Source organism: Ranitomeya variabilis, chromosome 5, assembly GCF_051348905.1.
Source record: "Ranitomeya variabilis isolate aRanVar5 chromosome 5, aRanVar5.hap1, whole genome shotgun sequence".
Lineage (NCBI taxonomy): Eukaryota > Metazoa > Chordata > Amphibia > Anura > Dendrobatidae > Ranitomeya > Ranitomeya variabilis.
This window is the reverse complement of record NC_135236.1, coordinates 452465845-452537933: the sequence shown is the minus strand read 5'-3', so window position 1 is coordinate 452537933 and position 72089 is coordinate 452465845. Positions and strand designations below refer to the sequence as shown.

General features: G+C 44.9%; 1 protein-coding gene across 1 annotated transcript; it reads right to left on the bottom strand.

Moving 5' to 3' along the window:
* Positions 1-25754: 25754 nt before the first annotated feature.
* UBE2N (ubiquitin conjugating enzyme E2 N) lies at positions 25755-63518 on the bottom strand. Its single transcript, XM_077265413.1, has 4 exons — positions 63366-63518; positions 33061-33307; positions 28317-28457; positions 25755-26448 (listed from the first exon to the last, which is right to left on the bottom strand). The coding sequence occupies exons 1-4, from the start codon at positions 63393-63395 to the stop codon at positions 26408-26410; spliced, it is 459 nt and encodes a 152-aa protein (XP_077121528.1). The 5' UTR covers positions 63396-63518; the 3' UTR covers positions 25755-26407.
* Between the last annotated feature and the right edge of the window lie 8571 nt (positions 63519-72089).

The following is a 72089-nucleotide window of genomic DNA, read 5'->3' as shown; positions in this document are numbered from 1 at the left end:
TACTTTACCACAGACACGTGGATAAGTTCTTGTGGACAGGGATGCTACATTTTCCTTATGGCACACTGGCTGAACCTGGTTGAGTCTGGGACATAGAGGCTGAGACATTACATATCTTACGCACACCAAGAATAGCGGTCCCAACTTCCATCAGGGTTTCAGTCTCCTCGTATTACAGTTCCTATCTCTCCTTATCCTCCTCACTGAAAATAGCCTCCCCAGCTGGGAGGTCTGCAGCAATGCATTGGCAAAGCAACAGCACACTCTGCTGAAGTTCATCTGTTTAGGTGATAAAGCTCACAATGCAGCCGAGCTGTTGAAGGTGATAAAAGAACAGACACATCAGTGGCTCTTCCCGCTGAACCTCCAACCAGGGCTGGTTGTGTGAGATAATGGGTGTAACTTGGTGGCGGCTTTAAATTGCGGCAAGCTGGTAAACACGTTACCTGCATGGCCCACGTGCTGAACTTGGTTGTACAGGATTTTTAAAAAAGTCCCTGTCTTGCCGGACCTACTTGCCAAAATATGGCATGTCAGCACACATTTCTGAAAGTCATCTCAGGCTTTCGGCGGACTAGCTTTGCTGCAGCAGCGCTTTAATTTGCCTCGTCATCGACTGATTTGTGACCAGGCTACATGCTATAATTTGACCTTTAATAATAATAAAAATAATAAATAATAATTTTATTTCTATAGCGTCAACATAATCCGCAGCATTTTACATTTTAGAAGGGACTTGTGCAGACAATAAAATACATTACAGAATAATAATAATGACATAAGCAACAAATAACAAGAGGAATGAGGGCCCTGCTCAAAAACTTACAATCTATGAGGAAATAGGGGAGACACGAAAAGGTGTATGGTAACAATTGCTTTAATTGTTCTGACCAGCCTTAATGTAAAAAATCTGGTGTTCATGTAATGCTGCATGAACCGGTTACCAACCAGTATGTGTAAAAGTACAGACACAGAAGGCTATTTAAAGCATGTGAGAACAAGATACAAGGATTAGGGTTAAGAAGAAAATTTTGAATGGGAAACACAGGGATAGTTCGATACAGGTGCTTCTCACAAAATTAGAATATAATCAAAAAGTTAATTTATCACAGAGTGCTGTATCCAAGCATATTAATAGAAAGTTGAGTGGAAGGAAAAAGTGTGGTAGAAAAAGGAGCACAAGCAACTGGGATAACCGCAGCCATGAAAGGATTGTTAAGAAAAGGCCATTCAAACATTTGGAGGATATTCACAAGGAGTGAACTGCTGCTAGAGTCATTGCTTCAAGAGCCACCACACACAGACATATCCAGGACATGGGCTACAAGTGTCGCATTCCTTGTGTCAAGCCATTCATGACCAATAGACAACAGCAGAAGCATCTTACCTGGGCCAAGGAGAAAAAGAACTGGACTATTGCTCAGTGGTCCATGGTGTTGTTTTCAGATGAAAGTACATTTTGCATTTCATTTGGAAATCAAGGTCCCAGAATCTGGCGGAAGAGTGGAGAGGCACACAATCCAAGATGCTGAGGTCTAGTGGGAAGTTTCCACAATCAGTGATGGTTTGGGAACCATGTCATCTGCTGGTGTAGGTCCACTGTGCTTTATCAAGACCAAAGTCAGCGCAGCCATCTACCAAGAAATTTTAGAGCACATCATGTTTCCCTCTGCTGACAAACGTTTTGGAGATGGTACTTTTTGGCAGAGTGGACAGGTGCCAAGTCCTGCTGGAGAATGAAATTTCCAATACCTTGTTTAAAAACAACAGTATCACTGTGCTTGAGGCCAGCAAACTCGCTTGACCTTAACCTTAGAGAATCTATGGGGTATTGTCCAAAGTAAGATGAAAGACACCAGACCCAACAATGCAGCCAAGCTGAAGGCTGCTATCAAAGCAACTTGGGCATCCATAACACTTCAGCAGTGCCACAGGCTGATTGCCTCCATGCCATGCTACATTGATGCAGCAATTGATGCAAAAGGAGCCCCGACTAAGTATTGAGTGCATTTACTGAACATACATTTCAGTAGGCCAACATTTTGGATTTTAAAATCATTTTTCAAGCTGGTGTTATTAAGTATTCTAATTTACTGAGATAGTGACTTTTAGGTTTTCATTGGCTGTAAGTAGAGCTGGACAGTAAAGTTCAGCGTCTGTACCGAAAACCTACTGTTCGGGCATGGACACTGAACACAGACTTCATCAGGAAGTCTACAGAAAAACGGCTCGCACATCCTAACCAGTGTGAATAGGTGCATACCAGGAGCAGCTACCTCCATACATAAATATACAAAAAAGGTTGCACTCTATTGTGCCAAAGCATGTCTAATATGGAATACATGAAATTTGAATAGCAAAATGGCTTTTGAACATTAGAAAAATATTTAAGAGACGCTTTGCACAGAATTTGATATAGATCAAATAGTGTGAGCCCATCAACTTCGTCAAAGTGGTCTCAGACTGATGGGTCCCTGACCTCCCTGTCCAAATGTGAACACTTACCAAAGGCCAATATCTGTATGCCTGGGTGAATGTGGACACCTCTATTCAGCAAAGCCTACATATGAGTTAGCCGGGACCAAGTGTGATTGGATGCAATTAAAAACCACATGGTGATGGGAGGAGTGCACAGCCAGTAAGCTAACATGGAATTAACAGAAAAACGGCTCGCACATCCTAACCAGTGTGAATAGGTGCATACCAGGAGCAGCTACCTTTCACTCAGGCATACAGATATTGGCCTTTGGTAAGTGTTCACATTTGGACAGGGAGGTCAGGGACCCATCAGTCTGAGACCACTTTGACGAAGTTGATGGGCTCACACTATTTGATCTATATCAAATTCTGTGCAAAGCGTCTCTTAAATATTTTTCTAATGTTCAAAAGCCATTTTGCTATTCAAATTTCATGTATTCCATATTAGACATGCTTTGGCACAATAGAGTGCAACCTTTTTTGTATATTCATCAGGAAGTCTGTTACCGTTCGGCTTCAGCTGCCCGAACATCGGGTGTTTGTCACGCTGTCATGTATAACGTCTTCTCACGGTGCTAGCGGGGATCTCACCGAGGTCACGGCAGTTCAGCCTGGCTGGGAACGCAGCCTCAGTGACCGAATGTAACCTTGATGACGTCACCGATAGTCACTGAGGCTGCGCTCACAGCAGCTCATTCAACAGTGGTTCTCAGCCTGGAAGGTCGCATCTTGGCACCGTCCAGGTTGAAAATTAGTTTTTCCCCAGACATGGATTACGGCGTTGGACAGAACAACGGCTCGGTGAAGGATATTATTGTTTTTTATTTTTGTTTTATTACAGGAGAACAGGGGCTTCGGTGGAATAGGCATTTGGTGAGTATTAGTGTTGAGCGATACCGTCCGATACTTGAAAGTATCGGTATCGGAAAGTATCGGCCGATACCGGCAAAGTATCGGATCCAATCCGATACCGATACCCGATACCAATACAAGTCAATGGGACTCAAGTATCGGACGGTATTCCTGATGGTTCTCAGGGTCTGAAGGAGAGGAAACTCTCCTTCAGGCCCTGGGATCCATATTAATGTGTAAAAGAAAGAATTAAAATAAAAAATATTGCTATACTCACCTCTCCGACGCAGCCTGAACCTCAGCACGGGAAGCGGCAGCGTTCTTTGTTTAAAATTCGCGCTTTTCTTTCCTTACCTGAAGTCCCGGCTTGTGATTGGTCGCGTGCCGCCCATGTGGCGGCGACGCAACCAATCACAGCAAGCCGTGACGTAATTTCAGGTCATTCAGTATTTTAAAATTACGCTCCGGTTTTGTGATTGGTTGCGTCGCAGTCACAACAGGGGCGACGCAACCAATCACAGCAAGCCGTGACGTAATTTCAGGTCCTTAAGGATTTTAAAATTACGTCCCGGCTTTGTGATTGGTTGCGTCGCAGTCACATGGGCGACGCAACCAATCACAAGCCGAGACGTCACGGGAGGCTGGACACGCGCGCATTTTAAAATGCCCGCGAGTCCAGCCTCCCGTGACGTCCCGGCTTGTGATTGGTTGCGGCGCGGTCAACCAATCACAAGCCGGGAGGCTGGACACGCGCGCATTTTAAAATGCCCGTGAGTCCAGCCTCCCGTGACGTCCCGGCTTGTGATTGGTTGCGGCGCGGTCAACCAATCACAAGCCGGGACGTCACGGGAGGCTGGACTCGCGGGCATTTTAAAATGCGCGCGTGTCCAGCCTCCCGGCTTGTGATTGGTTGACCGCGCCGCAACCAATCACAAGCCGGGACGTCACGGGAGGCTGGACTCGCGGGCATTTTAAAATGCGCGCGTGTCCAGCCTCCCGGCTTGTGATTGGTTGACCGCGCCGCAACCAATCACAAGCCGGGACGTCACGGGAGGCTGGACACGCGCGCATTTTAAAATGCGCGCGTGTCCAGCCTCCCGTGACGTCACGGCTTGTGATTGGTTGCGTCGCCCATGTGACTGCGACGCAACCAATCACAAAGCCGGGACGTAATTTTAAAATCCTTAAGGACCTGAAATTACGTCACGGCTTGCTGTGATTGGTTGCGTCGCCCATGTGACTGCGACGCAACCAATCACAAAGCCGGAGCGTAATTTTAAAATACTGAATGACCTGAAATTACGTCACGGCTTGCTGTGATTGGTTGCGTCGCCGCCACATGGGCGGCACGCGACCAATCACAAGCCGGGACTTCACGTAAGGAAAGAAAAGCGCAAATTTTAAACAAAGAACGCTGCCGCTTCCCTCGGTAAGGTGCAGGCTGCGTCGGAGAGGTGAGTATAGCAATATTTTTTATTTTAATTCTCTCTTTTACACATTTTTACATTAATGTTGTTTCGATACCGATACCCGATACCACAAAAGTATCGGATCTCGGTATCGGAATTCCGATACCCGCAAGTATCGGCCGATACCCGATACTTGCGGTATCGGAATGCTCAACACTAGTGAGTATAACTGAGTTTGTTATTTTTAAATAAAAAAGTAAAAGTGTGTTGTTTTTTTTTCTAATAAAAGACTTTATTCTTGCTGTCTCTTTACCATACTATAGATTAGTATAGGATTAGTAATGGATAGGTGTCTTATAGGACACCTGTCCATTACTAAGCCGTGGGCTTGATGTTACCTTACAATACAAAGGTGACATCAACCCCACAAATATTAACCCTACTTGCCGCCACTACATGGCAAGTGGGAAGAGCCGGGCAAAGCATCAGAATTGGCGCATCTAATAGATGTGCCTCTTCTGGTCAGCTGCAGTCTGCTATTTTTAGGCTGGGGGGACCAATATCCATGGCCCCTTACCAGCCCGAGAAAACCAGCCCCAGCTGTCTGCTTTAGCAAGGCTGGTTGTCAAAAAATTGGGGAGACCCCATGCCGTTTTAATCATTTAAATAATTATAAAATACGTTTTGGGGACCCCCTCTATTCTTGATAACCAGCCTTGTTGAAGCTGAGGGCTGCAGCCCCCAGCTGTGAATTTTGCCTGGCTGGTTATCAAAAATACCGTGGAACCCACGCCGTTTTTTTTATTATTTACAAAAATACACCATCAGCGGCTCCTGCTCTTGCTGTTATTAGCGGCAGCAGGTGTTGGATGATAGGAGCTGTAGTCCCATCCGCTGACACCAGTGACCGGAGGTAAACTTATACCTCCAGTCACAGCTGAGCACTCATGCTGTTTTTTTGACAGTGTGTGAACCCTGGCTCATTGACCGGCGTGGATGATTTCACCGCTGATCAGAAGCGGTGTTTGCCGCACTGTCATACACATGACAGCATGGCAAACACTGGATGTTTGTGCAGTGCCCCAGAGTCCTGGTCGTTGCAGTATTGTCGCTCTTCCACCAGGGGGAGTGATGGTACGTCTGATGGTACTAAAGGAGTTCACCTGACCAGGTATCACAGTCACACACTACACTCCGGCCACCAGGGGGAGCAAAAGGTTCTATCTATTAGGCCACTCCTCACACTCGGGTAAAACTGGGGGTTGGATAGGAAGTTAGTCAGAAAGCTACCTAGGTTTGACCCAAAGAAGACCTGTCAGGCAGACAGAGAGAGAGAAGGAGGAACATCGGTGCTGTAGACAGAGGTCCCTGTCAGGGGTGGGATCCTGACAGAGACATAGCAAGAGATAGAACGTTACGGAGCTGCGCCTGCACCTCATTGCGGCAGCATCCTAAGAAAGGATAAGAAGCAAAGTATATTGTGGAGAAGTGAGAAACGAGATAACAGCACAAGGAGATAACACCAGGAGGAGTCTTGCCTTAAGACCGGCAACATCCTTCTGAGGCGCGTAGCCGGTGGCCGGAACACCGAGGGAGTAATTGGCTCTACGCATTACTTTGAACTACGGCAGGACAGTTAATTCCAAGTTGGCTGTCCAACCTTAATACCTAATGAAGACAACGGAGGCAAATTGTGGGAGAGGGGCGTCTCTAGGGTCCCTATAAAATAGCTCCAGGCCTACCCCGTCATACGGGTCGTCCTATCCATACCATCTGGGGGACGGAGAGAGAATATCAGAAACATACACGACAGTTGTGAGGACTATCCCGTGGTGCTCAGCAGGGAAGTACTACAACACACAGGCGCTACTGATTTCCACCTGCAAAGGGAACTCTGGATGTGCCTTCGGACCGGCCGGATTCAGCCAGCCCTGTTGGCAGTGCTCTGGATGGTGGACGCTGAAGTCTACAGTAAAAGGTAAAGACCCTGTGTCCTCGTTATTTACTGCGACCTACACCATCATCATTTAACTTTCTGGGAAGCCCTGGGGACATACTTCACCTGTGGGAAGGTATTCCATCTAGCTGCCATAACATCACCCCAGCGGACCCCTAAGCAGCGTCGGTCACCCTGACCGAACACCACAGGTGGTGTCATGAACACTTGACAAACTACGTCCTTTAATTGGGCACCCCTTAGCAGGGCCACGGACCGGGTCGTGCCACCGTGACATCCCCGGAACCGAGACAGAGGGACCCGGTACCGAGTACCCCACTGCCCTGAAATCCATTTGGGCCCCCCATTCAAGTGAATGGGTTCTGGGTACCATTCTGGTACGTGAACCCAAACTTTTTGTAACTGTTCGGCAGAACCCGCTGGACCCGAACATCCAAGTGTCCGCCCATTTTTCTAGCTGTAAGCCATAATCATCAGCATTAACAGAAATAATCAATTGAAATAGATCACTCGGTTTGTAATGACTCTATATAATATATGAGTTTCACTTTTTGTATTGAAGAACCGAAATAAATTAACTTTTTCATGATATTCTAATTTGAGAAGCACCTGTAAATGTGTTGAGGCGGTAGGCGATTCATATGTTGGCAAGGCTTAGTGATCAGCAGAGAGCAGTAAATTCCTGCTTCTCAATGCCCGTCAGAGTAACACTCAGCTCACACACATAACTGCCGAGTGGGTGTGGATTGATCACATTTCTGAGGTTCTTCAAAACTTTGAGTACTGCACCAAGATGGTGAGCGCTGATGACGCTATTGTCATCGTAACCATCCCGCTGCTCTGTCTATTAAAACTTTCACTGCATAATCTGAAAGAGGAAGCTTTGAATGTTGAGCAGGTGGCTATGGAGCAAAATTTTACAGTGGCTGATACCACACAGCCCAGCCTCACACAATATTCTCAAGCCACATTGGGTGATGACGAGGAACACGAGGAGGATGAGGCAGAACAGGAGTTTTTGGTCTGTGCTACAGAGGGGACTCCTAATCTCAGCATAGATGGCTGGAGAAGGAGGCTATGCGTTAGGAGGAGTTAGAGTTCTTCCTGGTGAGAACACTGAACGTTTGACTCTTTGTAGTCTGCAACACATGGCAGAGTTCATGTCTAGATGCCTTTCCCAAGACCTTGGTGTTAAACACATTTTGTCCAACATGAAATTCTGGCTGTGTGCACCATTCTTGACCCTCGGTACAAGGAGAAATTTGCTTCTCTCATATCGGAGGCAGACGTGCAATTTTCAGTGCATGTATGCCAGAGGGCCATTATGGAAGACTTGCTAAAAAGATTACCCTCAGACAACAGTTTTGGCAGAGGTACCAGCTTTTTTCACCCACAAGGATCATAGGGGAGGGTCATGCACACCAGGTGCAATTCAGAAGAAGGAAATGTCCACCAACTGACACATTTTCGTGAGACCGTCACATCATCAAGGGCTATCTGTGGGTGCAACTATGATGAGGGAGAAGTTGACCAAGATGGTGAAGGACTACTTAAGTGACCATACCAGCGTCCTTCCTTATTCTTCATTGCCCTTTATTGGTTGTCCAAGCTCCGCATTTGGCCCGAACTCTCCTACACCTTGGAGGTGTTGCCACGCCCTGCTGCAAGTATGTTGTCTGAGTGGGTTCTTACCTTACCATCCAAACCCATTTTGTTCATGAAATCACCTCCTCCTCCTGTAACAAGTACTTAGTGGTCATGTATGTATACCCCACGTGGCTAATGTTTTGTACTTTGTGAAAACTTGGCACATTGTGCAATGGTGAAACTTGTACTCCCTATCGATTCCCTTGCTGACACACTCCGACAGCGGAGTAATGAAGATTGCGGCTGCTAAATTTTCACGTACGATTATCTGTACCCAGATTGCGCCAGTCGCACAACTGCTAGATAAAGATACGCTATTTTTTAAACCAATAGAAAATTATGATTTTTGTTTCAATCGTCTTGCTGACACTCTAAATGCAGAGTAATGAAGATTATTGCCCCTGCTAAATTGTCACGTACGATTATCTATACCCAGATTGCGCCAGTCGCACAACTGCTAGACAAATATTAGGTATTTTAAGTGAAAAATAGCAGAGAGCTGCAGTATGTAAGTGCAATGGTCAGAACAACCACCCACCGTCCCTCCCTCTTATTAAATATCTCCCTACTAAATCCCCACCTCAGGAGCTTACTCAGAAGAAATTGTGTAACATATTTTGTGGTCTTTTTATCCTATTCCCTTTCGAAAATTGAAAACTTGGGGCCAAAGTAACATTTTAGCGGGGGAAGAAATGGTAATTTTCCATTGGCTCAGCCCACTGTTCCACAATTCTGTGACTCGCTTGAGAATTTAAAATGCTCACTACACCATTAGATGAATTCTTCAAGAGGTATAGTTACCAACATGGGGTCACTTCTGGAGGTTTCTGCCATTTTTGAATGTGATTAAATGTGACATGGTTGCTGCAATCTGTTCCAGCTAAAATTGCACTCCAGAATTCAATTGACGCTCCTTCCCTTCCATGTGCCCAAACAGAAAACTACTGTCGTACTCAGGAGAAATAACACAACAAATCGTATGTTCCATTTTCTCCTGTTTCCCTTGTAAACACCTACTGTATCCTCACCCATCCCTTGTAGATTGTGAGCCTTCGCGGGCAGGGTCCTCTCTCCTCCTGTACCAGTTGTGACTTGTATTGTTCAAGATTATTGTACCTGTTTTTATTATGTATACTCTTCCTCACATGTAAAGCGCCATGGAATAAATGGCGCTATAATAATAATAATAATGACAAATTTGGGGCCAAAGCAACAGTTTGGGGAAATGTTTCCAAAATGGAGTCACTTGTGGGAGTTTCCACTATTTAGGCACATCAGGGGCTCTCCAAACACACCGTGGTGTCTTCTATCTATTACAGCCTATTTTGCTCTCCAAAAATCAAATGTCGGTCCTTCTGTTCCGAGCCCTGTCGTGCGCCCAAACAGTATTTTTCCTCCACATATGGGGTATCTGAGTACTCAGGAAAAATTGTACAACAAATTGTTCAGTCCATTTTCTCCGGTCACCCTTGTAAAAATGCAAAATTTATGGCTAAATGAACATTTTTGTGGGAAAAGTTAAAATGTTAATTTTTCCTTCCACATTGCTTTAATTCTTATGAAGCGCCTAAAGAGTTAATAAACTTCTTGAATGTGGTTTAAGGCTATAAAATTGTGAAAATTAGGAAATTTTTTAAAATTGTAGTCAAAATTCTGGTATTTTCACAAATAAGGGCAACAAAATTCAAGGTGAAAACAGGCTTGGGGGTAAAGAGGTTAAAGGGTTGTCCGGTCTAAAGCTACAAGTCTGCAGTCACTCTATGACTTCTGTGCTGGTACCGGGAGCTGAGATCAAGTGATTGTGAGGATGCAATTTGCATCTTCCCGACCACAATTCGACTAGGCGGGCGCTGCCTCGCTCTATGCACCCACCTAGTTGGAATGTAGCAGAGAGTGTGCAAATCACTTACTCACGGTCACATGATGGCCGCTCCCGGCACGGAGAATCCTCGCAAAGGCTTCACGAGTCTGCAGTCACTCTTAAGTAACATTAGACCAGACAAGCCCTTTCTTATACTCACTGATCGTCTTCTCCAGTCTTCTGCACTATGTAGCTGCTTTACTAGTGTAATTCTGAGACTCAGAACAAGACTCCATAGACTCACATTGACTTCTGGTTCACACACAAATCGATGTGATCTGGCAGGTCTGATTTCAGGTCACATGGGCCAAAGGAAAACCAGAGCGGCGTAGGAGGCTGGGAAAGACGCCGATCAGTAAGTGCTCACTTACATCCTATTACCTACATAATTATGGGAAGAAACTGATGAGACTTCTCAGCCCTGCGGCTAGTAAGAAGCCCCGCTGCATCTGTAGTACATAAAATACAGGCATGGGAGTACACAATTCTTATATGTGTATATACACTCACCGGCCACTTTATTAGGTACACCATGCTAGTAACGGGTTGGACCCCCTTTTGCCTTCAGAACTGCCTCAATTCTTCGTGGCATAGATTCAACAAGGTGCTGGAAGCATTCCTCAGAGATTTTGGTCCATATTGACATGATGGCATCACACAGTTGCCGCAGATTTGTCGGCTGCACATCCCAAAGATGCTCCATACAAGGCAGGATGGATCCATGCTTTCATGTTGTTTACGCCAAATTCTGACCCTACCATCCGAATGTCGCAGCAGAAATCGAGACTCATCAGACCAAGCAACGTTTTTCCAATCTTCTACTGTCCAATTTCGATGAGCTTGTACAAATTGTAGCCTCAGTTTCCTGTTCTTAGCTGAAAGGAGTGGTACCCGGTGTGGTCTTCTGCTGCTGTAGCCCATCTGCCTCAAAGTTCGACGCACTGTGCGTTCAGAGATGCTCTTAGGCCTACCTTGGTTGTAACGGGTGGCGATTTGAGTCACTGTTGCCTTTCTATCAGCTCGAACCAGTCTGCCCATTCTCCTCTGACCTCTGGCATCAACAAGGCATTTCCGCCCACAGAACTGGCGCTCACTGGATTTTTTTTCTTTTTCGGACCATTCTCTGTAAACCCTAGAGATGGTTGTGCGTGAAAATCCCAGTAGATCAGCAGTTTCTGAAATACTCAGACCAGCCCTTCTGGCACCAACAACCATGCCAGGTTCAAAGGCACTCAAATCACCTTTCTTCCCCATACTGATGCTCGGTTTGAACTGCAGGAGATTGTCTTGACCATGTCTACATGCCTAAATGCACTGAGTTGCCGCCATGTGATTGGCTGATTAGAAATTAAGTGTTAACAAGAAGTTGGACAGGTGTACCTAATAAAGTGGCCGGTGAGTGTAAATGCCACATTCAATCTATATTACATACTACAGGAGATTGATAGGTGTGAGCTGTGGCAGAGGTGAGCGCTGCTCTGTTCAATGGTAGGATGAATGACGGGTCAGTGTTGCGGCAGATAGTAACAGCCAATGAGTGTAGTGGGCAGGCAGAGGGTGGGGCTACCTCTGACTGCGAGGTTAGATAAAGCCCAGAAAGCTGTCTGATCTGGAAAGCCAGATGTAAATCTGGGTGCAGGGAATGATGTGAGATTCAGGAGGAACCAAAAGGTAGAAACAAAAAAAACAAAATGTAAGAGGTGTTGTATATTACAATATAGAACAGATTAGCTTTTTTTTTTTTTTTGGTGTCAGACAACCTTTTTACGACCTTGGACGTATAGGTACGTCCAAGGTCGCCTCCCTAGCTTTGATGCGGGCTCCGCATATGAGCCCACAAATTTTACAGCACAAGTCAGCAGACACCCTGCGGGCGGTCATCATAGCAGATGAGCATTTTCGCTACACACAGCAGGGCTGAAGCCTGATCAGATGATCGCAGCTTCTAGTCTCCCATGGAAACTATTGAAGGCAGTGAAAAGTTTTAAAATGTTAAAAAAAGTTAAAAAAAAATATAAAAGCTTAAATAAGACTCATTAAAAAAAAAACAACACATATTTGCTATCACCGCATTCAGACTCGCCCAATCTATCAATATATCAAAAGAATTCATCTGATCGGTAAAGGTCATAACGAAAAACTCAGTGCTCAAAAAATATGCCCCCATCCAGTCCCAGGTCACGAAAAATGGAGACGCTACGGGTCTCTGAAAAAGGCAACTTTTTTCAACTTATTTTTTTATTTTTACAAAGTGTGGATTTTTTTTACCACCTAAATAAAAAAAGAACCTACACATGTTTGGTATCTACAAACTTGTAATGATCTGGAGAATTATAATGGCAGGTCAGTTTTAGAATTTAGTGAATAAGGTAAGAAAAACCCTAAAAAACAATTGTGGAATTTGCACTGTTTTTGCTATTTCAATGCACTATGCACTAATTTTTTTCCCCATTTTCCAGTACACTATATGGTAAAATTAATGATGTCATTCAAAAGTACAACTCCTCCCACAAAAAACAAGCCCTGACATGGCCATATTGACGGAAAAATAAAAAAGCTATGGGTCTGGGGAAAAAGGGAGCAAAAAAAAAATGGATAAAAACCAAGGGGGTAAAGGGGTTAATGGTGCTATAAAAGCAATTATAGTAAATCTACTATACAATTGTCTAAGGGTCACTTCCGTCTTTCTGTCCTTCTGTCTGTCACGGATATTCATTGGTCGCGGCCTCTGTCTGTCATGGAAATCCAAGTCGCTGATTGGTGGCGGCAAAACAGCCACGACCAATCAGCGACGGGCACAGTCCGGCGGCAAAATGGCAGCTCCTTCCTCCCCGCAGTCAGTGCCCGTTCCATACTCCCCTCCAGTCACTGCTCACACAGGGTTAATGACAGCGCTAACGGACCGCATTATGCAGCGGTGTAACGCACTCTGTTAACGCTGCTATTAACCCTGTGTGACCAACTTTTTACTATTGATGCTGCCTATGCCTATGCAGCATCAATAGTAAAAAGATCTAATGTTAAAAATAATAAAAATAATAAAAAATCGTTATATACTCACCGTCCGTCGGCCCCCGCATCCAAAACAGGCCTTTCCCGCTCCTCGCGACGCTCCGGTGACCGCTCCATGCATTGTGATCTTGCAAGATGATGATGTAGCGGTCTCGCGATATCGTTACGTCATCTCGCGGGACCGCAATGCACTCTTGAGACCGGAGCGCGCGAGGAGCGTCGGTAACCGCTTTGCCTGGATCCGGGGGCCAACGAAATACTGCGTGGGCTGTGCGATATCCTGCGTGGGCTGTGCGATATCCTGCGTGGGCTGTGCGATATACTGAGTGGGCTGTGCTATATACTACATGGCCTGTGTTATACACTACGTGGCCTGTTATATACTGCGTGCATGGGCTGTTATATACTACGTGGCTGTCTTATATGCTATGTGGGCTGTTGTACACTCCGTGGGCTGTGCTATATACTACTTGGCTGTGCTATATACTCCATGGGCTGTGTTATATACTACGTGGGCTGTGTTATATACTACGTGGGCTGTGCTATATACTACGTGGGCTGTGCTATATACTACGTGGCTGTGCTATATAGTACGTGGCTGTGCTATTTACTACGTGGCTGTGCTATATACTACGTGGCCAGCCGCGAACAATCAGCGACAGGCGCAGTCCGGCCGCGAATTGGCGCAGGATTTGGACCACACTTCGCTAATTGGTCGCAGCCAGCCAAATCCTGTGTATTCAATGTACTATTCTAAAATCTTCATAAATAAGCTACATTCATATTCTAGAATACCCAATGCGTTAGAATCGGGCTACCATCTAGTAAATTATATCCATGGTTTGTGAATTTAGGGAAAGAATCCTATCCAACAAGTTAACAGAATCTTACGCTGCACTCATTCAGATTATACTATTGCACGAGCTGAGGTGCAGTTCTCGGCAGTGGCTGCTATATTGGATGGAATTGTGCCATTGTAAGGGGGTTTACAGAACTGTTGTGTCCTCTAATACGTCCCATTTAATTAACTTGTACATCTAACTTATTGTTAAGTCGTTATGTACAGGTCCTTCTCAAAAAATTAGCATATAGTGTTAAATTTCATTATTTACCATAATGTAATGATTACAATTAAACTTTCATATATTATAGATTCATTATCCACCAACTGAAATTTGTCAGGTCTTTTATTGTTTTAATACTGATGATTTTGGCATACAACTCCTGATAACCCAAAAAACCTGTCTCAATAAATTAGCATATTTCACCCGTCCAATCAAATAAAAGTGTTTTTTAATAACAAACCAAAAAACCATCAAATAATAATGTTCAGTTATGCACTCAATACTTGGTCGGGAATCCTTTGGCAGAAATGACTGCTTCAATGCGGCGTGGCATGGAGGCAATCAGCCTGTGACACTGCTGAGATGTTATGGAGGCCCAGGATGCTTCAATAGCGGCCTTAAGCTCATCCAGAGTGTTGGGTCTTGCGTCTCTCAACTTTCTCTTCACAATATCCCACAGATTCTCTATGGGGTTCAGGTCAGGAGAGTTGGCAGGCCAATTGAGCACAGTAATACCATGGTCAGTAAACCATTTACCAGTGGTTTTGGCACTGTGAGCAGGTGCCAGGTCGTGCTGAAAAATGAAATCTTCATCTCCATAAAGCATTTCAGCCGATGGAAGCATGAAGTGCTCCAAAATCTCCTGATAGCTAGCTGCATTGACCCTGCCCTTGATGAAACACAGTGGACCAACACCAGCAGCTGACATGGCACCCCACACCATCACTGACTGTGGGTACTTGACACTGGACTTCAGGCATTTGGGCATTTCCTTCTCCCCAGTCTTCCTCCAGACTCTGGCACCTTGATTTCCGAATGACATGCAAAATTTGCTTTCATCAGAAAAAAGTACTTGGGACCACTTAGCAACAGTCCAGTGCCGCTGTTTATGGTTCAAAAGTGGCTTTACCTGGGGAATGCGGCACCTGTAGCCCATTTCCTGCACACGCCTGTGCACGGTGGCTCTGGATGTTTCCACACCAGACTCAGTCCACTGCTTCCTCAGGTTCCCCAAGGTCTGGAATCGGTCCTTCTCCACAATCTTCCTCAGGGTCCGGTCACCTCTTCTCATTGTACAGCGTTTTCTGCCACATTGTTTCCTTCCAACAGACTTACCATTGAGGTGCCTTGATACAGCACTCTGGGAACAGCCTATTTGTTGAGAAATTTCTTTCTGGGTCTTACCCTCTTGCTTGAGGGTGTCAATGATGGCCTTCTTGACATCTGTCAGGTCGCTAGTCTTACCCATGATGGGGGTTTTGAGTAATGAACCAGGCAGGGAGTTTTTAAAAGCCTCAGGTATCTTTTGCATGTGTTTAGAGTTAATTAGTTGATTCAGAAGATTAGGGTAATAGGTCGTTTAGAGAACCTTTTCTTGATATGCTAATTTATTGAGACAGGTTTTTTGGGTTATCAGGAGTTGTATGCCAAAATCATCAGTATTAAAACAATAAAAGACCTGACAAATTTCAGTTGGTGGATAATGAATCTATAATATATGAAAGTTTAATTGTAATCATTACATTATGGTAAATAATTAAATTTAACACTATATGCTAATTTTTTGAGAAGGACCTGTATATATGCATATACTGTGTGATAGGGAAAGTGCAGCATATAGTTAGTGCACTAGATGGGGACATGGCAGTATTTAGGACTGTAAATAGTTACACACAGGAAAAGCCAAAAGTGTATAGGATAAAGGGAATTAGACCTACCGGTAATTTGGTTTCCAGGTAGTCCCTCAGGACAGCACCATGGACGTCCTTCCTTGACCTATAGCGGGACAGGATCATAGAGAGGTTAAAAGGACCCTCCCACCTCCACCCTCCAGTGTTCTTTCAAAGTACCACAGAAGGATGGAAATAAATAGTCTAAACATGCCCTTACAAACATGTCTGTAATAAACCATTTAACGGCTTCATCTTAATTTCGAGCCATGGTGACCCAAAGGACGAACGATCTGCCGGTAGATTAATCACGTACAAGCCTAAAAAGAGAAACATAAGGGAGGGACCTATGGGTGCTGTCCTGAGGGACTACCTGGAAACCGAATTACCGGTAGGTCTAATTGCCCTTTTCCGTTACGTCCCTCAGGACAGCACCATGGAGAATACCAAAGAAACTCTTCCAGGGTGGGTACAGAAGCCCAGGAATCAAAGTCCCAGGCAAAAACCAGACTAGATATATAAATGATCTGAAAGATCAGAAAAACCATAGATATCTAAAGAGATCCGCAAAGAAAATCACCGTAGTGAGTGTCTGATATACATCTATAATGGCCAATTTCAGTATGAATGTGGTAAAATAAGCCTCAGGAGCAGAGAGTGAGATACACCCATTGTACTCCAATACCAATAATGAACCACAGCAAGTTATTTATTGTGATAGATACTTATAGACATCGCAGCCCTAGAATAGGGTTAGCAAACCTTATTGCCCAGCAAAATATGGTGAAAGTCACAGCCACCACACAATGAGGACTGTACCGACCAATAATAAGCTGCATGTGCTTATAACCCAGGACTGTTCCTTCATCGGTCCTTCTGGGCTCAGGTTAAGCCTTGGTTACAGACCAGCTTACCGTACTACAAGGAGACCTGCAGGACAGAGGCCCTGGACTGCGGGAAGATCAAACCAATAACAGTTAGTACATGGATAATGGCAGAGCATTGGGATGTACGCACATTACTTATCCAGGAGATCACGTCTATTCCAAATCCTTAGATGTCTAACCCCAAGTAAGGGTTGGATATTATTGAAACTAAGGAATACACCATCCGGCAGGTAATATCTCCTGCCATTACCAATGTCGGGCTTCTCATTAGAAGCGCTGAAAGAGAAACGTGGATCATCACGCCTGTTTTACTTGATGTTAGACACAGGGAGTCCGGTCTCTGAATCAATGAAGGTGGTGGTGGTAGTGCTAGTAAAAATCTTCCGACACTTGAAATTATTCGAAACTGCATTTATACGAGTCATTAGTCCAGACATTATAAGTATGCCAACTTATTTGTCCATATATGCATATTACACTCATACATAATCCCAAGAGGCAATCTTCTCAGGGATCTTTATCCACCCAGACTGCCATTGTGGGAGTAACCATATTCCATGGCTAGAGAAAAAGTAGGTTTCTTCCTCGTAACAGAGGGAGATTATCTACTGTGAGGCAGTGAGACTATGGGGTCTTAACAGTAAGAGCCCTGGATCCAGTTTCATTTATCTTAGGAGCCGTGACTGCTGTAAAAGCCGCGAGTATGGGATCCTCTGCCACACGACACAGTGCTGCTGCTTCACCACAAGGTACAGAAGGCAGAGCTGATGTCCCTGGAAAACAAAACGCAACAGACTTATGGGACAAGAATCTGTCTGTCTATCTGATTGCCGAATGTGGAGTTTGGGAAGGATTAATAATAACAACAATAAACTTTATTTATATAGCGTCAACATAATCCACAGCGCTTTAGTGTTTGACAGTTTCAAACACAACAGTCATAAGTAACAACCATATAATAATTAAAGCAAAATAAAACGACCTTGCTCCTGAGAGCTCACAATCTACAATGAGGTGGGGAAGATACAATATACAAGTGTGTATTTACAATGATGGCACAGCCATCTTCAGGGGGTGGGGATAGATGGAGATAGTGAATGGGCTACACACACACACAAACATAAAATGACTGATTAGGGAACGTGATAGGCCACTCTGAACAAATGTGCCCTGAGGGAGCGCCCAAAACTATGCAAATTGTAGATGGTCCTAATTTCTTAGGGCAAAGCATTCCAAGGAGGAAGGAATCCTTCCTTTCAACTCGTGGGATTTTTCTGCCCCCAGGACAGTAGTATGTCCTTTTATAGGATGTACCAAAAAGACGTATGTCATCTTTTAAAGCTAATTATGTAATAGACTTGCCTTTAGCACTCAAGGTAGAACCTACCTGAGAGATCTGTTCCAAACAGAAGAAATGCAAATTTTACTAAGCCAATTCAAGCATATCTGTTTGCTTGACTAAGCCCAGTTGTAAAGAATGAAGTAACAAAAGCTGGATCTGGGTCCAAAACACAAGGACTCTATATCTAGAGTTGAGGCCCAAGACAAAAATGTGAAATGGTAGGCAGATGATACAATGTGAGGCCACACAAGGCACCAGACAGAAGGTCTAACCCAGTGGTTCACCGCCAGAGGCGAAAAAAGCACCACGCCCGACTCACTAATGATACCCCCTGAGAAACCTATGATGCAATATAATGCAATATAATGTCCAAAGGCACTATTAAGTAATCTGATTCAATACGATGCAATATGATGCTAAGTCACTATGAAGCGCTATGATGCATATAGCAACTATGAAGAAATATGATGCACAAAGGCAATCTGAAGCACTATGATGCATACAGGAACAATGAAGCAATATGATGCATATAGGAATAATGAAGCAGTATGATGCATGAAGTGCTATTATGCATATAGGAACTATGAAGCAATATGCTGTAATCTAATGCACAAAGGCAATGTGAAGCTCTATGATGCGTATAGGAACCATGAAGCAATATGCTGTAATATAATGCAGAGGCAATATGAAGCGCTATGATGCGTATGGGAACCATGAAGCAATATGCTGTAATATAATGCACAAAGGCAATATGAAGCGCTATGATGCATATAGGAGCTATGAAGCAATATGCTGTAATCTAATGCACAGAGGCAATATGAAGCGCTATGATGCGTATAGGAACCATGAAGCAATATGATGCACAAAGGCAATATGAGCACTATAATGCATAAAGGAACCATGAAGCAATATGATGCAAAAAGTAACTATGAAGCGCTATGATGCATATAGGAACTATAAAGCAACATGATGCACAAAGTCCCTATGAAACAGTATGATGCCGTATGAAGCCACTGAGGCACTCAATATGTTGCATAGATGTACTATGATGCAGTATCATGCACAGAGACACTCCAATATGATGCATAAAAGCAGTATGATGCAGTATTATGCATGGAGGCACTCGATATGATGCCTAGAAGCAGTATGATGCAAAATGATGCAAAGAGATGCACAGAGAGACTAGGCCATGCTTGAAGGAGCCCAACAAGAGACCAGACTTACACTTTTAAGCAAAAGAGCAATCTATCAAAGTTCCAGATAAATCTCCACTCTGAACAATACATCTCATTTGTCAGACTGACTCCACCCGAAGGAGCTAATTAATGAGCCGCAGTTGGAGGGCAGTCTTCATGGAGACAATGTGCTGAGTTAACACCTTGTGTCCTATGGACGGAGTAGTTAAGTTGCAAAGAAAAGTGAAACACTTGTTTATTGAACCAGAAAATGGAAAGCATTCTTCCAAAAAAAATATCACTCTGAAGCCCAATCATAAGGCTCTATGCAGACAAGACCTGCAACTAACTGAAGTCCAGTCATGAGATGTAGCCTGGACATATGGCCCTACCATAGCCTAGAGGTCCAAGGCCTAGCTGCAAATGGGTTCCAGGTACAGCTTTGGCACAAAGGCATGAGACTAGAGTCAGCCCAGAGGCCCAGGCCATCAATGCAACATTTAAACCATGCACTCACCTGTGCTGGCTGCATACCTGCTAGAAGACAGGGGGAGCTGGTAACGCCGAGAGCCTACCGTGGAAGGAAGCGGCGTCCGTCAGGAATGCCGCATTACTGTCAATGATTTCTTCACCTGTGCCCCCTTCTGTGTTCCATCATGGAACGCACGCCAATCCTATGTGCCGGCGCTCCTCTCTGACGTCACCGGAAGCGCAACGGCCTTCTCCACCACACGACTTTCAGACGTAGTGTTTTGCCGGTCGGCGTCCGAGCCGAGAGCCCCCTACCGGGAGGAAGCGGCTCTACCCAGGAGCCCGTCCGCTCGACTGGTCTCTGGGGCTGAGGGACTCCCCACCGGGGAGTTTCCACCCTGGGCTACTTGACAGGGGGAAGGATTGGACCTGCCGCACGATCCCCCTAAGCCCATTGCACAGGCTGACTGTTGGCAGAGGAACCTATCAAAGAGGAGTCTATCTTCGCTCTAGGAGCAACCTCTCATACAACCGTCCCCTGTAGGGTCAGGGAAAACACTGGAGGGTGGAGGTGGGAGGGTCCTTTCAAAGGGAACCTATCACCCCGTTTTTAAAGATTAGATAAAAATAGTGTGAAATAGGGGCAGAGCTGGGCTTTACATTACTGCCTTTTTGGTGCCTTTACACCCCCGTTAGGCTGCCGAAATACCTTTGTGAAGTGGCCGTTTTGTCCTGTCACTCAAGTTGGTCAGGTCGGATGGGCGTGGTCACAGCGCTGTTTCTCCCCCAGATCAGGCTCATCATTACGTTGGTGGCGTAGTGGTGTGCGCATGTCCAAGGTCCCGAATCCTGCACAGGGGTGTGAAAATAGCAGCGATGTCCGTTATTCCATTGGTGGTCGGTGGGCGCGGCCATCTTGCTTTGGCCGCGCGTGCGCAGAAGCGGCGCTCTGCTGGCCGCGGCTTCAGGAAAATGGCCGCGGGCATCCGCGCGTGCGCAGATGGCTATCGCGGCGGCCATTTTCCTGAAGCCGCGGCCAGCAGAGCGCCGCTTCTGCGCACGCGCGGCCAAAGCAAGATGGCCGCGCCCACCGACCACCAATGGAATAACGGACATCGCTGCTATTTTCACACCCCTGTGCAGGATTCGGGACCTTGGACATGCGCACACCACTACGCCACCAACGTAATGATGAGCCTGATCTGGGGGAGAAACAGCGCTGTGACCACGCCCATCCGACCTGACCAACTTGAGTGACAGGACAAAACGGCCACTTCACAAAGGTATTTCGGCAGCCTAATGGGGGTGTAAAGGCACCAAAAAGGCAGTAAGGTAAAGCCCAGCTCTGCCCCTATTTCACACTATTTTTATCTAATCTTTAAAAAACGGGGTGATAGGTTCCCTTTAACCTCTCTATGATCCTGTCCCGCTATAGGTCAAGGAAGGACGTCCATGGTGCTGTCCTGAGGGACGTAACGGAAAGAGGGTTTTCCTGTTTAGAGGGAGAAGGGCCAGGGAGCCCATACAGGACATTTGAAGTGAGAAGCCCAGCCATCCAGGGGCCAGAAGTGCAGCAGGAAAGAACTAGCAGTGCAGCAAGAAAGGGACACAGGTCCCTTCATCATGCGGCAGTTTACTGCATGGGCTAATGCCCTCATGTCCGGGGTGAAACAGCCAGGGTAATACCTGTAAGTATTGAAGATGACCTGGGATGACGCTGCGGTTCCGATTGAAACGGCATGATCGGGGGACCTACTGAAGGATGTAGGGAAGAGCACAGGGAAAGACAAAGAAGTGAGCTGTGTGGACCTCTATGTTGATGCTGTTACTGACATCAATGTGCTGTGTATGCAAACAAGTTCTTGGGTTAAAGTTGGAATCAGACTGTCGCTTTGTGTACCAAGTCAGAAGAAGTAGTACTTCTGCGTCCCAGGGAGCACCTGGGAAACCAAGCAAATAAGGCAGTGGGACTTATTGGGCATTGGCATCTATGTGATGCGGGTGGCCCGGGGGGCGCTTGTGCAGACACCTATGCAGGCCCTGACTACGGCCCCAGCTGTCGCTCACACCATTATCGGACCTACACAGATCTAATATTGATAAGTTATGTTTAGTGACCAGAGCATGCTCCAGTCCAAATTGAGTATTTTCAGTGTGATGGGAAAAAATTCTCCAGTCACCGCGCCTGCATGTCTCGTAGCTGTTCGACAGCCGTGTTATGCAGGTGCAGTGACAAGCTCTTTTTTCGAGCATGTCGAAGATACTCGATTAGGACAGGGGCATGCTGAGATAACACCTTATCCGAGCACGCTCGCTCATCACTACTTATGTTATGTTGCTTTTCCCGTCAGTCAATCGGCCATAACACTGTACAATTTAACATGCTGTTTTTTTTTTTTTTACTCGTTGCAGAATCCAACCACAGATCAGAGGTTTTCTATGAGACATTAGGATGTAAAAGCCTCTGGACATGTACAACATGTAGCTTTTGGAAGTTAGCAATGTAACAGAACATGTAGCCTTTCATTAAAACGCTGTAGCATGTAAAACAATTGTGTTGTGAAGCCGACTCGTAGCCTGATATTTCCTAGCCATGGTATCAAATATGAGTATGAATATCAAGTCAACACCCCTAGAAGAAATGCAGGACTCAAAACACTTTCTTCCTTTTATTTGTAATGTTATCTTACATTGAGACATGCCAATATAGGAGAAGACCTATTAAACATTCTTAATGAGTCGTTACAAAGTGTTACAATAAGTTAAAGAATTAACATACAGAAGTTTAGATGAGGAACTGCACACTATTTCACAGGACACTACTCTATGAAATAAGGAGTGCTGAAAATACTACTCTTCATAACTGGCTAAAACCATGAACATAATGTGGTGTCGGAGGAGTGAGACGTCACACAAGATATAGACTGCATGCAGAAAATGTATCCAAACAATAGCTGACTACTTCCTAAGTTACAAATCTACATTATCGTCTATTTACAACTGGGCTGGGTATGCCTCATTTATAGCCAGCAGGAACGTCACTTGGCGGGGGGGTCTGATAGGACATGGTCCTCTCCAGCTCAGTGCTGATGGAGAGTTTAGCAGGTCATATTCAATGCAGAACAACATAATCCAAACTGAATATAGACTTCAATATAGTGATTAATTTATTCCACCACCAGACAGGTTCTGACCCAAGGATTGACGATAGTTGTTGACATGGGGAAGCACCAATGGGTCAAGTATTGGGCATACTGGGTAAACTTTAGTTAAAGGAAAGATAAAAAAAGGTGCAGAAAAACAACCAAAGTCCTTAAGTCAAATGACCGGTTGATGGACTCGTCACAGGAAATGTAAGGCTGATTTGAAAACCCAGGTTGCCCATAAAAGGTTTAGTGCGGCAAAAAGAAAACCAAAACAAAAGAATGACCGTCAATAGCTGTACAACCAGTGGAATAGTTGCAGAGTTAATACACATTCATTTCTGAGACTTCCCGCTGCGAGAGAGGGAAGGAACTGTGAGCAGTTCAACCTCTTGAGCAGTCCATGAAGCTGCTGCACAGGTCACTGTGAAATAATGAGCAAAAAGAGAAACTTAATATTTTACATGGACCATATTATGGGCAGGAGTTCTTTCCTGCAGAGACGGGCACACTTGTATCTACAAACTCGTTAAATATTTTACACGATGTAAATGAAATCTTGTGAAGAAACCCAGACTTCAGCCCGCCAATAGCTTTTGCTTTTCTTAGATATTATTCCTCTTATTTTTACAATAGTATTCAGAGTGATATCATGAGTTATTAAACACACTGTCTCCCATATATAATCTTATGGACCCCAGTACAGCCATTTTTTGCTCAACAGGTAGGTTTAATTTTAGACAACACCTTTAAATGTAACCACTAATGATGTAGTCTATTAATAGGTCATCAATATGACATTGATCAGAGTCCAGAGCACCCACAGATCAGTCAATATTTGCTCTGGTACCTTATTTAGTAGACATTGCCAGGCACGGTAGTTTATCTCTCAATCACTTGTATGGGTATTCCACTCCATTTATGACTGACAAAAAGAGACCATCCAAGCATCCATTGTCCGGCTACCAAACAAGAGTTTGGGTATGTGGACCACATCTTCCACATGAACTCCTGGGGTTCTACCGGCACTTCCTTTCTAGAGAGACTGTAACAGTACCATTCAGGACACCCACAAGACTTTATGGGCATCTAAAAAACTTTTCTCAGTAGTGGACAACTATTTCTTAATTACTGTATTCCCCAGTGTAAAAACAACCTAGATACTCACCTCCTGCAACAGCACATTCCAGCGTAACATTGTTACGGCTCACGAGAGATGTGGCCAGCTGGCAGCCGCTAATAGGCTTCATTTACTTTAGACTAAACGTGGAAGTCTGAGGGAAGTGTGAACTGAAGCCTATTAGAGGCTGCTGACTTATGCCACACAAGTGCTGCAGCAAATCGTATGTGATCGCGGGGTGAACCAGTGCTGGCATCACTGGAATGGCGCCACTGTATGGTTATTTTCTATTTTACACTGGGGAGTACATCACTTAAGACTAGTGGACAACCCTTTACATAAATGTTAACATTTGTGTTCCTTTGTCTTTCATTAATTAAATTGCATTAGGGCGTTATCTTCTTCAAAGAGGTTTTTGTGGAAGAGCTGAACTTATTGCGGGAACACAAACATGAGAATATCCTATGTAAGAGAATTATTGTACATGTACTATGTACTTGTAACGAATATGCATTATGTGCCATGAAGAACCTGTGTAATGAATGCTTTCCTTCATTTACAGAACCTCTATTAAATGCCGACTTCTAATGTGTACAGACTGAAGACTGATAGCCGAGGGTCATTCTTTTCCCCGCTTGCATTCATATGGTACACATTCAGAATATAGTAAATGCATCATGCATGGTCTTTATCTCCCCTTTTGCCATGTAAGAATGCAGGCCTAGCTAGAAATGTTGGCAACATATGTCTTATTGGTAGAAGCACTCATGTAGGGTCACCATGACAGGACCACCTCAATTAGGGCATCTGTAAGATGCATAACAACTAAACGAGCAGCACCCACCAAATAGTGCAGACTGACTGGAAGGGGTGCGGAGGTTCAAATAGCGCCTTATATATTAATGTGTCACTAGGGTTACAGAAAAACTTGTTGAATGACACTTGTGGTAATTAATTCCATGCAAACTGAACAATTTTACCCCTTGCCTTTTTTACTGATATTTTTGCAGTAAGACAGTAGTCTGAATTGTGATGGTCACAGGAATGTAGCATCACACGTTAAGTCTGTGTCTAGCCCCGGTCTATACCCCAAATGTGACTAGACCCAGTGGTATTCTTTGTTGAGCCATGTGTCCTGATGCATATATATGAAGCATCAAACTTGGCCTAGTACAGACTGTGATGCTTGGACAGGCTTCAGGTCCCCGGACTGACCTATAAAGGCTGGCAAGTTCACAGTCTGTACTCGGACCAGAAAACAAGGATGCGTGAAACTGGCCTAAGGAAAAGGCCACTACGATTTCTTAAGATTGTAACACATATATTAGCACAGTAGAAGACGGTGTCTGGAGCTGGCCCTGAGAATTTGCTGTTACGGATGGGATTGGGGTCTCGCATTTCTGCAGTACTTTTGTGTTACCATGATTCAGACGTTGCTCTATTACCACATTAACAGTTCCCTCTTGAGCAGACGGCATTCGGTTATAAACACCACACTTTGTAATAGCACGAGATACGAGGACTGTTCAGCAAGTATGAGGGTTATTGATATAATTGTCCACTCATCTGTCCTGCTAACCATCTTTGACACATTTCTGGGAAAGGGAAGACTTCTCCACATAATGCTTATGAACTTGATAAAAGAAAAACTGTACAAAGGCAAAAGTAGAATAACAAAAAAAATATTTTACTAAAACATAAGATATACAGATTTTCAAGACAAGCCATACAAAATGGTCACAAGCTTTGGAAGGTTTAACACTCAAAAGAAAGGAGGTTAGTGAAGATCAGGCCGAGATCATAAAAGACTCCTGATTTTGCCATTGTTTCTTCAATCAAGCTTGTCTGCCTACTGTCTAGAATAGCAGGCTACATCGGAAACACACTAGGTTCAGGTTAGCTGCATTCACAGAACAAAACTAGGAGAACAATAAAAAGGGAGGTGGCCAGTAATTAAAAAGGAGAAAAAAAAAATCAAGATGCAACTAACCTAAAACATCTCCATTTACAGGCCCTAAACTGAACTCACAATGCCAAAATGGAGAGATACGGAGGTAGCGCCACCTCTTCGGAACATGCTAACGATAATCTACAGCCTCTGCTCATGCGGTACAACAGTGAATTAGGACAAGACATGAGATTTGCTACTGTGCATTTAATCACCAAAGACTGACCATGTCTGGGCTTTTTTTTTTTTATTCTGTATTTTTTTTTTATTTATTTTTTTAAGACTGTGTCCATTAAATGCAAACAAAAAAAAAAGGAAGAAGTCTTGGCAGAACAGAAGATTTGATGCACACTTGGGAGATCGAGAAGAACTTAAAGATTATTCGTGGCGTATAGCCTAGTCCACGCTCTGGCTGCAAGGAACAAAGAGAAAAATAGGTTGACGATTAGTTGCAATTTCAGATAAGGTCTAATGCAATCGGCATAAAACATCACAGTGTAATGGATCAGTTGGGGGTGGTGTAAGAAAACTGGAATGAGGCAATAAAAGATCTCCAACAACTGGCGAAATCAATATACAGTCTTATCACAATGCTATCAATTCACACAGATATTGCTCTGTATATACTGCAAGGGGATCTCCTGTCTCTTAAGAAGTTAAAACAATAAAGGTCCATTAGATGATATCAGTTACTGCCATGTTTTTTCTAGGGTTTTCCAGGAGTTTATAAATACATAGAACATTATGAATATGGATATACTTTGGAAAGAGTCATACATTACTCCCAGGTTTGTTGGTTATGTACCCCACCTAATCCTCCTGGCATATGCCACTTATTCTCATATGAAATTTAGAGGCATGTTTCCAGAAACTATAGCTCCTAGACTCCATAGGAATAAATACCCAGTGGACATGTCATCAGCACTGATGTCACATACTTGGGAGGCTCAAGGTACGGTTTCTTATTGCAGACGCATGGTACATATACTAAGCACAGGGAAAAACAGCAGGTGGGCCCGTCTTATGTGACATCAGTGCTGACAACATGCACACTGGAAATGAGCAGGCCCCAATCATGTTCTTCATGTATGGCATGTGATCCAGCAAGCCAGCAGAATAGGACAGGTCCGATCTGTTGACCACTCTCGAGAAAAGCAAATCCGCGAGTCAACTTACAACAAAACAAATTACATACTTTACATGTTAGATCAGACCTAGGTAAACTGTGACCCACGGAGCCTCAATCCGTATCTCTGCACAGACTGGACCAGCTCATCGGGAGAGCAGGGCTAGGTGAGTAGTGTGGGAACTGTGGAGGTGAACACTGTGGGGGATCTATACTAGTATCACACTGTTTGGGAGGTTGTGGGGATATTATTTTGTGGGGGCCATCATACGATCTCAGTAGCTGTTGATTAAGGTACATCTATACTTGGGCTGAATAATAGGGGCAATTTGATTTATAAACTTTATAAAAAGCAGCGAGTTACTGCTTTTTGAGACATAAACAGCCCTGATCTCACTGCAGAGCAATTCTAAGTAGCTGTGAGCACAAAAGACATAAAAGTGTGATCATTGATAACTTTGAACTTTCATCATCTTGCAGTCTCTGTGTCAGGAGAGGCAGTACAGCCAAGTTTAGCTGTGTCACATTACAAACTCTTCTCTATCAGCTCTCTTTCTTTCATAGCACTGTCATCTCTGCTGTACTGCCCCTACTTGTAATCGTTCTGCAGTGAGATCAGGGCTGTCTGTCATACATCTCACACAGATGTAGCGTAATTCTAATATACGGTGGGGGCAGGTCACACCCCCCCACCCCCAAGTTTTGCTGCCTGCTTATCATTGGGCAGCATCATACACAGGGAAAAAAGTGCAGCCCCCCCAGTAAATACTCTCTGATGACACCCACTTGCACATCACGGAAATAAGCTAATACTTTGATTACTAATTTCTTTGCAATGAAAAGGTGAAAAAAAGGTTTATTCTGCTCTGTAGCCATTATTACATCATTATGTCCAGCTCAAAATGAAACATTTGGTGAAAGGTCCTCTTTAATCTTCTCATGGGGTTAAAAAGTGTCGCTGATTGTGACAAAATATGAATAGATTTACAAGACACTAATCAGGGAGAACTTGGTGCATTTTCAAACATTTTTGTCTTAAGTGTGAAAGGAGTGGGCAATATTGTGCATGCTGTGCAGAGGGGTATTGTATGTGTTTCATGACTAGTTGTGTACACAGTGTCAGACTATATTGTGTTACTAGTAAACAAGAATACCTGTTTCTATGGCTTGGGCTTCATTCGTCTTCCACTGCTCAGCTACATCATTTGCTAATGGATCGTCAGGGTTGGGTGCGCTTAACAAAGCCTGAATTGATAGAAGCACTGTACGGATCTGCAGAGCTGGAGACCATTTATCTGCACACAGAGGAGGTGGAAAGGGCATCAACACCGTTCTGAGTCTTATCCAAACACGTGGCAATTCAATGTGACAAACACCTTTTACCAAACAGTTTTACAGTAGAAAATAGAGACAGGGAGGAAAAACACAGACATTCAATGAAGACAGCACATGACTGGCACCAGTAAGACTTCAGCAGTCATCCAGGGGTTCAAGTTACATTCAGGAATTTCTTACAGGTCTTGTTTATTTTTGCTAAAAACCTGAACTGTGCATACCAATCAAATCTGAAGAAACCTACTGTTCAGTCGCATGCCATGCGCACACAGTGCTATGGAAAGTCATCTGCACCATATTGCCCCCCCCCCCCCCCCCCCGATAAATACACAGTGTGCACATAAGGCTTCCACATATGTAGTATCTGACAAGAACACGATGGTTGCCGAGTATCAGCAAGTTAGCTAAAGAAGATTGCTGACATTCTGTGCTCCCCTTACCTATGATGAGCTGATAGGAGTACAGGGAAAAGCTTTCGCTTCTTCTTATAGGAACAGTAAAGTGAGGAGTGCTGGGAGCTAAATTACCAGAAGCCCAAACTGCTCTCCGTCCTCAAGCCGGTAATCAGCAAACAAGCGTTGGTAAGAACTCTTGTTCCCAAATATTTGCCAACGTAAACATACTGTCAGTAGCCAGAAATTCAAGCTAAACACTTGCTCCACGGGTGATTGGATAGTTTATGCCGGTGTAAAAAGTCATTGGTTCTCGTCAGCACACCACCCTGTAATCATAGAATGTGCTGACGAGGACAAGGGTAGACTGATGACTCATTGGTTAGCACTTTTCAGTGCTAACAAAACTCTTGTTTGTTGGGTGATTGGATCATTTACGTTGGCATAAAAATAAGTTAAGGGGAGCACATCACACAGTGTAAATTAAAAAAAATACTTTATAGTGGCAGAAAGGTCGTAATATGTCGTTCTGTTCCCAACAGGCTGTGTAAATAGGCCAGAAAATAAGTTCCAATCAATTAGCAAAAAACTCGATTGGTTCTCGTCAATCAGTCTGTCTAGAGGGAGCTTAAGCCAGTAAGCGTGGAACAGTTACATACTTTGGAGCAGGGGTCCCCAACCTGTGGCTCGCGGTCCCATGAATTGTGGCTCGTGGCTGTCTGTCAGCTTGGTGCCTTAGCTCCAGTTGTAGCAAACAGTTATGAAGAGTACATCTGAAAATGGTGAATTTTGTGAGCAGCCCTGCACAAAAGAGCAGATCTGGATGCACATATACTGGTCTTAGGGGTTTTGAGATGATTTAGGGTATGTGCACACGCTGCGGACTGGTGTGCGGATTTTTCCGCACTGATTTTGATAAATCCGCAGGACAAAAACACTGCGTTTTTGCTGCGGATTTATACCGGATTTTCCACTGTTTTTGTGCGGATTCTTCTGCAGTTTTACACCTGCGGTTTTTTAATATGGAACAGGTGTAAAATCGCTGCGGATTCCGCACAAAGAATTGACATGCTGCTGAAAATAAACCGCAGCGTTTCCGCACGTTTTTTTCCGCAGCATGTGCACAGTGGTTTTTGTTTTCCATATGTTAACATGGTACTGTACACCGCATGGAAAACTGCTGCGGATCCGCAGCGTCAAAAACGCTGCGGATCCGCAGCAAAAACCGCAACGTGTGCACATGGCCTAAAGTATGGTATGCTGGAGACAAGATGACCCCACCTGTCAGAGGAGGTGTTTGAAGCTGGATGTGACAGTGTCTTGGGAGTGCTTTATAGGAGAATACTGAATGGGGGTATTGTAGGAACCCCTGGATCTTTCTATACTGCTTTGGAATGATTGATTTTTGTGGAAAAGCTTTGGTTACCATTGTGAGGGGGCGGGAGCTGAATGTGGCTTGCGACCCTCTCTCAAGGCTGGATGTGGCTCGCGACCCTCTCTCAGAGCTAAATGTGGCTCTAAGGGTATGTGCACACGTCCGGATTTCTTGCAGAAATTTCCTGAAGAAAACCGGAAATTTTCTGCAAGAAATCCGCATTTTTTTTTTGCGTTTTTTTTCCGGTTTATTAGCGGTTTTTTTAGCATTCTGCAAGCGTAATTAGATTGCAGAATGCTAAAGTTTTCCAAGCGATCTGTAGCATCGCTTGGAAAACTGACTGACAGGTTGGTCACACTTGTCAAACATACTGTTTGACAAGTGTGACCAACTTTTTACTATAGATGCAGCTTATGCAGCGTCTATAGTAAAAGATAGAATGTTTAAAAATAATAAAAAAAATTAAAAAAAATGCTTATACTCACCTGCAGACCTCAGCGGCGTCCGTTCCGTATAGATGGTGTGTGCGCGCAGGACCTTCCATGACGTCGCGGTCACGTGAGCGGTCACATGACCGGTCTCGACCAATCACAGGACCGTGACGTCATCGCAGGTCCTTCACCGCACACCAGCTACAGGAACCGAAGCGGCAGCATGCAGCTGAGAGGCGGGAAGACATCGAAGGTGAGTATAGGACTATTTTTTATTTTAATTCTTTTTTTTTTACCACTTATATGGTGCCCAGTCCGTGGAGGAGAGTCTCCTCTCCTCCACCCTGGGTACCAACCGCACATAATCTGCTTAACTCCCGCATGGTGGGCACAGCCCCGTGCGGGAAGTAAGCAGATCAATGGACTCCTAGGTGTGCGGAATCCCCGCAATTCCGCATTTTTAATGAACATGTTGCTTTTTTTTCCGCGATGCGATTTTTTCGTGGAAAAAATCGCAACATTTGCACAAAAAATGCGGAATACACTGTGAATAATAGGAGGCATAGGTTAGCGTTTTTTCCGCGTTTTAATCACGTTTTTATACGAAAAAACGCGAAAAAAACGCGAAAAATCCTGAACGTGTGCACATGGCCTCAAGGTCAGAAACGTTGGGGACCTCTGCTTTGGAGGAATACTCATAATGTAACAAAACAATATGTGAACACAGCCTAAACCTTATACACAAGAAGGATGGATAAAACCCAGTTATCTAAAAAATATCTGCCCCCTTTGAATGACAATAAACCAAAAGGTAATTAGATCTAGCTTCCTGAACTCCGGTTTCATTGCAGCATTATATTGCCCACTGATCAGCAGTAAATACTCTCAGGAGAGTGTTCCACAGCATCTTGGTCTCTTATGAAGCTTAGCCCTTGCCTAAGCTTCATAGATGTACTAACATGGCAGTCTTTAGGACCTTCAGCACACTCCCAGCCGCCATGGTAACCCATTGGCAAATCTGGGTAAAAAAAGATTTGCAGACAGTAAATGAGTGGCCACGTTGGTATTACATGGCTGCTGGACCAGAGCACTGAGAGCCACCTACTACATGTGACATTCCCAGCGTCACTTATAATTATTACGGTAGGCTTCTGTTGGGATCATTACGTTGCAGTATGACTCAAACATGACGTCAAAGAACTACTATTCAGAAAAGGCGCAGGGAACGTTGAAGGTAGTACGAGATTAGCAATGCTCTGGTACAGTGGCCATGGATTACCAATTATTCTGTGACCACTGGAACAGGGTTCTGTGAAACTATGGACTAGACTATTTCCACTACATCCCTATCCATATCTAAACTAAAGCTGGCCCACATAGATTAGACTAGTAGTTGGCAAGCCGAGCCCGAAGTTTATGACTCTCGTTCTACAATTATAGGAAGTGAGGCAAGGGCATACCATTCTTGGGGGTCATCTAAACCAACTTCCTCACCATATAGGTTCCCATATTTTGTTATTAAAGAGAAGAATAAAGGAGCTCAGTTCAGCTCACATAAGGGTTATGAATTCTGCCCACAAACGTAGATGTGAACCTAACTGTATTCATTTATAGTCACATGTAATTAGAATTGGGCCCCTTTACCATCTGGACACCATAGGCTTCATCCCTTGTTCCTTGACGGTGTGTGGAGCACTATCAATGGCTTTTGCTTCTGCCGAAAACATTATGTGTAGCTTTTAATTTGCTTCAGTCAATCAAATCTAGTCCCGAGGCTTACAAATAATGCTCACCAGATTGCACACAATAATATTCGGAATATCACGTGTCCTTATTTCTCCATGTGCAATATATATCTCCTGCAATCCACATCCCAATAAAGATTTTAAAATGAGTAAAAACACGTCAGAGGCAATGCAGGTCATTAATCTAGCCATTGGACAGGAGCCCTGAGAGCCGCCTCTTTCTTGATCGAATCTGTGACTCTTCTTTTGATTAGCTGATCTAGTGCGGTGATATCGCTGCAGCATGACAGATATGTGACATCAACTCCACGCTGGCTAATTAAAAGAAAACCCGGGGATGCCATCCGATAGGAGGTGGTTTTCAGTGCTCACATCCAACGGCCAGGTAATGGATGTGGCTGAAAATCCATTTGCACCAACCCTACCATTGAGCAAATAGGATAGAGTGCTGAAAAGAGGCGGTCAATGGGGTCCAATTGTAATGCTTTGCTATAACCAGAAGTCATTATGCTAGTGCAAAAAAAAAAAAAAATAAATAAAAAGTGATTGTTAGATCTTACTCTTACAGTAACAATGGCTTAGAAATTCTGCTGCTGTGAGATCCCAATTAGAAGTCTTACCTTTCAAGATATCTAAACATATCCTGCCCAGCTTGTCTACATTGGGGTGATAGATTTTGGTCATGAAGCGTACTTTAGGAGCTGCCATTGGGTATTCTTCAGGAAGGAATAATTCAAGTTTAAATGTCCCTCCTTCAAAGGGTGAATCTTGTGGACCCGCAATTACAACATGGAAGTATCGTGCATTGCAGTCATCTGGCTCAGCTTTTATCCCAGGAACTGGCTCTGCCATTAAGCGCTGGGTTTCCTAAAGCATAGGATAAATTCATTAGCTTACACAGAAAAAGGTCACTTGCACTTTCTTAGTACAAAACTGGCATAAAGAAAATGTCTGTACAAAAAGCGATTTAAACTCACTAATACATAGATTCACTTCACTCTCCGCCCTTCACAACCAAACCTACACCATTCTACTGCAGAATATTCCACAGCAAGGACACAGTAGTCAGAAAGTGGTATGTGGGGTCAGAGGAAATGGCCGGACAGCACAAGTGGCAGTGCAGCTTTGTCATTAAAGGGAACCTGTCAGATGGGTTAGACTGTTCGCAGACAAGATTTTTTTTAAACTCAACATATAAACAACAAAGTCATTTAGAAATGGACTTGGAAGAATCTTTCACGTGTTTTTCAGGCATTATTTATTTGAACTGCAAGTCAGCCCATTACAAAAATCTAAAAGGAAAAAAAAAACCTTCTGTATGTACATAAGCTTTGACTACGGAAACAAACGGTTTGGATCTGAAGTTTGAAGAATAGTAAAAGATTCCTGTGAAATCGAGCTTTGAAGACACAAGCAAATTAGCACAGAAGTGAATTGGGGTGTGCTGATTTGCACTTTAAAAAAAAAAAGCCCCGTATGTACACAAAGTGTGTGTATTAACATACTCCCCTACTGCCTTCTCCAGTGTGCAGGGTAGTTCTGCTCATCTTCTCAATGACTTCACCTCTCTTACACAATTTACTCTGGAAAAGCCACTTCTGGGTCACGTGGAGCGCAGTATCTGAAGAAATGTGACGTCACTAAATAGAGGAGCAGAACGGCGCTGGACATCAGAGAAGGTGGGAGGCGAGTATATTAACACACACACACTATACAATAAAACACATATGGTTGCAGATTAAAGAATCTTCACGGGAGGGCTTCTTTAAGAGGACATTGATACACTCCCAAGGCACTGCCAGGCTATTTTGCATATGGCTTCAAAGTTTGATTTCGCAGCATTGACATACTGGATTACTACCAAGCAGGAGGCTTCTTATTGTACTATAATTGCCATACCACTTCAGATTCTCCTGGTGGGGAACCTTTAAAGAGGCCAACAATGGTGCAATATAGTTTAAGTCCTAATACTCCATCTCCGCATGCCCTATTAGAACAAATAGGTGCCAACTAGGGCATTTCCTCTTCTTATATCTAAAAGTGGAGAGCCATTAACTGGGCACAAATGTAGACTCCGTGCAACCAGGATGACAAACAGCAAGGAGGCCAACTACGGTAGATTTATCAAGCCCCAAACATCAGCTGCAGGATTTCATTTAATGTATTACAGTTCTCGCTGCAGTTTTGGAGACCAGAGCACCCACCCATGGACACCTTATCACACTTACACATGTCAAAAGTCATTATTGCCTAAAGCACTAACTGTCCATAAATGTATAACAAAGCATTGCCCACTAACAAAAGGGAATGTATAATCAGAAAATGACCTATAATTTAAAATCACAAGGTACACACCCAGGCTTCATTGGCACATTGGGCAAAGACAGGGGGCAGTGGTGACCTAGGACAGAGTCACAGTGTGATTTGCAGAGTCGAGGATGCCCTGTGTCATCTCTGCCTCCCTGGGCATGAGCAGTGCACCGATGAAGCCGGCTGAGTATACTTGGCTTACTGCGAATAAGGCAGAGATATGCAAAAATCTGAAGGAGATGCCACTCTTGAAAATTATAATTGGATTTTTTTTATATTTATCCTGCTTGGGACTTTCAGTACTGTACAAGATTTCCGTGAATACTGAATTTCATGCAGTATAAGAGTATGTGCATACATTGCGGATTCATGTCTGGATTTTTCCACGCAGATTCTGAAAAATCCCACGGGTTTTTGTGCGGTTTTCACATGCGTTTTTACACCTGCGGATTCCAATTATGGAGCAGGTGTAAAATGCTGCGGAATCCGCACAAAGAATTGACATGCTGCGGAAAATAAACCGCAGAATTTCAGAGTGGTATTTTCCACAGCATGTGCACTGCAGATTTGGTTTTCCATAGGTTTACATGGTACAGTAAACCGCTGGGGATCCGCAGCCAAATCTGCAACGTGTGTACATACCCTAAGGGAGCTCACTTTTTTCACCGTTTCTATTGCCTTAAAGTGTATCTCTTGTTTATGGCATATTCTTTATTTCCAAAAGTTTTGAAACACTGCAATTCTCACACTAGCCGCTAGGCCCAATACCTGTTCTGTTAGGAAAATCACACAACAATTATAATTATAGAGTGATGGAGATCCTACTTACAGACAGAAGTATGTAATGAGCATGCTCTGATTAGTGCAGATATGTTGTGAAGGAAGGGAAGAACATCAGCTACCGTAAATGGTGGAGTCATCCTCCACCGTAATCTGTAAATGGCGGAGTTACCTTCTACTGTAATCTGTAAATGGCGGAGTTACCTTCTACTGTAATCTGTAAATGGTGGAGTTACCGTCCACTGTAATCTGTAAATGGCGGAGTTACCTTCTACTGTAATCTGTAAATGGCGGAGTTACCGTCCACTCTAATCTGTAAATGGCGGAGTTACCGTCCACTGTAATCTGTAAATGGCGGAGTTACCTTCTACTGTAATCTGTAAATGGCGGAGTTACCTTCTACTGTAATCTGTAAATGGTGGAGTTACCGTCCACTGTAATCTGTAAATGGCGGAGTTACCTTCTACTGTAATCTGTAAATGGCGGAGTTACCGTCCACTGTAATCTGTAAATGGTGGAGTTACCGTCCACTGTAATCTGTAAATGGCGGAGTTACCTTCTACTGTAATCTGTAAATGGCGGAGTTACCGTCCACTGTAATCTGTAAATGGTGGAGTTACCGTCCACTGTAATCTGTAAATGGTGGAGTTATTGTCCACTGTAATCTATAAATGGTGGAGTTACCGTCCACTGTAATCTATAAATGGTGGAGTTACCGTCCACTGTAATCTGTAAATGGTGGAGTTACCTTCCACCGTAATCTGTAAATGGTGGAGTTACCTTCTACTGTAATCTGTAAATGGCGGAGTTACCGTCCACCGTAATCTGTAAATGGCAGAGTTAGGGTACCGTCACACAGTCACACTTTGATCGCTACGACCATACGATCCGTGACGTTCCAGCGATATCCATACGATATCGCTGTGTCTGACACGCAGCAGCGATCAGGGATCCTGCTGAAAATCGTACGTCGTAGCAGATCGTATGGAACTTTCTTTCGTCGCTGGATCTCCCGCTGACATCGCTGGATCGTTGTGTGTGACAGCGATCCAGCGATGCGTTCGCTTGTAACCAGGGTAAACATCGGGTAACTAAGCGCAGGGCCGCGCTTAGTAACCCGATGTTTACCCTGGTTACCAGCGTAAAAGTAAAAAAAACAAACAGTACATACTCACATTCCGGTGTCTGTCCTCCGGCGTCTCAGCTTCTCTGCACTGTGAGCGGCGGCCAGCCAGAAAGCGAGCACAGCGGTGACGTCTGACGTCAGACGTCACCGCTGTGCTTTCCGGCCGCTGTGCTTACACAGTGCAGAGAAGCTGAGACGCCGGAGGACAGACACCGGAATGTGAGTATGTACTGTTTGTTTTTTTTTTAACTTTTACGCTGGTAACCAGGGTAAACATCGGGTTACTAAGCGCGGCCCTGCGCTTAGTAACACGATGTTTACCCTGGTTACCCGGGGACTTCGGCATCGCTCCAGCGCCGTGATTGCAACGTGTGACTGCAGTCTACGACGCTGGAGCGATACTCATACGATCGCTGCGACGCCACGGATCGTGCCGTCGTAGCGATCAAAGTGTGACTGTGTGACGGTACCCTTACCTTCTACTGTAATCTGTAAATGGTGGAGTTACCTTCTACTGTAATCTGTAAATGGCAGTTACCTTCTACTGTAATCTGTAAATGGCAGAGTTACCTTCTACTGTAATCTGTAAATGGCGGAGTTACCTTCTACTGTAATCTGTAAATGGTGGAGTTACCGTCCACTGTAATCTGTAAATGGCGGAGTTACCTTCTACTGTAATCTGTAAATGGCGGAGTTACCGTCCACTGTAATCTGTAAATGGTGGAGTTACCGTCCACTGTAATCTGTAAATGGTGGAGTTACCGTCCACTGTAATCTATAAATGGTGGAGTTACCGTCCACTGTAATCTATAAATGGTGGAGTTACCGTCCACTGTAATCTGTAAATGGTGGAGTCACCTTCCACCGTAATCTGTAAATGGCAGAGTTACCTTCTACTGTAATCTGTAAATGGTGGAGTTACCTTCTACTGTAATCTGTAAATGGCGGAGTTACCGTCCAGTGTAATCTGTAAATGGTGGAGTTACCTTCTACTGTAATCTGTAGATGGCGGAGTTACCGTCCACTGTAATCTGTAAATGGCGGAGTTACCTTCTACTGTAATCTGTAAATGGCGGAGTTACCGTCCACTGTTACCTCCACATTATTTTTCTCCATTTCAACTGCTTTTCTTGTGCCAATGCTTCTCTGGTTTCCCAGTCAGTCTGTTTACTTGGCTTTTTTAATAATGTTACAGCACTTGCAACCATTGACTTGCTGTGAGGTCACAAGATTTTCTGGCCAGTGACTGACTGCAGTGGTCACATGTCATTGCTGAAGAACGGTGTACAGAAACAGTCAGGGAACATGGGAAGCATCTTTTGTTACTTTAAACCAATGTAAGCTGTCAAAAAATAAAAAAGTGTGGGGTTGAACAATTGCTTTAAACTGTGTTGACCCTTTCAAGTTTGTACCACTACTTCTGGTTTCTGGGATTGGCTGCTGAGTTGACATGTTGGCAGCGTTCCATCTACATGGGCACAGCCACCGAAGTCAGTGATTAGCTGCTGTGTGATCACTGTGACATCAGCGCCGCACTCAATATCAGCCATTGGGAGCAGCGGAAGGAACATAGCGGTGAACAAGGGGAAGGGGAGTAGAGAGGATTTTTTTTTTATTTTAATGACAGACTGCACCTGGGGATCAGGATTTTCTGAAAGAACCTCCCTCTTTAATGGAATCCATCTGACTTTTGAAAAAATAAAAATGACAACACAATAATGTAGAGCCAAATGACAGCGTGAACAGAAGCTAACGTTAAATATTTTCCACAGTGCGCTTGTAAATACATGGCTTATAGGAAATAATATAAATGTTCCAGTAGAAATTCCAGTAAGAGAAATGCAATATGTCCCTCTACGGCTGTAAATTACGCATTTGCCAAGGGTTTCTGTAACCCAAGTAAACTAAAAAGTGTTTTCTGTCCGGTCATCTAAAACATCCAAGTTTTTCCTGTGCCCCTGGCTCTTGTACTAACAGTATGCTTCAGCCTGGTGCTGTGACAATTTGTCCATAGCGTCAATCTCACGTGACATGTCAATATATGCATACTTTTTTTTTTTTTTTTTTTTTTTTTACACTGCCTGGCTCTACAGATATAAGCAACAAGTCTCTTAGCAACTCTCAATAAATCTTATTAACAAACAAATGCAAAAAAAAGCACAAAGAACAATTTTTGATCACTGGCATACTGTGGTTGGTTTCACTATCATTTCTGAGATTTCACTTACAATATAGAGAAGGGGAGAAGTCTAAAATTCAGTCTCCAGATTTCACAATACAAACTGTTGACCTTATTAATTAGGTCCCCTAGAACCTGATGAGGCTATTGTGCTTTGTAAACCTGTGTCGGAATGGCTGTATAATCCTGATATTAAGATGAGCATTTTAGGAGTCCAGCTATAGAAATAAATAGCTCTTCACTGCCCAACCAGCAGCACGACTGACAGCTGCAGCTTGTACTGAGCAGTGCAAGATCTCAGCAGGGATGAGGGACACTGAGGAGATGTCAATCAGGCTAGGTGAGCAGAGATGGAGTAAAACTTTCATACAAAGTATTAGACATTTTGAATGTGGATTTGCAAACTAAGCATGTCAGGCTAATCAGGTCTAATTAAGTTTGTGTTGTGAAATCTAATAACAAATCCACCTTAATACATTGGGGACAAAGAGGAGACCAACCAGAGAAATAAATGAGATTGCTGATCTCCTGGTGGAAGCTGCGCCACTTTTCCTCTCCACCAGTATTGCTAAATCTCTATAACAGATAATTCATTCTCTCTTTGGTGCCTTCACACACAGCGTTTTCAAAAAATAAAAAATACAGTGTAAGTGTATTTTCTATGGCACAAAATGGTGTGTCCAGATATTAGCGGGGAATCAAAACGAAACTGATAAAACGCAAATATCGTGGACTTTTTTTGTGATGTTTACTGATGTATCAGTGCCTTTCCACGTATCTTTTTATCCAACATGCTCTAATTATAAAACGATGGGGCTTTTCCTATAGGCTTTTGCACAGGAAAAAAATATGTTAAAAGTCTTGAATTTTTAAAAACTAAAAAAGCCACTAAAATATGTGAAAATTCACAGCATTTTTTCATAAGCAATAGAAGAACGCTACAAAAAAAAAAAAAAGTGTATAGGTAGCGTTAAAGAGACGTGTTCAAATGTGGTTAAATGCAGTAGGCACTATGAAAGAACACACGGTAAATGACGCACACAAGTTGTGAGACACTTCTAGTTATCGGAAAGCACGTCAAACATTCAAGAGCCGCTAGGAAGAGGGACACTTTCCGAAAGAAAAACTTGGCTTGCTTCCTGGACTTCATAGGTGACCTCAATGAGCTAGATAATGCGGACTAAGCTCATACTATGCTCCTATCACAAACTCTTTAAACCCTTACAACAGTGGCATGCCAAATGACTGCAGGAGTAGGGGTCTTCTCCGACACCAACATCTCTTCTATGAATAAGTTATCTGATCCCTCCATGCTCTGGCTATCTCAACAGAAGCTTAGAACGTTTTCTAAGAAAGAAAACTAATAAGATGTTAATACAAAATGACTAGACTAAGGTTTAGATTTGTAAACGCAATATACAAAGCTTCACTTTTTGACAATCCATGTGACTGCGCCACACATGTATTAGATATACTGGCCTATATGACATGCATGTAAGGAATTCTCGTCACACACGGAACGTGGATAACCCCAACTTAAATTACAGCCATGTAATGGGATCCTCAGCAGTGTGCCTCTGGTGTGTGTTCTCTGTCCTGCAGTACGGCTGGTGGGGTCGGTTTGACCTCGTTCTCTATGTGTATTTGTCTACAGGTGGGGGCCACTGTCCGGCCCCCAGTTAGAGAAATGTTGTGTACCACCACAGTCCATATACAATGCATGGGCAGAGCGGGGACGCATGTTCTCTAATGAAGCACAGCAGACCTCCACAAACCCTGAGCACTGGACAGTGCCTATTAACCCACAACATGCAAGGACAATATGGAATAATTGGTAAATCAAGAGCCACTTTAGTACTCTTTAAGTGCAAGACCTCTATAGAAATAAAAAAAAAAATATTATGGTACTAGCGAAATTTTTGGTGGTAACGTGCCCAAAATATTTAATTAAAATATATTTGATCTGTTTCTAGTCTTCAATTTCTTTTTACACAGCGACACTTACTATCATATGTTACAGCATGAGAATTAAAAAAAAAAACAATGATATAAATCCACACGACCAGCAGCCAATCCATGGCCATACACACTAGTGTCACTGCTGAGGCCGGGTATCGGATGTACGGCTTGCATAAATGGATGGTATATTATTTTCGCATCATTAGCACTGAGAGGGATGTTAGCCCATTTTATGACCTTTCTTCCAGTCAGTTTTATTTCTGAAAAAAGTTTTCCGGTTTCAGAACCCACCTCACGGTGCTGTTTGTTAAAAAAAAAAAATAAATGGAACAGGCCAGGGCTGAGTCTCCACTGCTGCTGCTGGAGTCTGTTAGGCTACTTTCACACTAGCGTCGGGAACAACCCGTCGCTGCGCGTCGGGCCGACGTTCCCGACGCTAGTGTGGTCTCCGCCGCACAACGGGGGCAGCGGATGCATATTTCCCACGCATCCGCTGCCCCATTGTGATGTGCGGGGAAGTGGGGGCGGAGTTCCGACTGCGCATGCGCGGTCGGAAAAAGCGGACCGTCGGGAGCAAAAAACGTTACATGTAACGTTTTTTTCTCCCGACGGACCGCTACCATACGCCCAAACGCCGCCAAACGCATTCACCGTTTGGAAATGCGTCGCAAATGCGTCGCAAATGCGTCGCTAATGTTACTCTATGACGAAACAACGTATCCAGCAAAAACTTTTGCTGGATGCGGCGTTTCGCAAAAACGACGCATTTGCGACGTATTGCAGTTAACGCTAGTGTGAAACTAGCCTTAGACTGACGTTATGGGTGACAGCGCTGCAACCAGTGAGCTCAGCGACTAAGCAGCTCGTGCAGTCAACTCGGCAGAGCTGCTCGGCTCAATTATTGGTTGCAGTACGGTCAACAACACGAGGGAAGAGTATTCAGACATTAGAAAACTTTAAACTCTCGAACAATCCTTGTAAAAAGGATCTGAATAAATCTGCTTTATATGCAGTGAAAGGATTAAAGTAGCTATCCACTGGGCATGAAAACTTTCTGATCAGAGAAAATACATACAAGAAAAGAGGTTGTAATATATGACTGCAGGTCATTCTCACACTTTGCCCTACCTCGCATGGGCACCACACTGCTGGCATATACAACTGCTTCTCCCTAAATTAGAATATCAAAAAGTTAATTTATTTCACTTCTTCAATACAAAAAGTGAAACTCATTGTATAGAGTCATTACAAACAGAGTGATCTATTTCAAGTGTTTATTTCTGTTAATGTTGATGATTATGGCTTACAGCCAATGAAAACCCAAAAGTCATTATCTCAGTAACTTACGGTAGTATACTTTGATTTTAAAATTGAAAATATTGGCCTACTGAAATGTATATTCAGCAAATGCACTAAATACTTGGTCGGGGCTCCTTTTGCATAAATTACTGCATCAATGCAGCGTGGCATGGAGGCGATCAGCCTGTGGCACTGCTGAGGTGTTATGGAAGCCCAGGTTGCTTTGCTAGCAGCCTTCAGCTCGTCTACATTGTTGGGTCTGGTGTCTCATCTTCCTTTTGACAATATCCAATAGATTCTCCATGGGGTTCAGGTCAGGCAAGTTTTCTGGCCAATCAAGCACAGTGATACTGTTGTTTTGAGACCAGGAATTGGTACTTTTGGCAGTGTGGACAGGTGCTAAGTCCTGCTGGAGAATGAAATTTCCATCTCCAAAAAGATTGTTGGCAGAGGGAAGTATGAAGTGCTCTAACATTTCCTGGTAGGCGGCTGCGCTCACTTTGGTCTTGATAAAACACAGTGGACCTACACCAGCAGATGACATGGCTCCCTAAACCATTACTGATTGTGGAAACTTCACACTAGACCTCAAGCAGCTTGGATTGTGTGCCTCTCCAGGCTTCCTCCAGATTCTGGGACCTTGATTTCCAAATGAAATGCAAAATTTACTTTAATCTGAAAACACCCTGGACCACTGAGCAACAGTCCACTTCTTTTTCTCCTTGGCCCAGGTAAGATGCTTCTGGCATTGTCTACTGGTCATGAGTGGCTTGACACAAGGAATGCAACACTTGTAGGCCATGTCCTGGATATGTCTGTGTGTGGTGGCTCTTGAAGCAATGACACTAGGAGCAATCCATTCCTTGTGAATCTCCCCCAAATGTTTGAATAGCCTTTTCTTAACAATCCTTTCAAGGCTGCGGTTACCCTGTTTGCTTGTGCACCTTTTCCTACCACACTTTTTCCCTCAACTTACCATTAATATGCTTGGATACAGCACTTTGGTCTTGATAAAACACAGTGGACGTACACCAGCAGATGACATGGCTTCCCAAACCATCACTGACTGTGGAAACTTCACACTAGACCTCAAGCAGCTTGGATTGTGTGCCTCTCCACTCTGTGGACAACCAGCTTCTTTAGCGATGACCTTTAGTGGCTTACCCTCCTTGTGGAGTTTGTCAATGACTGCCTCCCGGACATCTGTCAATTCAGCAGTCTTCCCCATAATTGTGGAGCCTACTGAAAGACTAATGGGCCCTTTTAAAAGCTTAGGAAGCCTTTGCAGGTGTTTTTTGTTAATTATTCTAATTTACTAAGATAATGACTTTTGGGTTTTCATTGGTTGTAAGCCATAATCATCAAGATTAACAGAAATAAACAATTGAAATAGATCACTCTGCTTGTAATGACTCTATATATGAGATTCACTTTTTGTATTGAAGGACTGAAATAAATTAACTTTTTGATGATATTCTAATTTAGTGAGAAGCACTTGTATGTTCTGCAAGTGGTAACGGTACCATTGTATCCCTCTGTGGGAATCCTTGCTGCTTTGTAGTGTGACACTGTATAACAGCTTGTGTTCCCATCTATCTACGGTATATCTTCATGTGGGGCCAAACATCCCCGAAGGTAGTGATCATCATGGGCATGTTAGCAGCCGTGTTCACGTGACCGGAGATGTGCCTGCACTATGAACCATGTGGCACCTGTCGTCATGTTTACATAACCAGAGATCAGTCCTCACTATGGACGATGAGGCACCTGTCGTCCTGTTCGCATGACCAAGATCTGCCCACACTAGGACGATGTGGCACCCATCGAAATTTCATTCTACAGCAGGACTTGGCAACTGTCAACGCTGCCAAAAGTACCAATATCTGGTTTAAAAACAACAGTATCACTGCACTTGATTGGCCAGCAAACTTGCCTGACCTTAACCCCATAGAGAATCAATGTCAAGAGCAAGATGAGAAACACCAGACCCAACAATGCAGACGAGCTGAAGGCTGCTATCCATAACACCTCAGCAGTGCCACAGGCTGATCGCCTCCATTCCACGCCATATTGATGCAGTAATTGATGCAAAAGGAGCCCTGACCAAGTATTGAGTGTGAACATACATTTCGGTAGGCCAATATTTCAAATTTTAAAATCATTTTTCAAGTTGGTGTTATTAAGTATTCTAATTTACTGGGTTTTCATTGGTTGTAAGCCATAATCATTAACATTAACAGAAATAAAAACTTTAAATAGATCACTCTGCTTGTAATGATTCTATATATGAGTTTAATTTTTTGGTATTGAAGAACTGAAATAAATTAACTTTTTGATGATATTCTAATTTAGTGAGAAGCACTTGAAAGCTGACCACTTCCACTTGGTATTGCAGTGAAAGCAGACTAGATTAATGCCGGCGCTCGGCTCTGAGCTATTCTTTGAAGCCAGTGCTGTCTGTCTGATGTAATAATCAGGTCTGATCAGTGTGACTAGCAACAACATGAACCCGCATATTCATCCCTGGTTAACCAGCAAGGAACGTACGAGGTCTGAACCCAAGGACTATGCCTTCATGTTCTCTGCTTGCACTTCCCTATAATGCACTTACATGGCTTCCTCACTGGTATGTAAACTCCAGGCTTCACACTTCTGTGTACAGAAATCTCTCACATAATACAGGCCCTGTGCACATAGCAATACTGTGTTCATGGAGATCACATAGCGGCTCAATGGCAATCTCTCTCTATGCTGCTGAAACATTTTTACCCTGTTTTCTGACTAATGATTTATAGGGAGAACACAAATTGGTTATTTCTCTACTTCTTAAAATCAATTAGTGGGAAAAAAAGGTCTGAACAGTCAAACAATGTATTCGGCTATATGCACACGTTGCAGATTGCACTGTGGAATTTTCTGTGCAGTTTCTGCATTTCTTGGCAGAAAACGCAGGTCAGAGTCTGCGCCTTTTTTTGGTATGTGCACACGTTGCGGATTTCTTTCTTTTTTCACCCCTGCAGATTTCTATTATGCAATGGGTGCAGAAACACGGCAGATCTGCAAAAAGAAGTGACATGGACCTTTTTTTGAATCTGCTGCGTTTTCCGTGCAGATTTTTCCGCACCATTAGCACAGCATTTTTTTTTTGCCACTGATTTACATTGTACTGTAAATCACTTGCGGATCTGCGTTTCTGCACGGAAAAAAAAGCTGTAGATCTGCAGGAAATCTGCAACGTGTGCACATACCCTTCAGGATGACCAAGTGGTGGAAGACATCATTTGCTCTGCAGCTCTGGCACAAGAGAAGTGTGTGGATGAGGATTATCCTGGAACACAGCTTTAGGATAAACCTATTAAGTCCCAAAGGTCAGCATCAAAAGTGACCAGTGGAGCCGGCCCCCCTCCCAAATAGTATGTACCACTCCGTCACTTCACTTTACTGTGGAGTTTAGAGATTGGGTATTTGTACTAAGGGATAGCCTCTTTCATATAGGCAAGTTTACTTGGCAGGGATGAGCAAAAACACAAGCAGGAATCTGTTCCAGATGCCATTTCGGTAGTCTGTGTCTACCTGACCTGAGCCCTGCGACCTTCCTAACTGCTGGAAACCCTCCTGATTATTAGGCCTAGCAATGTCACGTGTGCATCATACCACAATATAATGACTAATCTGAAGAGGCTGGTAGGTAATACAATGATCACAGGGTTCTGGTCAGGTAACCCTATATAAAGTAGGACCAGCACTTGTACGCCCTCATATCCAGAATTCTAGCATGCTGTGTATATAATAATAATAATAATAATAATAATTTTTATTTATATAGCGCCAACATATTCCGCAGCGCTTTACAAATTATAGAGGGGACTTGAACAGACAATAGACATTACAGCATAACAGAAATCACAGTTCAAAACAGATACCAGTAGGAATGAGGGCCCTGCTCGCAAGCTTACAAACTATGAGGAAAAGGGGAGACACGAGAGGTGGATGGTAACAATTGCTTTAGTTATTTGGACCAGCCAGTGTAAGGCTCGGGTGTTCATGTAAAGCTGCATGAACCAGTTAACTGCCTAAGTGTGTAGCAGTACAGACACAGAGGGCTATTAACTGCATAAAGTGTATGAGAACATGATACGAAGTACCTGTTTTTTTTTTTTTTTGTTTTTTTTTGAATGGGCCACACAGGGATGGTTAGGTTAATGCATTGAGGCGGTAGGCCAGTCTGAACAAATGAGTTTTTAGGGCACGCTTAAAACTGTGGGGATTGGGGATTAATCGTATTAACCTAGGTAATGCATTCCAAAGAATCGGCGTAGCACGTGTAAAGTCTTGGAGACGGGAGTGGGAGGTTCTGATTATTGAGGATGCTAACCTGAGGTCATTAGCGGAGCGGAGGGCACGGGTAGGGTGGTAGACTGAGACCAGAGAGGAGATGTAGGGTGGTGCTGAGCCATGGAGTGCTTTGTGGATGAGGGTAGTAGTTTTGTACTGGATTCTGGAGTGGATGGGTAGCCAGTGTAATGACTGGCACAAGGTAGAGGCATCGGTGTAACGGTTGGTGAGGAATATGATTCTGGCAGCAGCATTCAGGACAGATTGGAGCGGGGAGAGTTTGGTAAGAGGGAGGCCGATTAGTAGAGAGTTACAATAGTCCAGACGAGAATGAATAAGTGAGACAGTAAGAGTTTTTGCAGAGTCGAAAGTAAGAAAAGGGCGAATTCTAGAAATGTTTTTGAGATGCAGATAAGAAGAGCGAGCCAGTGATCGGATGTGGGGGGTGAATGAAAGCTCGTAATCAAGGATGACCCCAAGGCAGCGGGCATGTTGCTTTGGAGTAATGGTGGAACCACACACGGAGATGGCAATGTCAGGCAAAGGTAGGTTAGTAGAGGGAGAGAACACGAGGAGTTCAGTTTTTGACAGTTTTTGACAGGTTCAGTTTCAGATAGAGAGGACATGATGTTAGAGACAGCGGTAAGACAATCACTGGTGTTTTCTAAGAAGGTTGGAGTGAAAGCAGGAGAAGAGGTGTATAATTGGGTGTCGTCAGCATAGAGATGGTACTGGAAACCAAATCTACTGATTGTTTGTCCAATAGGGGCAGTATACAAAGAAGAGGAGGGGGCCTAGGACTGATCCTTGAGGAACCAGCAAAACATACAGTGAAGGATCGGTCAGAGAGATAGGAGGAGAACCAAGAGAGAACGGTGTCCTTGAGGCCGATGGAGCGGAGCATAGTGAGGAGGAGCTGATGATCCAGTGTCGAATGCTGCGGAGAGATCCAAGAGAATTAGCATGGAGTAGTGACCATTAGATTTAGCTGTTAGTAGGTCATTAGAGACTTTAGTGAGGGCAGTTTCAGTAGAGTGTAAAGAGCGGAAGCCAGATTGAAGAGGGTCGAGAAGAGAGTTATCTGAGAGATAGCGGGTAAGACGGGAGTGGACCAGACGTTCGAGGAGTTTAGAGATGAAGGGAAGATTAGAAACAGGTCTATAATTAGCGGCACAATTTTGGTCGAGGGAGGGTTTTTTAAGTAATGGATGTATGATGGCATGCTTAAATGAGGAGGGAAAAATACCGGAAGTGAGGGAAAGGTTTTTGTTAGGTGAGAGGTGACAGCCGGGGAAAGGGACTGGAGGAGATGTGACGGAATGGGGTCACTAGTGCAAGTGGTCGAGCGAGAAGATGCAAGGAGCCTGCTTACTTCTTCTGTAACTGGTTCAAAGTCAGAGAGTGAACTAGATGCAGTGGGGGAGGGAGGACAGTGCATGGTCTGAAGAGATTGGGAGATGATTTCCTGTCGAATGTGGTCAATTTTTTCTTTGAAGTAATTGGCCAGATCGTCAGCGCGGAGATCTGTGGTTGGGGCCTGCTCTCTTGGGTTGAGTAGGGACTGGAAAGTGCCGAAGAGACGTTTAGGGTTATTTGACAGTGAGGTGATGAGGGTGTTGAAATAGGTTTGTTTGGAAAGGTGAAGGGCAGAGTTGTTTGTTTTTAGCATGAACTTATAATGGATTAAATCTTCAGGTAGATTAGATTTTCTCCACAGACGTTCGGCGCACCTGGAGCACCGCTGCAGGAAACATGTTTGCAGCGTGTGCCACGGTTGTCGCCGTCTGTGCCGAGTTGTTCTATGTATAGGAGGTGCAGCTTCATCCAGGGCACTTTGCAGGGTTTCATTGTAATGCTTCAGAGCAGAATCAGGACATGAGATGGAGAAGATTGGGGCCAATGAGGACTGCAAGTTCTTCATAAGTTTCTGGGTGTTAATGGCCTGTATGTTTCTATAAGTGTGGAAAGTGGGGGTGACCTGAGCGGGGTGGCAGTTCTTGATAGAGAATGAAAGAAGGTTGTGGTCAGAGAGCGGGAGAGGGGAGTTTGTGAAATCATCCACTGAGCAAAGCCGGGAGAAGACCAAGTCAAGGGAGTTTCCATCTTCATGCGTTGGAGAGTTAGTATGTTGCGAGAGGCCGAAAGAGGAGGTTAGAGATAAAAGGTGAGAAGCAGATGGGGAGAGGGGAGAAGCAATGGGGATGTTGAAATCACCCATGATAAGGATGGGGGTGTCACAGGAGAGAAAGTGTGGAAGCCAGGTGGCAAAGTGATCCAGGAACTGATGAAAGGGGCCGGGAGGACGATACACCACCGCCACTCGCATGGAGAAGGGGACGTAGAGTCTGACAGCAGATGTCCCCAATCTGCTCTGTATAACACAAAAAAGCTTTTATCACACACACCCACGGGGCGGTCCGGACCGATAGCCGTCGCTAGCTAGTCTTGATCTGGTGCCTTCTCTCTTCTTGCATTGTGTGCATGACGCATCCCGTCCAATGTCATCCACACAGCGATGCCCATCAGACGTCTCATGTGTATTTTTCCTAAATTTCAAAAGCCATTTTGCTATTTTCACTTTATGTATTTCACATTGACATGCTTTAACACAATTGAGTGCAACCATTTTCGTATTTTGATATATAAGCTGTCATATTGCTGTCATCTGCTGTTTACCATCCTGCAACATTCCCTTTAATGGTATAACCTCGGTTTGCTGTCATCTGCTGTTTACCATCCTGCAACATTCCCTTTATTGGTATAACCTGTTTGCTGTCATCTGCTGTTCACCATCCTGCAACATTCCCTTTAATGGTATGTTTGCTGTCATCTGCTGTTTACCATCCTGGAACATTCCCTTTAATGGTATATAACAGTGCCTGCTGAATCTTTGCTAAATTGACTTGTTGCACTGTACTCAATAGTTACTGCTGTATAGCCATGTTGGGGCCACTAGAGATGCTCTCTGGTGAAAGGTGTTACAGCATATGGATGTAGCCAGGCCCAGCACCTTTGATCATCTAACCTCCCCTGGTGTGTTGGCCAGCTGCTAGTTTATCCCAAACCAGCTCCCACAATCCCTCTCACCTGATCCTCTACTCAGCCCTATAAATTTAGTCGCATCTTAAGGGTGTACGCAGTGTGGGGTCTGGCACACACCCCCCTGCAGCAAAGCATCTTGAAGCTGCAGTTATTTCAACGACAGTTAGTCACCGCAGGAGTCAGGACCCCACACTATGCATCTGTCTCATTTAGGTATGTCTTCCCAGTAAGCACTTCTTATTACTTGGACCTAACTTTTCTATTAAACCATCTTACTCCATTACCATCTACTATATAATTGTCTAAGGGTCACTACCGTCTTTCTGTCCTTCTGTCTTTCTTTCTGTCACGGATATTCATTGGTCGCGGCCTCTGTCTGACATGGAATCCAAGTCGCTGATTGGTCTCGCCAGCTGCCTGTCATGGCTGCCGCGACCAATCAGCGACGGCCACAGTCCGATTAGTCCCTCCCTACTCCCCTACAGTCAGTGCCCGGCACCCGCTCCATACTCCCCTCCAGTCACCGCTCACACAGGGTTAATGCCGGCGGTAACGGACAGCGTTATGCCGCGGGTAACTCACTCCGTTACTGCCGCTATTAACCCTGTGTGGCCAAGTTTTTACTATTGATGCTGCCTATACTCACCTTTCCCGCTCCTCGCGACGCTCCGGTGACCGCTCCATGCAAGCGGCAGGTTCCGGTGGCAAGGATGGTCTGCGAGAAGGACCTGCCAGGACGTCACGGTCATGTGACCGCGACGTCATCACAGGTCCTGCGCGAGAAGGACCTGCCGTGACGTCTCGGTCATGTGACCGCGACACGGTCATGTGACCGCGACGTCATCACAGGTCCTGCGCGCCTGTGCGAGGAGGCGACAGGACTACAAGGGGCCCTGGAAGATGAGTATGTGTTTATTTTTTATTTTTTAACCTGTGACATACGTGGCTGGGCAATATACTACGTGACTGGCCAATATACACGTGGCTCTGTGCTGTATACTACGTCACTGGGCAATATACTACGTGGGCTGGGCAATATACTACGTGGGCTGGGCAATATACCACGTGGGCTGGGCAATATACCACGTGGGCTGGGCAATATACCACGTGGGCTGGGCAATATACCACGTGGGCTGGGCAATATACCACGTGGACATGCATATTCTAGAATACCCGATACGTTAGAATCGGGCCACCATCTAGTGTTTACATATGCCCTTAGTGTTTGCTCCACTACTCCTCACTCTCCTTCGCTATCCCCCAACCCCCAGCACCCTCTAGTAGGGGTGGGGAACCTCAGGCCCCAGGGCCATTTACGGCCCTCGATTACCTTTTATCAGGCCCCTGAGCAGATTCTCAGGGACCGCACTCTTGGGCAAGGAGCTGTATTTTGATTGCCACCAGCTCATTAATTTCTTCTTGCTGTTAGCACACACACAGTGTTCACTACTGAACATTGAAGGGCACACAATGAAAGATTATGTCCTGACACCAGTGCAAGAGTCAGGATGTACTTTGTGGGCGGAGTTTGTACGGCCCCCGAAGGATGGTATAAATATCCAAATGGCCCTTTGCAGAAAAAAAAAAAAAAAAAAAAAAAAAGGATTCCCCACCCCAAATAATCATCTCCCCTTCCCACCCCACCTGACCTCCTCTCCTGACCTGCTCCTCAACCTTAAATCTGTCCTAATAAAACAAGCCAGCCACTCTTTCTCCCACCCACTCTCCCTCTCTCTGCTTCTCCTCACTGCTGGTGACCTATCTCTCCATCCTGGACCTCCACATCTCATTCCTCTCATTACTACCCCTCCCTATCTAATATGAACTACCGCAATCTTTCCAACATAAAACCCATGCACCAGATGCCCACCCCCTCTCTCTGGAGCACCCTGGAATGCCTGATCCATCTGCAAAAAGCTTCATGTGATTCACGACCTCTTTCTATCTCTCGCAATCTTGCCTCACAGAAACATGGCTGACACCCTCCGACACCGCCTCCCCTGCTGCGCTGTGTTACGGGGGCCTCCACTTCACCCACACACCTCGTCCCGGCAACAGACATGATGGAGGTGTGGGTCTTCTCCTTTCCACTAACTGCACCTTCAACCCAATCCCACTTCTACCCTCCCTTATCCTCTCCTCTTTTGAAGTGCACTCTGTCCACTCTCCATCCAACCTCCAAGTAGCCATCATAATAACGCCCTCTGGGCCCAGCCACTGCCTTTATTGACCAATTCTCTACCTCGCTTCTTCACTTTCTTTCCACTGTCATTCCTACCATTATTATGGGTGACCATCATCCCCACTGATACCCTTCAGTCAACAGCCACCAAACTTCTGTCCCTTACTTCATCTTTTGGACTTATTCAGTGGTCCTCCTCAGCCACCCACACAGACCGACACACATTAGACCGGGTCTTCACCTGTCTCTGCTCTCTAACTTCACCACCTCCCCGCTATCTGACCACCATCTACTCACTTTCTCATCCATGTCCTCCTCACCTGTCACCCATGTCCAGCAACATGAAAACCCCAGCAGAAACCTCGCACACCTAGACACCCACACACTGACTCTATCCTACCACTGGCATCCATATCCTAACTATGACACAGACAGTGCTACTGCTTTCTAAAATGCCACTCTCGCATCAGCTATTGACACGGTCGCCCCTCTCGTTCATGGTAGAGTGCGACGTATCAATAGACAACCCTGGCACAATATAAACACTAAAAAGCTCTGGCAAGTGTCCAGTGTTGCAGAGTGGCGTTGGAAGAAGACAAATTAGCAAGATGATTTTTCACTGCATTAAAACAGGCAACGCTCGCTTTCAAATCTGCCCTCACCTCCGCTAAACAGGCCTACTTCACAACCCTCGTATCTTCCCTATCCTCCAACTCCAGTTATTCAAAACTTAACTCCCCCCTCCACCCACCACTTCCCCCCCCTCCAACCTCCCTCATCTCTGCTGAGAACTTAGCCACACACTTCAAAAATAAGATAGACCAAACAAGACAAGTCTTTATTGGCCCCAGCTGCCAAATTATCCTCAACCAGTTCCCACAATCCATCTCTTCTGACCCAGCAGTCTGAACTATAAATTTAGAAACATCCTTAGGGGTGCACGCATGTGGGGATGCACGCAAGCGTCACGAAGCTAAGCGTCGTGATACAGCAGTTATTCCATGGCAGTTGGGCAAGAGTCAGGTAACCCACACTCTGCACTCCCGTCTATCCATGTGCTTTATTCCTATCCTCCTATGCTCCCTTGCAATCCACTTTCACCGCCCAATCCCCCCTCCATCACGACTCATATACATCAGATCCTCACTCCTTCCCTCTCCCATGTACAGCTCCCATGCACTTCTCACCTTCCTGAAAAACCTCAGTCCATCTTACCCAAACACTCTGCACAAAAAAACTTCATACAATTCCAAAAACTACTTGCTTTTTATCTTCCTACTCCTACTAATTTCAGGGGATATCTCCCCCAACCCTGGTCCACCATCCACAAACCTCAACCCCTACCCCACCATCAGTTGCAAGATATTTTGTCAGTGACAAAGTTACTGTGACAATGACAGTAGATACATTTAAAAAACAGATCATAGAGCTTGTTGTAAAGGATAGTGTGCCTATTTCATTATTTTCACGACCAGCTTTTATGTGTCTGAATGGGGAAATGGCCCGCAAGCTTGGTGTTTCTCTGGAGAGAGAGAGTATTAGAAAATTAGTAATCGAAGAAGCTTTTAAACAAAAGGAAGAACTTAACCCCTTCATGACCCAGCCTATTTTGGCCTTAATGACCTTGCCGTTTTTTGAAATTCTGACCAGTGTCCCTTTATGAGGTAATAACTCAGGAACGCTTCAACGGATCCTAGCGATTCTGAGATTGTTTTTTCGTGACATATTGGGCTTCATGTTAGTGGTAAATTTAGGTCGATAATTTCTGAGTTTATTTGTGAAAAAAACGGAAATTTGGCAAAAAATTTGAAAATTTCGCAATTTTCACATTTTGAATTTTTATTCTGTTAAACCAGAGAGTTATGTGACACAAAATAGTTAATAAATAACGTTTCCCACATGTCTACTTTACATCAGCACAATTTTGGAAACATTTTTTTTTTTTGCTAGGAAGTTATAAGGGTTAAAATTTGACCAGTGATTTCTTATTTTTACAACAAAATTTACAAAACCATTTTTTTTAGGGACCACCTCACATTTGAAGTCATTTTGAGGGTTCTATATGGCTGAAAATACCCAAAAGTGACACCATTCTAAAAACTGCACCCCTCAAGGTGCTCAAAACCACATTCAAGAAGTTTATTAACCCTTCAGGTGTTTCACAGCAGCAGAAGCAACATGGAAGTAAAAAATGAACATTTAACTTTTTAGTCACAAAAATGATCTTTTAGCAACAATTTTTTTATTTTCCCAGCAGTAAAAGGAGAAACTGGACCACGGACATTGTTGTCCAATTTGTCCTGAGTAAGCTGATACCTCATATGTGGGGGTAAACCACTGTTTGGGCGCACGGCAGGGCTCGGAAGGGAAGGAGCGCCATTTGACTTTTTGAATGAAAAATTGGCTCCAATCTTTAGCCCACACCATGTCACGTTTGGAGAGCCCCTGTGTGCCTAAACATTGGAGCTCCCCCACAAGTGACCCCATTTTGGAAACTAGACCCCCCAAGGAACTTATCTAGAAGCATAGTGAGCACTTTAAACCCCCAGGTGCTTCACAAATTGATCCGAAAAAATGAAAAAGTACTTTTTTTTCACAAAAAAATTATTTTAGCCTCAATTTTTTCATTTTCACATGGGCAACAGGATAAAATGGATCCTAAATTTTGTTGGGCAATTTCTCCTGAGTACATCAATACCTCACATGTGGGGGTAAACCACTGTTTGGGCACATGGTAAGGCTCGGAAGGGAAGGAGCGCCATTTGACTTTTTGAATGAAAAATTATCTCCATCGTTAGCGGACACCATGTCGCGTTTGGAAAGCCCCTGTGTGCATAAACATTGGAGCTCCTCCACAAGTGACCCCATTTTGGAAACTAGACCCCCCAAGGAACTCATCTAGAGGCATAGTGAGCACTTTAAACCCCCAGGTGCTTCACAAATTGATCCGCAAAAATGAAAAAGTACTTTTTTTTCACACAAAATTTCTTTTAGCCTCAATTCTTTCATTTTCACATGGGCAACAGGATAAAATGGATCCTAAAATTTGTTGGGCAATTTCTCCTGAGTATGCCGATACCTCATATGTGGGGGTAAACCACTGTTTGGGTGCACGGCAAGGCTCGGAAAGGGAGGCGTGCCATTTGACTTTTTGAATGGAAAATTAGCTCCAATCGTTAGCGGACACCATGTCGCGTTTGGAGAGCCCCTGTGTGCCTAAACATTGGAGCTCCCCTACAAGTGACCCCATTTTGGAAACTAGACCCCCCAAGGAACTTATTTAGATGCATAGTGAGCACTTATAACCTCCAGGTGCTTCACAGAAGTTTATAACGCAGAGCCGTGAAAATAAAAAAATAATTTTTCTTTCCTCAAAAATGATTTTTAGCCCAGAATTTTTTATTTTCCCAAGGGTAATAGGAGAAATTGGATCCCAAATGTTGTTGTCCAGTTTGTCCTGAGTACGATGATACCCCATATGTGGGGGTAAACCACTGTTTGGGCGCACGGCAGGGATCGGAAGGGAAGGCACGCCATTTGGCTTTTTGAATGGAAAATTAGCTCCAATCATTAGCGGACACCATGTCGCGTTTGGAGAGCCCCTGTGTGCCTAAACATTGGAGCTCCCGCACAAGTGACCCCATTTTGGAAACTAGACCTCCCAAGGAACTAATCTAGATGTGTGGTGAGCACTTTGAACCCCCAAGTGCTTCACAGAAGTTTATAACGCAGAGCCGTGAAAATAAAAAATGTGTTTCCTTTCCTCAAAAATATTTTTTTAGCCCAGAATTTTTTTATTTTTGCAAGAGTAACAGGAGAAATTGGACCCCAAAAGTTGTTGTCCAGTTTCTCCTGAGTACGCTGATACCCCATATGTGGGGGTAAACCACTGTTTTGGCACACGTCGGGGTTCGGAAGGGAAGTAGTGACGTTTTGAAATGCAGACTTTGATGGAATGCTCTGCGGGCATCATGTTGCGTTTGCAGAGCCCCTGATGTGCCTAAACAGTAGGAACTCCCCACAAGTGACTCCATTTTGGAAACTAGACCCCCAAGGGAACTTATCTAGATGTGTGGTGAGCACTTTGAACCCCCAAGTGCTTCACAGAAGTTTATAATGCAGAGCCGTGAAAATAATAAATGTGTTTCCTTTCCTCAAAAATATTTTTTTAGCCCAGAATTTTTTATTTTTGCAAGAGTAACAGGAGAAATTGGACCCCAAAAGTTGTTGTCCAGTTTCTCCTGAGTACGCTGATACCCCATATGTGGGGGTAAACCACTGTTTGGGCACATGCCGGGGCTCGGAAGGGAAGTAGTGACGTTTTGGAATGCAGACTTTGATGGAATGGTCTGCGGGCATCATGTTACGTTTGCAGAGCCCCTGATATGCCTAAACAGTAGAAACCCCCCACAAGTGACCCCATTTTGGAAACTAGACCCCCCAAGGAACTTATCTAGATGTGTGGTGAGCACGTTCAACCCCCAAGTGCTTCACAGAAGTTTACAACGCAGAGCCGTGAAAATAAAAAATCATTTTTCTTTCCTCAAAAAAGATGTTTTAGCAAGCAATTTTTTATTTTCACAAGGGTAACAGGAGAATTTGGACCCCAATATTTGTTGCCCAGTTTGTTGTGAGTACGCTGATACCCCATATGTGGGGGTAAACCACTGTTTGGGCGCACGTCAGGGCTCGGAAGGGAAGTAGTGACATTTGAAATGCAGACTTTGATGGAATGGTCTGCGGGCGTCACATTGCATTTGCAGAGCCCCTGATGTGCCTAAACAGTAGAAACACCCCACAAGTGACCCCATTTTGGAAACTAGACCCCCGAAGGAACTTATCTAGATGTGTGGTGAGCACTTTCAACCCCCAAGTGCTTCACAGAAGTTTATAACGCAGAGCCGTGAAAATAAAAAATAATTGTTCTTTCCTCAAAAATTATGTTTTAGCAAGTAATTTTTTATTTTTGCAAGGGTAACAGGAGAAATTGGACCCCAACAGTTGTTGCCCAGTTTGTCCTGAGTACGCTGGTACCCCAAATGTGGGGGTAAACCACTGTTTGGGCGCACGTCGGGGCTTGGAAGGGCGGGAGCACCATTTGACTTTTTGAACGCAAGATTGGCTGGAATCAATGGTGGCGCCATGTTGCGTTTGGAGACCCCTGATGTGCCTAAACAGTGGAAACCCCTCAATTCTAACTTCAACACTAACCCCAACACACCCCTAATCCTAATCCCAACTGTAGCCATAACCCTAATCACAACCCTAACCCCAACACACCCCTAACCACAACCCTAACCGCAACACACCCGTAACCCTAATTCCAACCCTAATCCTAACCCTAATCCCAACCGTAACCCTAATCCCAACCCTAACCACAACTGTAACCCCAACACACCCCTAACCCTATCCGTAACCCTAACCACAAGCCTAATCTTAACCCTATTTCAAACCCTAGCCCTAATTCCAACCCTAACTCTAATTCCAACCCTAACACTAAGGCTATGTGCCCACGTTGCGGATTCGTGTGAGATTTTTCCGCACGATTTTTGAAAAATCTGCAGGTAAAAGGCACTGCGTTTTACCTGCGGATTTACAGCAGATTTCCAGTGTTTTTTTGTGCGGATTTCACCTGCGGATTCCTATTGAGGAACAGGTGTAAAACACTGCGGAATCCGCACAAAGAATTGACATGCTGCGGAAAATACAACGCAGCGTTTCTGCACGGAATTTTCCGCACCATGGGCACAGCGGATTTGGTTTTCCTTAGGTGTACATGGTACTGTAAACCTGATGGAAAACTGCTTCGAATTCGCAGCGGCCAATCCGCTGCGGATCCGCGGCCAATCCGCTGCCAATCCGCTGCGGATCCGCGGCCAATCCGCTGCGGATCCGCTGCCAATCCGCTGCGGATCCGCGGCCAATCCGCTGCCAATCCGCTGCCAATCCGCTGCGGATCCGCTGCCAATCCGCTGCGGATCCGCGGCCGATCCGCTGCGGATCCGCTGCCGATCCGTTGCGGATCCGCTGCCGATCCGCGGCGGATCCGCGGCCGATCCGCGGCCGATCCGCGGCCGATCCGCGGCCGATCCGCTGCGGGTCCGCTGCCAATCCGCTGCGGATCCCCGGCCAATCCGCTGCCAATCCGCTGCGGATCCGCGGCCAATCCGCTGCCGATCCGCTGCGGATCCGCGGCCGATCCGCTGCGGATCCGCGGCCGATCCGCTCTGTGTGCACATGCCATAACCCTACCCCTAACCCTACCCGTAACCCTAACCCTACCCCTAACCCTACCCCTAGTTCTAACCCTAGTTCTAACCCTAACCCTAGTGGAAAAAAAAAAAAAAAAAAAATTCTTTATTTTATTATTGTCCCTATGGGGGTGATAAAGGGGGGGGGGTTATTTATTATTTTTTTTATTTTGATCGCTGTGATAGAACCTACCACAGCGATCAAAATGTACCTGTAAGGAATCTGCCGACTGGCAGATTCGGCGGGCGCACTGAGCATGCGCCCGCCATTTTCCAAGATGGCGGCGCCCAGGGAGGAGACGGCCGGACACCGGGAGGATCGGTAAGTATGAAGGGGTGGTGGGGGGGTAGATCGGAGCACAGGGGGGGTGATCGGAGCACAGGGGGGGGGGGATCTGAGCAAGGAGGGAGCGGACAGCAGGACGGGGGAGCCGGCAGGCGGACGGAGGGGACCGGAGGACTAACGGAGCACTGGGGGGGCGATCGGTGGGTGTAGGGGGGGGCACTTTAGTATTTCCAGCCATGGCCGATGTTATTGCAGCATCGGCCATGGCTGGATTGTAATATTTCACCAGTTTTTTAGGTGAAATATTACAAATCGCTCTGATTGGCAGTTTCACTTTCAACAGCCAATCAGAGCGATCGTAGCCACGGGGGGGTGAAGCCACCCCCCCTGGGCTGAAGCACCACTCCCCCTCTCCCTGCAGATCGGGTAAAATAGGAGTTAACCCCTTCACCCGATCTGCAGGGACGCGATCATTCCATGACGCATACGCTGCGTCATAGGTCGTTTTGGCACCGACTTTCATGACGCAGCGTATGCGTCAAAGGTCGTTAAGGGGTTAAAAAAACTCTCAAGGGACGCTTTCTGTTTCTTAAAATGGATGCCTGCACACCTCACAGAGTGAACTATTTTGCCATCAATGTCCGATTTGTTTGTGACAAAAATGAAATCGTTACCAAGACATTGGCAGTAAAAGACACCAAAAGCTCATCACACCAGTGAGTTTCTCCAGGTCTTGGTGGAAAAGGTTCTGCAAGACTATGAACTTAAAAAAGAGCAAGTTCTTTCTGTCGTAACTGACAATGCTTCAAATATGATAAGTACTATTAAGCTAATGAATGAGAGTAATGATGGTGACCAGCAGCTAGAAGAACATTCTGGGTCCACAGACACAGAAATGTTTGAAATAGAGGAACTCAGTATTGTAACTGAGGAGCAAACTGAAGTTGCTTCAGATGAACAGCAACATGATAGTTTAGATGATCTTGTTGAAACTGTCAATACATTCTTTCATTCATCACATGCGCTGAGTTGTGCATACACTACAGCTGGCTATAAGAGACAGTCTGCAAGAAGGACATGCTGCTGCACTGATTGGCAAGGTGAGAAAATTGGCTACTGTTGCCAGAACCCCTAAGGCCATGTGCACACGTTCAGTATTTTTCGAGTTTTTTTCGTGATAAAAACACGAAAAAAACGCTTACATATGCCTCCTATTATTTACAGTGTATTCCGCATTTCTTGTGCAAATGTTGCATTTTTTTCCGCGAAAAAAAAAGCAACATGTTCATTAAATTTGCGGAATTGCGGGGATTCCGCACACCTAGGAATGCATTGATCTACTTACTTTCCGCATGTGGCTATGCCCACCATGCGGGAAGTAAGCAGATCATGTGCGGTTGGCACCCAGGGTGGAGGAGAGGAGACTCTCCTCCACGGACTGGGCATCATATAATTGGTAAGAAAGAATTAAAATAAAAAATAGTGATATACTCACCTTCGATGGCCCCGGAGTCTTCCAGCCTCTCAGCGGTGCATGCTGCCGCTTCCGTTCCTATAGATGGTGTGTGTGAAGGACCTGCGAAAGACGTCGCGGTCTTGTGATTGGTCGCGTGACCGATCACGTGACCGCGACGTCATCGAAGGTCCTGCACACACACACCATCTATAGGAACGGACGCCGCTGAGGAGGTCGGCTGTCTGCAGGTGAGTATAACCATTTTTTTTTATTTTTAATCATTCTTTTACTATTGATGCTGCATAGGCAGCATCTATAGTAAAAAGTTGGTCACACTTGTCAAACACTATGTTTGACAAGTGTGACCAACCTGTCAGTTTTCCAAGCGAAGCTACAGATCGCTTGGAAAACTTTAGCATTCTGCAAGCTAATTTCGCTTGCAAAATGCTAAAAAAAAAAACAGGAAAAAAAAGGGAAAAAAAACAAACAAAAAAAAATGCGGATTTCTTGCAGAAAATTTCCGGTTTTCTTCAGGAAATTTCTGCAAGAAATCCTGACGTGTGCACATACCCTAAAGTTGACTCAATTTTGAAGAAACGTGCTGGAAAAGGGGCAATTATTGATCAAGCCACACGATGGGGCAGTACTTACTTAATGATTCAGCGCTTGGTTGAACTGAAAACCTTTCTTGTAGACATGGCTAACCCTCAACTGACGCTAAATGAAAGTCAGTGGAATCAGGTGACTGAGCTGGAAAAATTGCTAGAGCACCCATTTACAGTGACTAAAAAATTACAAGCAGAGGACTTAACTCCAGGTATTTTCTTAAAGGAGTGGAAGAACCTGATGTTTCGCCTGTCCCAAAGAGGAGGGTTAATTGCAAGTGGCATTGCTACATCAATGAAATGGAGAGAGGAGCTACTATTACAAAATAACATTCTTTTGGCAGCTGTTTATGTAGACCCAATGCATCGGATTCTTCTAGATGATCAACAGCTAACTAAAGGAAAAGAAGCTCTGTTTGAAATAGCAGTAAGGATGAAAGGGTTGCCGAACAGTCAGGAGGAACAAGAAGAGTTTGGTCGTCCTGCCACATCTTCACCCTCATCAACTGATGAAGGATTTAAATTTGAAAAATATTTGAATCACAAGGACCGTGCAAAGCGTTTCCGCATAGAAGAAGAGTCATCCCCAACAAAGAACACAGCCAGTACATTTCAGCAGAATTTCTCATGTGCACTAAAAGAAATTAAGAAATTTGACCGTTCATCAAAAATAACAGTCAACAAGCGATTCCTCTGTATCCTGACATTGTCAGAGATGTTGCCCGAGTGGTTACTGCTTTGCCACCAACCCAAGTTAGTGTAGAGAGGTTGTTCTCTGCTCTCAAAATAATTAGATCAGATTTGAGGGCATCCATGAAGGAGGATCTGACAGAGGCAATACTTTTTCTGGGGACAAATTTATAGATTTCTTCTTATTAACTGCATAACAGTGTTTATTGCATATTTACTTACAAGAGTTTATAAAAGTTTATAAAAGTTATTTGCTATATTCTAATTGTATTCTAATAAATATAGTTTTTGCTCTAAGTGGTCTGATTACTTATATGATGGTGAGAAACTGAATAAAGCACGATGTTAATATTTTACAACAGTAAATTTATTGTTACGAATTGGCCATTTATGAAGGAGTCGGAGTCGCAACTGTGGCTTACCAACTCCACGGCCCTGCTCCTCACCACTACCGGAGCTACCCCCTCACCAACACCGGAGCTGCCGCAACACCCAACCTACTGTCTCCTTCTCCACCATCCTGTAGAATGTAAGCCCGCAAGAGCAGGGTCCTCTCCCCTCTGTATCAGTCTGTCATTGTTAGTTTGCTTACTGTGATGTCTGTAATTTGTATGTAACCCCTTCTCATGAACAGCACCATGGAATCAATGGTGCTATATAAGTAAATAATAAGTTGTTTTTGGTATGCACCTGTTCAAGACTAGTTCTTGATGTGCTCACCTCCACCACACACCTCAGGTAAACATGGAGAGAAAGAAAATATTAGTTAATTGGGGTTGTTTGGTTCCATGTAGTTAGCATTCTGCACACTGTGGTTTCCCAGATCTGTAATGCAGCACGTAAAGCACCTCTGTACAGAAGGATGATGTAAGCTCACCGCATTGTGAGGCCATGACTTATCACTGCTTCGCTGTATAATCACCCCGTAACAGATGCTGGAAGCTAATGACTGTACAATGAAAAGGACACTGAAGGTGCTCATAGGTAACATTTACTGTTGAGGACTGGTCCAGTACTCCCCCGATGGCAGGCAAAAGAAAGGCTTCGCTGTTCGCTTCCAACGTGTCTGATCCTTTTGTTTCCAAATGCACTAAGCCGCATCCAAAGGTGTCAGCTAGTAGTTTACTCCACTCCAATTGTGAACACGTATATATGGCAGATTGGCCAACAGCCATATAATGTGTAAGACCAGCTAACGAGAACCTCAGAGGTCTCGACTCTTTATTTCGATGCGGTGGACTCTGGGAAAATGGCTGCCGGGGGCGGTGCATGTGCAGATGGAGATCTCAGGAGATGAGATCTCAGTGCTGAGAACTCATGTCCCGAGATCTCCATCTACGCATGTGCCAAAAGCCATTTTGCCCGAGTCCATCACATAGGAAACCATGTAAGTGCGGGGGCTCTGGGCTTTCACAAAATGGCAGCAGAGCCCCAGCAGTACCGAACACCACAGCGGCACGCTGCACATTCAAACACCCCCTCAATCCCAGCATGCAACGCTCCACTCTTGCCTCCTCCAGCAGTGATCCTGCGCCAAAAAAAAATAAGGAAAAAAAAATGCGTCATATAATCCGTAAAATTCGGTGTGTGAAAACCAAAAGGTGTTAGTCTCAAAGCTTTTGGAAAGGACTGTATATGTGAGTGCAATCACCCCCTTCCCCAACTGTGTGATCGATCAGACCCCGCCTCTTCCCCAACCATGTGATCATACCGTGCCACCTCATGCACTGACTCTTTCCCAAACATGATCATACCCTGCCTCTTCCAATCCACACACGCCTATAATTCCCTCCATGCGCATAAATGTGATCACACAGCGCCGCCCACCCTTCCCCACGCGCCGCCTCACGCGCAGACCCTGCCCCACGCGCAGACCCTGCCCCACGCGCAGACCCTGCCCCACGCGCAGACCCTGCCCCACGCGCAGACCCTGCCCCACGCGCAGACCCCGCCCCACGCGCAGACCCCGCCCCACGCGCAGACCCCGCCCCACGCGCCGCCTCACGCGCAGACCCTGCCCCACGCGCAGACCCTTCCCCACGCGCAGACCCTTCCCCACGCGCAGACCCTTCCCGGCTGCCGTACTCCAGGTAAGGCTGTGTCCTCGCCCAGGGAGTTTATCCCCGCGAAGCCGCTGGAGGGCGGGCTGCCCCTGGTGCCTGTGGGTGTGGCCCGCAGAGCATTGAATGAGTGGAGTCCGTATGAGCGGCCACACACAGCACATACGCGGAAAGCGCGGTAACAGTGCAGAAAGGACGAGACCCATTCATACACCGACTCCCGAGGCGACACAGACCAGGCCGCTCCTGCAACCGGCGGCTACCATGTTGGATAGGAGCGGAGGGCGGAGCGCTCCCCGGCTTCCTCCGGTCACACGGCATGGTCGGCCCCGGCTATGAGGCTGGATGGGAGCGCACTGCGTTACCTTAACGATCCTGCGGGGTAACCCGGTCATCCTGTCTTATAGTGAGTGCAGCCTCGACTCTCTGCGTGCCGCCGGATCCTCCTGTCACGCACAAGTGAAAATGCGACGTCCGTTTCCGAGTACGTCATGACGGCGCCCCGGTTACTCATGGGAGTTGTAGTTTCGTGAGCTCTGTGCTGCCCAGTTACTGATGACGTCATGACGCCAAGGGCTGGCAGCAGTGTATCCTGCAGTCAGTACTGTGCGGTAGCGCAGCCTGCTCATATCACTGTAGTGTGCTCTGCAGCCTATGGTGGTCTAGTAATACAGGGTCACAGGCTTACAGAGTTTTCCCACCTCATGCCCATGTTCCCTAAATAGTGCCAACATATGCCACAACAGTGTCGCCCCTTAGTTGATGTGGGGAGGTCCAAATGATGACACTTTATACAGTGGTGTGATGCGGGGGTCGCAGATGGAAATTCCATGGGAATTTTGGTCAATATGATCAGAACATACCCCAAGGGAAACTTCAGTGAGCCCTGAGCAAGGGGGGAGGGGGACACAGGAACCCTGTGGGGCCTGTGAGATGGGTGGGCTCGGTACCTGCGCAGGCGGTGGCACCATGCCCCCCCCCATGCTTTAAACTGTATGAAGTACTTAGGCTATGTGCACAGGTTGCGGATTTGGCTGCGGATCTGCAGCAGTTTTCCATGTGTTGTACAGTACCATGTAAACCTATGGAAAACCAAATCCGCAGTGCCCATGCTGCGGAAAATTCCACGCGAAACGCTGCGGTTTATTTTCTGCAGCATGTAAATTCTTTGTGCAGATTCCGCAGCGTTTTACACCTGTTCCATAATTGGAATCCGCAGGGGTAAAAACGCAGGTGAAATCTGCACAAAAAAACGGATTTTTCTGAATCTGTGTGGAAAAATCTGCACACGAATCCACAACGTGTGCACATACCCTTACCTTTCCCCATTTCCCGCTGGCCACAGGTCCGGTCTCTTAGGAGTCTCCTGACGCTGTGACGTCTCAGGGAGTCAGAATAGGCTGAAGACACCGGAGCTGAGGAGATGGGAGCTGCACCCAGCGGGGAATGAAGAAAGGTATTTGATTATTTTTTATGTATGGAGCATGATATGGGCTCCATTATCTTTATGGAGCATTATATGGGGCCCATTCTGTACACAGCAATATATGGGGCCCATTATTCTGTATTATTAATTATTATTATAGCGCCATTTATTCCATGGCGCTTTACATGTGAGGAGAGGTATACATAACAAAAACAAGTACAATAATCTTGAACAATACAAGTCACAACTGGTACAGGAGGAGAGAGGAGCCTGCCCGCGAAGGCTCACAGTCTACAAGGGATGAGGCATTATATGGGGCCCATTATTCTGTATGGAGCAATATATGGAGCTCATTATTCTGTATGGAGCATTATATGGGGCTCATTATTCTGTACAGAGCATTATATGGGGCCCATTATTCTGTATGGAGCATTATAAGGGGTCCTTTATTCTGTATGGAGCAGTATATAGGGCTCATTATTCTGTATGGAGCAATATATAGGGCTAATTATTCTGTATGGAGCATCTTATGGGGCTCATTATTCTATATGGAGCAATATATCGGGGCCCATTATTCTGTATGGAGCATTATATGGGGCTCATTATTCTGTACAGAGCATTATATGGGGCCCATTATTCTGTATGGAGCATTATAAGGGGTCCTTTATTCTGTATGGAGCAGTATATAGGGCTCATTATTCTGTATGGAGCAATATATAGGGCTAATTATTCTGTATGGAGCATCTTATGGGGCTCATTATTCTATATGGAGCAATATATCGGGGCCCATTATTCTGTATGGAGCATTATATGGGGCTCATTATTCTGTACAGAGCATTATATGGGGCCCATTATTCTGTATGGAGCATTATAAGGGGTCCTTTATTCTGTATGGAGCAGTATATAGGGCTCATTATTCTGTATGGAGCATTATATGGGGCCCATTATACAGTATGGAGCAATATATGGGGCCCATTATTCTGTATGGAGCAATATATAGGGCTAATTATTCTGTATGGAGCATCTTATGGGGCTCATTATTCTATATGGAGCAATATATCGGGGCCCATTATTCTGTATGCAGCATTATATGGGGCCCATTATTCTGTATGGAGCAATATATAGGGCTCATTATTCTGTATGGAGCATTATATGGGACCCATTATTCTGAATGAAGCAATATATGGGGCCCATTATTCTGTATGCAGCATTATATGAGACCCATTATACTGTATGGAGCAATATATGGGGCCCATTATTCTGAATGCAGCAATATATGGGGCCCATTATTCTGTGAGGAGCATTATATGAGGCCCATTATACTGTATGGAGCAATATATGGGGCCCATTATTCTGAATGAAGCAATATATGGGGCCCATTATTCTGTGAGGAGCATTTTATGTGGCCCATTATTCTGTGGGGTCTATTATTCTGTATGGAGCTAAGATAAGTAAGGATGCACATCACTCCATGTGACTAAGGTGCTTAGATAGGATACCACTCATAATCATATAGTAAACAAAATCTAGCACTTTCAGAATTTAAGAATATATTTATTTAGTTAAGCAATCACAATAAAGTGTAACGCTTCGATCATAAACATCAACCTTCATCAGACTGTAATATACAATGAAAAAAATAATACAATTTTTGAAGAAAAATATCAATAGTGGTAATAATACCATATTAATCCATAGAGAAGGCAAAATAGCTGTATGGAGCAATATACAGTTAGGTCCATATATATTTGGACAGAGACAACATTTTTCTAATTTTGGTTATAGACATTACCACAATGAATTTTAAACAAAACAATTCAGATGCAGTTGAAGTTCAGACTTTCAGCTTTCATTTGAGGGTATCCACAATAAAATTGGATGAAGGGTTTAGGAGTTTCAGCTCCTTAACATGTGCGACCCTGTTTTTAAAGGGACCAAAAGTAATTGGACAATTGACTCCAAGGCTATTTCATGAACAGGTGTGGGCAATCCCTTCGTTATGTCATTCTCAATTAAGCAGATAAAAGGCCTGGAGCTGATTTGAGGTGTGGTGCTTGCATTTGGAAGGTTTTGCTGTGAAGTAAACATGCGGTCAAAGGAGCTCTCCATGCAAGTGAAACAAGCCATCCTTAAGCTGCGAAAACAGAAAAAAACAAGCCAAGAAATTGCTACAATATTAGGAGTGGCAAAATCTACAGTTTGGTACATCCTGAGAAAGAAAGAAAGCACTGGTGATCTCATCAATGTAAAAAGACCTGGGCACCCACGGAAGACAACAGTGGTGGATGATCGCAGAATAATCTCCATGGTGAAGAGAAACCCCTTCACAACAGCCAACCAAGTGAACAGCACTCTCCAGGAGGTCGGCGTATCAATATCCAAATCTACCATAAAGAGAAGACTGCATGAAAGTAAATACAGAGGGTTCACTGCACGGTGCAAGCCACTCATAAGCATCAAGAATAAAAAGGCTAGACTGGACTTTGCTATAAAACATCTAAAAAAGCCAGCACAGTTCTGGAAGAACATTCTTTGGACAGATGAAACCATGATCAACCTCTACCAGAATGATGGAAAGAGAAATGTATGGCGAAGGCGCTGTCCAGCTCATGATCCAAAGCATACCACATCATCTGTAATACACGGCGGAGGCAGTGTGGTGGCTTGGGCATGCATGGCTGCCAGTGGCACTGGGTCACTAGTGTTTATTCATGATGTGACACAGGACAGAAGCAGCCGAATGAATTCTGAGGTATTCAGAGCCACACTGTGTGCTCAGATCCAGCCAAATGCAGCCAAACTGATTGGTCGTCGTTTCATCCTACAGATAGACAATGACCCAAAACATGAAGCCAAAGCAACCCAGGAGTTAATTAAATCAAAGAAGTGGAATATTCTAGAATGGCCAAGTCAGTCACCTGATCTCAACCAAATTGAGCATGCATTTCACTTGTTAAAGACTAAACTTCAGACAGAAAGGCCCACAAACAAACAGCGACTGAAAACCACCGCAGTGAAGGCCTGGCAGAGCATCAAAAAGAAGGAAACACAGCGTCTGGTGATGTCCATGAGTTCAAGACTTCAGGCAGTCATTGCCAGCCAAGGGTTTTCAACCAAGTACTAAAAATGAACATTTTATTTAAAATTATTGAATCTGTCCAATTACTTTTGGCCCTTTTAAAAACAGGGTGGCACATGTTAAGGAGCTGAAACTCTTAAACCCTTCATCCAATTTTAATGTGGATACCCTCAAATGAAAGCTGAAAGTCTGAACTTCAACTGCATCTGAATTGTTTTGTTTAAAATTCATTGTGGTATTGTCTATAACCAAAACTAGAAAAATGTTGTCTCTGTCCAAATATATATGGACCTAACTGTATGGGGCTCTTTATACTGTATGGAGGACTGTGGTGCCCATAATACTGTATGGAGCAATACATGGGGCTCATTATACTGTATGGAGCAATATATTATTATTTATTTATATAGCAATATTGATTCCATGAGGGGAGAAGGATCTGAAGGATCCAAATGTGGTTGATAGTCAGACGTGTTGGGGTACAGAATTCCAGAGGATAGGGGATATTCGGGAGAAGTCTTGGAGGCGATTAGGTGAGGAACGAATAAGTGTGGCAGAGAGAAGGAGGTCTTGGGAAGAGGACTGGAGATTATGTGAGGGAAGATATCAAGAGATTAGTTCAGAGATATATGGAGGAGACTGGTTATGCATGGCTTTGTAGGTCAGTATTAGTAATTTGAACTAGATACGCTGAGGGAATGGGAGCCAGTGAAGAGATTTGCAGAGGGGAGAAGCAGAGGAGTAGCGAGGAGAGAGATGAATTAGTCATGCAGCAGAGTTAAGGATGGACTGGAGAGGTGTGAGAGTGTTAGCAGGGAGGCCACAGAAAAAGATGTTGCCGTAGTCAAGGTGGGAGATGATGGGGGCGTGCACAAGCATTTTAGTAGATTGAGGAAAGGAGCTGGAGGTGACAGGAGGTGGAAAGAGCTTGGATGTGCGGTTTGAAGGACAGGGCAGAACGAAGGGTTACTCCGAGGCAGTGGACTACTGGAACGGGGAAAGCGTTATGTCATTTATTGTGATAGATAGATCAGGCAAGGAAGATCTGTGAGATGGAGGAAAGATGATGAGTTCTGATTTGTCCACATTGAGTTTGAGGAAGCGAGAAGAAGGAGGAGAAGAAGGAGGATATGGCTGATAGACACTCAGGGATTCTGGACAGCATAGAGGTGACGTCTGGGCCAGAGAGGTAGATCTGAGTGTCATCAGCATACAAATGGTACTGGAATCCATGGGACTTTATGAGTTGTCCCAGGTCAACAGTATAGATTGAGATGAGTAGGGGTCCTAGAACAGAGCCTTGGTGGACTCCAACAGAGGGTGGGATGAGAAGGTAGTGTGGGAGTGGGAGACGCTGAATGTGCGGTTGGAAAGGTATGAGGAGATCCAGGAGAGGGCGAGATCTTTGATGCCAAAGGAAGAGAGGATCTGTAGTGGGAGGCAATGGTCAACTGTGTCGAAAGCAGACAGGTTTAAAAGGAGGAGTATAGAGTACTGTCCGTTAGCTTTGGCTATAAGTAGGTCATTAGTAATATTGGCCAGGGCAATCTCAGTGGAATGATGGGGACGGAAACCAGATTGTAGATTATAAAAGAGCAAGTTAGATAAGAGGTGGGAGGGAAGATCAGCATGGACATGCTGCTTCAGGAGTTTGGACGCGAATGGGAGCAACGATATTGGGCGATAGCTGGACATAGCGGTTGGGTCGAGAGTTGGCTTTTTAAGGATAGGAGTGATTGTGGCTTGTTTGAAAGCAGAAGTGGGATAAGTGTGGTGGTGAGGTTGGGGAGGAGGTGGGATGGGATGGGGTCTAGTGCACAAGAGGCGAGGTGTGATTTGGAGAGGACACAATTAAGCTTCCCTTCAGTGATGTTGGAGAGGGAGGTTATGAGGTTTGGGCATTGGTCTGGTATACAAATGAGTTGTTGTGATTGAACAATAAAGACTTGCCTTGTTTGGTCGATCTTATTTTTGAAGTGTGTGGCAAAGTCCTCAGCAGAGATGAGGGAACTTGGAGAGGGCAGTTGTGTGCGGAGGAGGGAGTTAAAGGTTTTGAATAATTGAGGTTGTAGGATACGGAAGATACGAGGGTTGTGAAGTAGGCCTGTTTAGCAGAGGTGAGGGCAGATTTGAAAGCGAGTGTTGCTTGTTTGAGTGCAGTGAAATCATCTTGCGAATTTGTTTTCTTCCAAAACCGCTCTACAAGCTTTTTAGTGCTGTTATTGTGCCAGGGTTGTCTATTGATACGTTGCACTCTGCCATGAACAAGAGGGGCGACCATGTCAATAGCTGGAGCAAGAGTGGCATTTGTAGCGTGGCTAAAGGGTGTCTAATCGACGGGAGATGTTTCACATAGATGGCTTGCCGCTGTGATGTAACCATAGCTATCTATATGTGTTTCAGGACCTGTGGTGATGTCATAACCACATGTCTAATCATGTGATGGGTTCCTGGGTGTGGTTAGATCTATAAAAGAAAGGCTAATGCTTAACACAGGTGGATATGTGTGGAGGTGCTAGCCTCCAGAGTGTGTTAAGGCTCCAGGACTGAGCCTGAAGGACTGGACACTTGTTTTTCCTTTGCCTAAGCTAAAGGCTATTTGTTTTCTGTTTTGCTATATGGTTTATGGAGCAATAAACCTTTGAACTTTTGATGGAACGTGCCTCCTAAAGTGTCAGCCGTCGCACTTGAGCGAGTGAAACCCCTACAATTGGTGGAGAATGCGGGCAGCGTTCCCAGCGGAGACGTAAGTCTGTTATTGAATTTCCTGGGTCAAGTCTGTTGTAAGCCAGCAAGCATTGCCGGGGAAAATGGAGGACCTGCTGAAACACTTGGTCCAGTTGCAATCACAGCAGGAGCAATGGCAGCAGATACAGTAAGAGACCAACAAGCTGTTGATGCAGCAGATATAACAGAGCCAGCAGGAGCAACGGCAGAGCCAGCAGGAACAACGGCAGCAGATACAACAGAACCAGCAGGAGCAACGGCAGCAGATGCAGCTTCTGGCAGCCGCCATCCAGGGTAAGATGAGCGCCCCAACCCCAGGTCAGGCTGATGACACCCACGTCCGGAAGACGATAAGATGCACATTGCAGAAAATGACTCCCGGGGATGATGTTGAGGCCTTCCTGACGGTGTTTGAGAGGGTCGCTGAGAGGGAAAAACTTCCATCAGAACAGTGGGCAGAGGTATTGGCGCCTTACCTGACGGGGGAACCTCAGAAGGCGTTTTTTTCCATTCTGTCTTATCTATCTATAGATATAATACATATAGCTTTCTGCTTAAAGTATTGGTAATATTACAGCCAGATATTAATATATCCATACAAGAAGATATCTGTTTAACACCCTGGATGCAGCATTATCTAGGTCAGCAGCAATATTTTAGTTAGCTACAGTACTAGTCAGGTTACAATCTTTTTCTAAACCAACTATACCATTTGGAAGACAAGCAGCACAGACTTCTCCTTAACTATCCTATGCACCCTTCAAGTATCTATGTTCACTCCCCTGCCATTTGTTGGGTGTAATAGGGCAGAAAGGGAGAGCCGCCGACGAGCGGGGGTGCCAAAGCGCAGGTTATAGGGTGCCAACATCCGCTGTCAGGCAGGGCGAGATAGGATATACAGGGTCAGGCACCTCCCTGGGGTGCCTCTGTATTTTAGTTTATTGGTGTTGGTGTTTATTCACATATTGTTATATTTTAGACGTATTTACTAATAAAAATTGAAGTTTTATGCTACACATTAGAGTCTAGCGGTGATTACAAGAAAAGATACTCTAATTATTTATCTCTATACTGTGAAAGTTCTGCTGGCGGCGGCATCGATGGAAATATCGGCAGCAGCTCTGGTAGCGGTACGAGGACCGATGTCGGGGGGTCCTCAGCTGGCGCCACCTTTGTACGGGTCCTTGGCCTTCACCCGTAATTGCAAGAGCTGGTCGATTAATTCTTCCATCTCAACCTGCAGGAGATCGGTGCCGACCGTGGAGATCTGGCTGCTGTGCTCTTCCGGGTAGCCGGGGGAGTCCTCCGCTTCAACCCCACACTCTGATTCTGAGCGGCTGGCCATGGCGTTCTCCACGTGGCTCGCTTCCTGGTCTTTTTCCCGCTCTCTCCTTCGTGGGCGGTTTCGCTTTCTTTGTCTCCGCCCTCCATTGAGAATCAGGAGGTGGATCTCGGCTGCTGACGGACACGTCCTCAAGGCACACAAATACTTAGACTGGGCGGCCATTGTTCTTCGCACTCTTCAGTTTGTCCACGCCCACAAACCCACGCCCCCCTTCTTCTCCTGCGCTCCTCGCGGCGCTGTAATGGCGGCGGTTTTGGCGGCAATTTTTGGCGGCAAATAGCAATACACAGTCTTTGCAATAAATCACGATTCAAGCACAATTCAGTCACAGTTCCAAGGCACACATGACATGATTCCTCGGGCTTAAGTAGATCCTGTTCGTGATGCCAAGTTTGCAACGCCTCCATTGGGGAACTCGGTACCGGGTCCCTCTGTCTCGGTTCTGGGGATGTCACGGTGGCCCGACCCGGTCCGTGGCCCTGCTAATGGGCGTCCAATTAAAGGTGTAGGTG

Bases quoted from the DNA above. Each gene is read 5' to 3' on its own strand.
- UBE2N (XM_077265413.1), bottom strand. From the start codon at position 63,395: ATGACCGGGTTACCCCGCAGGATCGTTAAG. The intron at 33,308-63,365 runs GTAACGCAGTGC...CCTATGCTTTAG, and splicing joins TACCCCGCAGGATCGTTAAG to GAAACCCAGCGCTTAATGGC. The intron at 26,449-28,316 runs GTATTCTTGTTT...TGTTCCTTGCAG, and splicing joins AGCCCAAGCCATAGAAACAG to CCAGAGCGTGGACTAGGCTA.